This window comes from Triticum aestivum, chromosome 4A (assembly GCF_018294505.1).
Source record: "Triticum aestivum cultivar Chinese Spring chromosome 4A, IWGSC CS RefSeq v2.1, whole genome shotgun sequence".
In the NCBI taxonomy this organism is placed as follows: Eukaryota; Viridiplantae; Streptophyta; class Magnoliopsida; order Poales; family Poaceae; genus Triticum; species Triticum aestivum.
The window spans coordinates 219,617,636-219,689,724 of NC_057803.1; the positions used below are offsets into that span (position 1 = coordinate 219,617,636).

The window sequence follows — 72,089 nt, forward strand, 5'->3', positions numbered from 1 at the left end:
CTCACCAGAGCGACGAAGGGACTGAGGAGTAAAAAGAATCCTACTCTCCGATATATAAATCCTAAGACTCAAAACATTTTGTTCTAGACTCAACAACGTCAGCGATTCGATCAAGCAAGGGGCTCCTAAGTCGGGGATGGCTCTGGTTACCAACTTGTAACACCCACAATGCGGCTATATCTCCCACGTGTCGGGGCACAACTTAGAGGCATAGCTGCATGGTAGGTTTGTAGCAAGAGGGGTAATCTTCACACAATCCCATGTACTGAATAAGAAAGGGATAAAGAGTTGGCTTACAATCGCCACTTCACACAAATAACAAGTTAAACATACATCATCCAGAATACAAACAAGGTTCGACTATGGAACCAAAATAAAGGAAGACAACCCCAAATGCTAGATCCCCGGTCGTCCCAACTGGGCTCCACTACTGATCATCAGGAAAGGAAACAAAACAACGACCAAGATCTTCATCGAGCTCCCACTTGAGCTTGGTTGCGTCACCTGCAGTGGTATCATCGACACCTGCAACTGTTTGGAAGTATCCGTGAGTCACGAGGACTCAGCAATCTCACATCTGCGAGATCAAGACTATTTAAGCTTATGGGTAGGGTAAGGTAGTGAGGTGGAGCTGCAGCAAGCACTAAGCAAATAACGAGGCTAACATACGCAAATAAGAGCGAGAAGAGAAGCAACGCAACGGTCGAGAAGCTAGAAGTGATCAAGAAGTGATCCTGAAACTACTTATGTTCAAGCATAACACAAGAACCATGTTCACTTCCCGGACTCCGCCGAAAAGAGACCATCACGGCTACACACGCGGTTGATGCATTTTAGTTAAGTCAAGTGTCAAGTTCTCTACAACCGGACATTAGCAAATTCCCATCTGCCACATAACCGCGGGCACGGCTCTCGAAAGTTTAAACCCTGCAGGGGTGTCCCAACTTAGCCCATCACAAGGGTCAACGAAGGGTATTCCTTCTCCTAGGAAGACCCGATTAGTCTTGAAATCCCGGTTACAAGACATTTCGACAATGGTAAAACAAGACCAGCGAAGCCACCCGATGTCCCGACAATCCCGATAGGAGTCGCATGTATCTCGTTCTCAGGGCAACACCGGATGAGACTAGCTACGAGTAAAATCAACCCTCAAGTTTCCCCGAGGTGGCCCCGCAGGCAGCTCGGTTCGGACCAACACTTAGAGAAGCACTGGCCCGGGAGGTTAAAATAAAGATGACCCTTGGGTTGGCCGACCCAAGGGAAAGGTATAGATTGTTACGCAAATGTAAAACTAAGGTTGGGCCTTGCTGGAGGAGTTTTATTCAAAGCGAACTGTCAAGGGGTTCCCATAACACCCAACCGCGTAAGGAATGCAAAATCAAGCAACATAACACCGGTATGACGGAAACTAGGGTGGCAAGAGTGGAACAAAACACCAGGCATAAGGCCGAGACTCCCGCCCTTTACCAAGTATATAGATGCATTAATTAAATAAGATATATTGTGATATCCCAACATATCCATGTTCCAACATGGAACAAACTTCAACTTCACCTGCAACTAGCAATGCTATAAGAGGGGTTGAGCAAAAGCGGTAACATAGCCAAACAACGGTTTGCTAGGAAGGAGGGTTAGAGGCTTGACATGGCAATATTGGAGGCGTGCTAAACAAGTGGTAGGATAGCGCGACATAACGGTAGAGCGAACAACTAGCAAGCAAAGATAGAAGTGATTTAGAGGGTATGGTCATCTTGCCTGAGATCCCGCAAGGAAGAAGAACATGTCCATGAAGTAGACAAGTGGACGTAGTCGAATGGATCCTCACAACTACGGAACGAAACCAAAGCTAACGAGAGAAGCAACCCAGAAAGAAGCAAGCAACATAGTAAATAACCATCACATGAACATGGCATGATGCACAACCAAGTATGATGCATGTCCGGTTTAATGAGGCATGGCATGGCAAAGTGCATAAACAACACAACAAGTTAAGTGGAGCTCAATATGCAACGAGTTGCATATTGACGAAACACCACATGACTTGTTTAGTTCTCTCTCGGTTATGTACCCAACAACATTAAATGTTGTTAAACATGGCAAGAGGTGAAGCATATGAAAACTACCTATCTAGACAATATTAAAAGAGGCCAGAACAACAAACAACAATTCTGGAAAATCCTGATATGCAATTTATGGATTTGGTACTGTTCTACCCTATACACAATTTTAGAGTTATTAAACATGCAAAGTAAATCCACCATGTTAAACTGGGCATATTTCTACCCCATTTACATATAAAGTTTATTAAATTTGGAGCTACGGTTATTTAGTTATGAATTAAATCATTTTAGCATGGCATTTAAGAAAATTTAAACAAACAGCATTATAAACATTTTTAACATGGATGAAAGTGGCATATTATGAAACTAGATGAAATTCTAGTCATTTTCCATAGATGAAGTTTTTACATGCGATGCACAATTTGTGATTTATGAAATGCATGAACAACAGGGGTTTTTCTGCAAAAATTGCAGTCTGTGGATAAATGGTTAAATTCGCAACAGAGGGGAAAACATATATGGGCCGAATCTGGCCGGCCCAAAAGTGCACAAGGAGCGGGGGCTGCTCACCAGGCCTCATGGGCCGGTCGGTGGAGGAGGCCGGGCAGGCTGGGCGCTGGCTGGGCCACGGGGAAGGCGTGGCCCACATGGGCGGGGCCCGTGGTCAACGGCACTGGAGGCATTCGTCCTCGTCTCGCACCCGCACGAGCAGAGGGGTCGGCGGCGTGGCTTGTTGCGGTTGAGCTCTGGTGAGGGTGCTGGAGGACGGGGGGGTGACTGGAAACGAGCGGATCCGGGCAAATCCGGCCCCGGGCATCTCGTTCCCGGCGTCGGTGGTGAACACCGGCGACGGATGGCGCAACATGGGCAGCGGCAGCTCCCTGCGAAGGAAGAGGTTGACAGGGCGGTTAGCGATGGGGGGAGAGAGAGGAAGAGAGAGGGAGGCGAGGGCAGCACTAGCCTGTTGGCTCTGGCGCCGGCATGCATCTCTGGCGGCTCCGCCCGCCGGTGGTGGACGGAGGCAATGTACGGCGGCGGGGCGCGGGTTGCTCGGGGATGGGTGGACTTCCTGCGGGCGCGACGATGAGTTCGGGCCGAGATGGGCTTCCTAGGGCCCCATGCGGATCCTGGCGGGCCCGCGAGCTTCGCAGCGGCGCGGGGAGACCAGGGGGTGAGGTGGAGGCGCGAGAGTGGCCCTGGGCGGTGGCGCAGGTGGCGGTCAGCCCTGTGGGGCGGCGCCAAGTGGCAAGGAGGGGCTGGAGCGGCGCGGAAATTGAGGGGAGAGGGCTAGAGGTAGGTGGAGGGATAGGGGTGCCCAAAAATGGCACGGGGACTGTTTAAATAGGCAAGTTTAGGGTTATGGAGATTTTGGAGCGTCTCGGAGCACCCGATCGCGATCCGACGGTTCTGACCGAGAGGAGGGGTTTAGCTGTGTTAGATGGGCTGTAGAGAGTGGGTTGGGCTGAGAGGAGAGAGATGGGAATGCAGCCCGGCAACCATTTTCGGAGACCGAAAACGTCCGATGTTAGACCGGCTATAATGCCGCTATATGTTTAACGGTTGGGCTAACAAACGAGCTCTGAATGCAACGAAAATTGACAGGCCAACTTTCAACCCATTCCGAGAACATTTTCCGGCCACTTATAAAATACAATTACGGACGTGCCGCGGGCGCGTGCAAGTGTGTCTGGGCTCAGAACGGACAACAGATGGAACTGGGGAAACCCGGACGGATGCAAGTTTTGAAAACATGATGATGCAATGCACATGATGACATGGCAAAATGCAACACGCAAGCAAATGACAAGGCAACAACAGCGAAAAACTGGAAGACACCAGGCGCATCGGTCTCGGGGCGTCACATCTATCTCTACGTAGATAGATCTTGTCTACATCATGTCATCGTTCTTATTGGATTACTCTATTTCTCCATGAACTTAATACACTAGATGCATGCTGGATAGCAGTTGATGTGTGGAGTAATAGTAGTAGATGCAGGCTGGAGTCGGTCTACTAATCTTGGACGTGATGCCTATGTAATGATCATTGCATGGATATCATCATGAGTATTTTAAGTTCTATCAATTGCCCAACAATAATTTGTTCACCCACTGTTTGTTATTTTTCTCGAGAGAAGCCACTAGTGAAACCTACGGCCCCCTGGTCTCTTTCTCATATTATTTGCCTTTGCAATCTATTTTCCTTTGCTTTTATTTTCATATCTACTAAACCAAAAACTCAAAAATACCTTTCGGCAATTTATTCTTATTTATTTTATTTGGCATTCAATCTATCAATCTACTACAAATTTACCTTACGTCTGTTTGCCTATCTAGAGGCGTCGTACGCCGGAAGGGATTGACAACCCCTTTAACACGTCGGGTTGTGAGAAGTTGTTGTTTGTGTGCAGGTGTTGTTTATGTTGTGTTGCTTGGTTCTCCTACTGGTTCGATAACATTGGTTTCACATCTGAGGGAAATACCTACCACCGTTGTTCTGCATCATCCCTTCCTCTTTGGGGAAATACCGACGTAGCTTCAAGCAACATCAAAAGGAATTTCTGGTGCCGTTACCGAGGAGGATCTTCAACATATACCAGGTTCCTAATCACAAATCTCATCTCCTCGCAATTTACATTATTTTCCATTTGCCTCTCGTTTTCCACTCCCCTACTTCACAAAAATTTGTCGTTTTATTCGCCCTCTTTTTCGTTCGCCGTTTTCTCGTCAGATCTCATGTTTGCTAATGTTTCCATGTGTCTTTTATTTACTTGCATCTCCACTTGCTAAAAATCAATTGATATGGATCCTCATCCACTTGCTAATCATTTCAAGAGATCCAATTATGATGAACCCATTGCTAGTGAATTGAGTTCACTAGATTATCTTTATGAAGTTTTGCTTGAGATTCATGAATCTGAAATTTGTGATGAAGTGTTAAAAGAATAAAATTTTAAAGTGATTCATGATAGCTCCTTGAATGAAAAGCATGATTGCAATAATTTTACTATAAATTCTATTAATGTAAATTGTGCTAATAATAGGCAAAACCTCGAGCTTGAGATGCTTGTTTTGTTATGTCCGCTACTTATTGCAATGATCATGATTGGGGTGATAATTGTTCGTATGATCTTGAAAATTTATTTAAGCCTCATGATGAATATGTTTGCGATAATATTGAAAGTGGATTTGGAAGAGTATCAACTTTAGCTAAAAATAATCCCACATATTTGGAGAGTGTTCAATCTTATGAATTTTTTTATGGAAGTGGGTTTCGAGAGGTCATGACTTTATTTGATAATCCCACTATTTTGGAAGAGAGTCAACTTTGCATGCATGTGGATCATAAAGAGAAAATTTTATATGATAGTTATATTATTGAATTTGATTATGATCCTACATATAATTATTATGAGAGAGGAAAATATGGTTGTAGAAATTTTTCATGTTATTAAATTTCCTCCCGTTGTGTTGAGATTTTCAGTGTTTTATTCCTCTCCTTTGCATATGCTACATATTTCTTGTCTTAATAATTTGTTTTCCTATAAAATTCCTATGCATATAAAGTATGTTAGACTTAAATGTGTTTGTCACATGTTTCATGATGCTCACTTTGTGTTTCAATTCTTATCTGTTGTGTGAGCATTGTTGAAATATTATGCCTAGCTAGGGGCATAAAACTATAGCGCTTGTTGGGAGGCAACCCAATGAATAAAATTTATTTTTGCTTTTTGCTTCCTGTTTTTGAGTGTTGGAACAATTATGCTACTGTTATGATTATGTTTTTCATGTTTAATTAGTGTTTCTACCAAGTAAAGCCTTTAGGATCTTCTTGGGTGATAGTTGTTTGATCTTGCTGAAAAAACAAAAACTTTTACGCTCACGAACATAATTCTCATTTTTTACCAGAGAGCGATAAAATACCCATTCCTTTTGCAGTAGATAAATATAAAAATTGCTCAGGTCTTCCTAATGTTTCAGAATTTTTGGAGTTACAGAAGTATTCGAAATAGTCAGATTGCTACAGACTGTTCTGTTTTGATAGATTCTGTTTTCTTTGTTTTATGTGCTTATTTTGATGGCTCTATGATTTTCTTTGATGAGTTTTTGCCATAGAAAAGTTGGAATACAGTAGATATAATGCAAGAACAAAATATGAATTGGTTTGATACAACACTTATAGTAGTGATTTATTATTTTCTTATACTAACGGGTTTCACGAAGGTTTTTGTTGAGTTTTGTGTGATTGAAGTTTTCAAGTTTTGGTTTATCTTATGATGAATGAAGGAATAAGGAGTAGAAAAGCCTAAGCTTGGGGATGACCCGGCATACCAAGCTATTATCCAAAAATGAGTAACCAACTAAGCTTGGGGATGCCCCCAAGTGGCATCCCCTCCTTCTTCTAACAACCATCAGTATTTTACTCGAAGTTATATTTGTAATCGTCACATACTATGTGTTTTGCTTGGAGCATCTTGTATGATATGAGTCTTTGCTTGTTTTATTTTGTGTTTTGAGTCTTGGTCCCTTGCTGGACAAACCTATTTGAGAGAGCCAAAATTATGTCATGACTTGTTAGAATTGCTCTATATGCTTCACTTAAATTTTTATGAGCTATGGACTTGCTCTAGTGCTTCACTTATATCTTTTTTAGCACGGTGTGCTTAGTATTTTTGAAGAAATGCTCTCTTGCTTCACTTAGATTTATTTGAGAGTTAGTAAAATTTTCAAGAAATTCTCTCTTGCTTCACTTAAATTAATTTGAGAGAAAGAAATATTATGCTCATGATCTTCACTTATATTTGTTTGAGTTTATGAAAAGCAACAATTGAAAATTAGTTTGAAAGTGATAGATATCCAAGAAGGATATAATAAAAACTATGAAGATCATTGGACAAAATAAACTTGATTCTTAGTAATAGTTTTGAGATATAATGATGTGATATGTGAGTCATCTTGATGAGTAATTATGCTTTAGTAAGAATGTTGGTGTTAAGGTTTGTGATTCCCTATGCAAGCACGAAAGCCAATAGTTGTGCAATGAAATTACATCCTACTTGTGATGCATTATTCGGTGTTAATTATGCTTAATGCTCGCTTATGAGATTATCTGTTTCTTGGTTGGTCGCTTCTCAATCTTTTGCTAGCCTTCATTTTGCACTAAGTATGATCTCTACTTGTGCATCCAAAATCCTTTAAACCAGTTTTGCCACATGAATCCACTATATCTACCTATATGTGGTATTCTTTTGCCATTCTAAGCAAATTTGCATGTGCCATCTCTAATTTTCAAAATGAACTTCTCTTTTTTGTGTTTGTTTCGCTCGCAGAGTGGTGAGGGGTGGCTAATAGTTTCCATGCTAAATGTGTTATTCTCACGATGAGTGTTTATTCACTTGTCATTGCATGAGAGTAAGGCAAAGGTATTAGGGATGCCCAGTCCCGAAATGAAAAATGAAATTACTTTATGTTGTCAAATAATAAATTCCTTGGAAAGTGTTAGTATGGAGGGCAACCGTGGATACGGCTAGCCATGGAAAGTGAAAGTATGATGGAAAAAGGAATAAACTTTATTTTTTTTGTTTGGGAACCGCCTATGATATATCTAAGCATGGAAAGTATTGGGAACTCTAAGTCGTTTTCGTTGGTGGGATGGATACACCTCCCAAAATGTTTTTATCTCTAAGTTTTTCGCTTTGAGCTCTAGCACCTCTACAAATCCCTACTTCCCTCTGTGAAGAGCCTTTCTTTGACTTTATGCAATTTTTATTTTGAATTTGAGTCTCCATATTCTCTTATAAAAGCACAAACTAGGAGGCAATATGATTGTACTTGAGTATTGGGTGTAGCTAATATGCGAGTGTGTTTCATGAATGGATCAATGGTTGAGCATGATGGGCTAGGGATAACTTATTTTAGCGTTCATATTTTGAGAGACATGGTTGCTTGTTGATATGCTTGAGTATTTAAATTATCATGTCAAAACTAGACTATTGCTTTGAACGATATAAAAGTCCAAATGTCCATGCTATAAAGAAAGAATGTGATATGACATGTTAGGCAGCATTCCACATCAAAAATTCTGTTTTTATCACTTCCCTACTCGAGGACGAGTAGGAGTTAAGCTTGGGGATGCTGATACGTCTCCAACGTATCTATAATTTTTGATTGTTCCATGCTGTTATATTATCAATCTTGGATGTTTTATAATCATTTTATAGTCATTTTATATCATTTTTTGGTACTAACCTATTGACATAGTGCCAAGTGCCAGTTGTTGTTTTTTCCATGTTTTTTACATCACAGAAAATCAATATCAAATGGAGTCCAAATGCCACGAAACTTTACGGAGATTTTTATGGACCAGAAGGAACATAATGGGCCCTAGCTACGCTTGGGGGTGCCCAGAGGGGAGCACAACTCACCAGGGCGCGCCAGGAGGCCCAGGCGCGCCCTGGTGGGTTGTGCCCACCTCGGGTGCCCCCGGACCGCCTCTTTGCTCTATAAATACCCCAATATTCCCAAAACCCTAGGGGACTCGACAAAATATTGATCCAGCCGCCGCGGAGTCTAGAACCACCAGGTCCAATCTAGACACCATCTCAGATGGGGTTCACCACCTCCATTGGTGCCTCTCCGATGATGCGTGAGTAGTTCTTTGTAGACCTTCAGGTCCATAGTTAGTAGCTAGGTGGCTTCCTCTCTCTCTCTCTCTCTCTCTCTCTCTCTCTCTCTTGATTCTCAATACAATGGTCTCTTAGAGATCCATATGATGTAACTCTTTTGCAGTGTGTTTGTTGGGATCCGATGAACTTTGAGTTTATGATCAAATATATCTCTTTTTATATCCATGAAAGTATTTGAGTTTCTTTGATCTCTTTTATGCATGATTGCTTATAGCCTCGTATTTCTTCTCTGATATTTGGGTTTTTTGGCCAACTTGATCTATTTATCTTGCAATGGGAAAAGGTGCCTTGTAGTGGGTTCGATCTTACGGTGCTTGATCCCAGTGACACAAGGGGAACCGACACGTATGTATTGTTGCTACTAAGGATAAAACGATGGGGTCTATCTCTACATAGATAGATCTTGTCTACATCATGTCATCGTTCTTAATGCTTTACTCCATTTCTCCATGAACTTAATACACTAGATGCATGCTGGATAGCGGTCGATGTGTGGAGTAATAGTAGTAAATGCAGGCAGGAGTCGGTCTACTAATGTTGGACGTGATGCCTATGTAATGATCATTGCGTGGATATCGTCATGAGTTTTTGAAGTTTTATCAATTTCCCAATAGTAATTTGTTCACCCACTCTTCCGTGAAGTTTCGGGACTTTTGGAGCTGTGCAGAATAGGTCTCTAATATTTGCTCCTTTTCCAGCCCAGAATCCCAGCTGCCGGCATTCTCCCTCTTTATGTAAACCTTGTAAAATAAGAGAGAATAGGCATAAGTATTGTGACATAATGTGTAATAACAGCTCATAATGCAATAAATATCGATATAAAAGCATGATGCAAAATGGACGTATCAACTCCCCCAAGCTTAGACCTCGCTTGTCCTCAAGGGAAAGCCGAAATCGGAAAATATGTCCACATGTTTAGAGATAGAGGTGTCGATAAAAATAAAATACGGACATGAGGGCATCATGATCATTCTTAGAACAGCAACTTATATAGTTCTTGTGCTAGAGTAACAATTCAATCACAATTTCAAGTATGAATCATAAACTTCATTGAAAACTAACAAACTATAATCTCAGTCATTGGAGCAATTGCAATTTATCATAACATAGGAAAGAGTCAATATAAGAGCTTTTCAGCAAGTCCACATACTCAACTATCATATAGTCTTTCACAATTGCTAACACTCACGCAATACTTATGGGTATGGAGTTTTAATCGAACACAAAGAAAGATTGGGGCTTATAGTTTTGCCTCCCAATATTTTACCTCAAGGGTAATGTCAACAATAATAGTTCATGAAAAATCACATCTAATTAGCCATATATACCAGGATCCTTCCAACATGTTGTGCTTGCCAAAAGATAAAATGTAAAAGGAAGGGTGAAGATCACCATGACTCTTATGTAAGGTAGGAGATAAAGGTAAAAGATAGGCCCTTCGCAGAGGGAAGCAGAGGTTGTCATGCGCTTTTATGGTCGGTTGCACAAAATATTAATGCGAAAGAACGTCACTTTATATTGCCACTTGTGATATGGACCTTTATTATGCAGTCTGTCGCTTTTATTTCTTCCATATCACATGATCGCATAAAGCTCCTCCACACCAATCAATCATACATATTTAGAGAGCAATTTTTATTGCTTGCACCGATGACAACTTACTTGAAGGATCTTACTCAATCCATAGGTAGGTATGGTGGACTCTCATGGCAAAACTGGTTTAAGGGTGTTTGGAAGCACAAGTAGTATCTCTACTTGGTGCAAAGAATTTGGCTACATGAGGGGGAAAGGCAAGCTCAACCATGTTGGATGATCCAAGACAATATAATTTATCTCAGATGTAAGAAAACATAACCCATTATGTTGTCTTCCTTGTCCAACGTCAACTCTTTTAGCATGTCATATTTTAATGAGTGCTCACAATCATAAAAGATGTCCAAGATAGTATATTTATATGTGAAGACCTATCTTTCTTTATTACTTCCTCTTAATTGCAACGATGACCAAAACTATGTTTGTCAACTCTCAAAAGCTTTTATTCATCATACTTTTTCTATGTGAGCTCATTACTCTCCATAAGATCCATATGATCTCTTTTATTTCTTTTTATTCTTTCTCTTTTCTTTTATTCATCCAAGATCATGGCAAAATAATCAAGCCCTTGACTCAACACTAATCTTTATTATATAGCTCACGGACTCGATTACATAGAAGGATCATAAAGCAAAACTCACAACTAGATCATACTAGGAACTTTTATTCTGCTAGATCAAAATATTATCAAAAGGATCAAACTAAGAAAAACGGTAAAGATAAAAGTGATGGTGATACGATACCGGGGCACTCCCCCAAGCTTGGCAGTTTCCAAGGGGAGTGCCCATACCCATGTGATTATGTTTCCTTTTTTGGGGGTGGTGATGTGATATTCTTGGCGATGATGCCCCTCAGGATACGATTCTCCTCGTCGAGCTTATTGACTTGCTGCTTGAGGACCATTATTACCTTTCGAAGTTTTCCTATAACAGCCAAAGCTCCCTGCACCCAAGGGTGTTGCATAGCTGTGGGAGAACCAGTGACACTCTTTTTCATATTCTCATAAGAAAGAAATCTAACATTGGAAGGGATAACCGAGTTTGGAATAGCCGAGCTCTGCAGTTCCCCCATTGTGAATCCAGCTCAGAAGCGGGAAGTGACTTCTTGATCCTCCTCCATGGCATCTATCCTCTTCAAATCAGCCTCCATCTCTTCCTCCGTTGCTGGTCCAAAGTGGTCAACATTGTTGTTTGTCATTGATCTCGGTGTCGGATGAGACACCCGGCTCTCCCCGACTGACTCTTGCAAAGACATCTTGCTCTAATCTGCATCAGGAACAACTCGAAACACAAACAGAGGATAATTGCATGATACAGGAGTCAAAACATCCGGAAGATTAAATAATGAATTTTTACCGACCAAAATACGTGTCGTGTAAGAAAACGGAGTCCGGAGAGCACACGAGGTGCCCACGAGGTAGGGGGCGCCCTCCACCCTCGTGGAGCCCTCATGTCCTTCTCGGACTGCTTCTTATTTTTCTATTTTTCTAAATATTCCAAAACAGAAGAAAATTGCCATTAGAACTGTTTTGGAGTCGATTTACTTACCGTACCACATACCTATTCCTTTTCAGAGTCTGAAACGTTCCAGAAAGTGTCCCTTATGTATTCCTCCGGGGTTACAGTTTCAATAACATTGGTTTCAACATTTATAGGATTACCTGAGATATAATGTTTAATTCTTTAACCGTTCACCACCTTCGGATATGTGCCTTCGAAGTTGTTGATTTTTATGGCATCGGAATGATAGACCTCCTCGATAACGTAAGGACCTTCCCATTTAGAGAGAAGTTTTCCTGCAAAAAATCTTAAACGAGAGTTGTATAGCAATACATAATCACCTACATTAAACTCATGCTTTTGTATCCTTTTGTCATGCCATCTTTTAACTTTTTCTTTAAATAATTTGGCATTCTCATAGGCTTGGGTTCTCCATTCATCAAGTGAGCTAATGTCAAATAACCTTTTCTCACCGGCAAGTTCGAAATCATAATTGAGCTCTTTAATATCCCAATAAGCCTTATGTTCTAGTTCGAGAGGTAAGTGACATGCTTTTCCATAGACCATTTTATATGGGGACATACCCATAGGATTTTTATATGCAGTTCTATAGGCCCATAATGCATCATCAAGTTTCTTGGACCAATTCTTTCTAGATCTATTAACAGTCTTTTGCAAAATTAATTTGAGTTCTCTATTACTCAATTCTACTTGACCACTAGACTGTGGGTGATAAGGAGATGCAATTCTATGATTAACATCATATTTAGCAAGCATTTTATGGAAAGTGCCATGAATAAAATGTGAACCATCATCAGTCATTAAATATCTAGGGACTCCAAACCTTGGAAAAATAACTTCTTTAAGCATTTTAATATAAGTGTTATGATCAGCACTACTAGTTGGAATAGCTTCTACCCACTTAGTAACGTAATCAACAGCAACTAAAATATGTGTATAACCATTAGAGGCAGGAAAAGGTCCCATATAATCAAAGCCCCAAACATAAAATGGTTCAATAACAAGTGAATAATTCATAGGCATTTCTTGACATCTACTAATATTACCAATTCTTTGACATTCATCACAAGACAAGACAAACTTACGGGCATCCTTGAAGAGAGTAGGCCAATAAAAACCGGATTGCAATAACTTGTGTGCAGTTCTATCTCTAGCATGGTGTCCTTCATAAGCCTCAGAGTGACACTTGTGTAGGATATATTCCTGTTCATGCTCAGGTACACAATGTCTAATAACACCATCTACTCCTTATTTATAAAGATGTGGGTCATCCCAAAAGTAATGTCTCAAATCATAGAAGAACTTTTTGTTTTGTTGGTATGTAAAGCTAGGTGGTATAAATTTAGCAACAATGTAATTAGCTTAATCAGCATACCATGGAGCGGCATGAGAAGCATTTATGACATTTAATTGTTCATCAGGAAAGTTATCATCAATAGGTAGTGGGTCATCAAGAACATTTTCTAACCTAGACAAGTTGTCTGCAACTGGGTTCTCAGCTCCATTTCTATCAATAATATGCAAATCAAATTCTTGTAGCAAGAGAACCCATCTAATAAGTCTAGGTTTAGCATCTTTATTTTCCATAAGGTATTTAATAGCAGCATGATCAGTGTGAATAGTTACTTTAGAATCAACAATATAAGGTCTGAACTTATCACAAGCAAATACAACTGCTAAGAATTCTTTTTCAGTAGTAGCATAATTTTTCTGAGCATTGTCTAGAGTTTTACTAGCATATTGAATAACATTTAATTTCTTATCAACTCTTTGCCCTAGAACAGCACCTACAGCATAATCACTAGCATCGCACATAATTTCAAAAGGTAAATTCCAATTAGGTGGTTGAACAATAGGTGCAGAGATTAATGCTTTCTTAAGTATTTCAAATGCTTCTACACAATCATCATCAAAAACAAATGGTATATCTTTTTGTAATAAAGTAGTCAGAGGCCGAGAAATTTTGGAGAAGTCCTTAATGAACCTCCTATAAAACCCGACATGACCAAGGAAACTTCTTATACCTTTGATGTCCTTGGGACATGGCATCTTTTCAATAGCATCAACCTTGGCTTTATCAACCTCAATACCTCTTTCAGAAACTTTATGCCCTAAGACAATACCTTCATTAACCATAAAGTGGCACTTTTCCCAATTCAAGACAAGATTAGTTTCTTCACATCTCTGCAAAACTCGGTCAAGGTTTCTTAAGCAATCATCAAAATAGGATCCATAGACGAAAAAATCGTCCATGAAAACCTCACAAATTTTTTCACAAAAGTCAGAGAATATAGCCATCATGCATCTTTGAAAGGTAGCAGGTGCAATACATAAACCAAAAGGCATATGTCTATAAGCAGAAGTACCAAAAGAGCAAGTAAAAGTAGTATTTGATTGATCATTGGCCGACACAGGTATTTGAGAGAAACCAGAATAACCATCTAGAAAGCAAAAATGTGTATGTTTGGATAATCTTTCTAGCATTTGATCGATAAAAGGTAAAGGGTAATGATATTTTTAGTAGCTTTATTTAATTTGTGGAAATCAATTACCATCCTATAACCTGTAATAATTCTTTGCGAGATCAACTCATCTTTATCATTAGGAACGACAGTAATACCTCCCTTCTTAGGGACATAGTGGACAGGACTTACCCACTAACTATCACCAACGGGATAAATTATACCTGCCTCAAGAAGCTTTAGTATTTCCTTTCTTACCACTTCCTTCATCTTAGGATTCAGCCGTCGTTGATGATCACGAACTGGTTTGACATCTTCCTCCAAATTTATTTTGTGTTGACACAGAGTGGGACTAATGCCCTTAAGATCATCAAGAGTATATCCAATAGCAGCACGGTGCTTCTTCAGAGTTTTCAGTAATCTCTCTTCTTCATGCTCTGAAAGGTTAGCACTAATAATAACAGGATATATCTTTTTCTCATCAAGATAAGCATATTTAAGAGTATCGGGTAACGGTTTGAGCTCAAACACGGGATCACCCTTGGGTGGAGGAGGATCCCCTAGGATTTCAATAGGCAAATTGTGTTTCAAGATGGGTTCCTGTTTAAATAATACTTCATCTAATTCCCTTCTTTCATTCATAAACATATCATTTTCATGGTCTAGCAAATATTGTTCTAAAGGATCACTAGGAGGTACGGCAATAGAAGCAAGACCAATAATTTCATATTTACTAGGCAATTCCTCTTCACGGTGTTGTCTATGAAATTTAGAGAAATTAAATTCATGAGACATATCACCTGAACCAATAGTAACAACATCCTTTTTGCAATCTATCTTAGCATTAACAGTGTTCAAGAAGGGTCTGCCAAATATAATGGGACAAAAGCTATCTTGTGGGGAACCAAGAACAAGAAAATCAGCAGGATATTTAGTTTTCCCACACAAGACTTCAACATCTCTAACAATTCCCATTGGTGAAATAGTATCTCTATTGGCAAGTTTAATTGTGACATCAATATCTTCTATCTTAGCGGGTGCAATATCATGCATAATTTCTTTGTATAAGTCAAAAGGTATAGCACTAGCACTGGCACCCATATCACATAAGCCATGATAACAATGATCTCCTATTTTAACAAAAATAACAGGCATGCCTACCAAAGATCTAGGTTTATCTTTAGCACAAGGTTTAGCAATTCTAGCAATCTCATCACGGAAATGAATAACTTGCCCATCAATATTATTAGACAAGAGATCTTTAACAATAGCAATATTAGGTTCAACTTTAATTTGCTCAGGAGGTGTATAAGTTCTAATATTGCTTTTACGAACCACAATTGAAGCTTTAGCATGATCTTTTATCCTAACAGGAAAAGGTGGTTTCTCAACATAAGAAGTAGGAACAATAGGATCATTATAAGTGATAGTATTTTCTTCAACTTTAATAGGTGCAACTACTTTTACTTCTATGGGAGGATGATATTTAAACCACTTCTCCCTAGGGAGATTAACATGAGTAGCAAAAGATTCACAGAAAGAAGCTACTATCTCAGAGTCAAGTCCATATTTAGTGATAAATTTACGAAAAACATCCGTATCCATAAAAGATTTAACACAATCAAATTTAGGTGTCATACCTGACTCCTTACCTTCGTCGAGGTCCCAATCTTCATAGTTGCGTTTAATTCTTTCCAATAAATCCCATTTGAATTCAATAGTCTTCATCATAAAAGATCCAGCACAAGAAGTATCGAGCATGGTGCGATTGTTATCAGAGAGCCGACCATATAAATTTTGAATAATCATTTCTCTTGAGAGCTCATGATTGGGGCATGAACATAACATTGATTTAAGCCTCCCCCAAGCTTGAGCGATGCTTTCTCCTTCGCGAGGCCAAAAATTATATATATAATTGCGATCACGATGAACAAGATGCATAGGATAAAACTTCTGATGAAATTCCAATTTCAATCGTTTGTAGTTCCATGACCCCGTATCATCACATAACCTATACCATGTCAATGCATCTTCCTTCAAAGATAAAGGGAAGACCTTCTTCTTAATAACATCTCTGGGTACACCTGCAAGCTTAAATAATCCACAAACTTCATCCACATATATTAGGTGCTCATCAGGATGTGTTGTTCCGTCTCCTGCAAAAGGATTAGCTAGCAGTTTTTCTATCATACCTGAAGGAATTTCAAAGCAGATATTTTCATTTTCAGTAGGTTTAGTAGGTTGAGGAGAAACTCTTTGCTCTACTGGTCGGAGTGAAGATACCCCGAACAAGCCCCTCAAAGGATTACTTTCCATAGTAACAAGTGACAGTAAATTTCAGCACACTATATAAATTTTTCCTTACCAAATTCCACCTACCAAAGGTGCTTCACTCCTCGGCAACGGCGCCAGAAAAGAGTCTTGATGACCCACAAGTATAGGGGATCTATCGTAGTCCTTTCGATAAGTAAGAGTGTCGAACCCAACGAGGAGCAGAAGGAAATGATAAGCGGTTTTCAGCAAGGTATTCTCTGCAAGCACTGAAATAATAGGTAACATATAGTTCTGTGATAGGATAATTTGTAATGAGTAACAAGTAACAAAAGTAAATGAAGTGCAGCAAGGTGGCCCAATCCTTTTTGTAGCAAAGGACAAGCCTGGACAAACTCTTATATGATGTAAAGCGCTCCCGGGGACACATGGGAATATCGTCAAGCTAGTTTTCATCACGTTCATATGATTCGCGTTCGGTACTTTGATAATTTGGTATGTGGGTGGACCAGTGCTTGGGTACTGCCCTTACTTGGACAAGCATCCCACTTATGATTAACCTCTATTGCAAGCATCCGCAACTACAACAAAGGTATTAAGGTAAACCTAACCATAGCATGAAACATATGGATCCAAATCAGCCCCTTACAAAGCAACGCATAAACTAGGGTTTAAGCTTATGTCACTCTAGCAACCCATCATATACTTATTACTTCCCAATGCCTTCCTCTAGGCCCAAATAATGGTGAAGTGTCATGTAGTCGACGTTCACATAACACCACTAGAGGAGAGACAACATACATCTCATCAAAATATCGAACGAATACCAAATTCACATGACTACTAATAGCAAGACTTCTCACATGTCCTAAGGAACAAATGTAACTACTCACAAAGCATATTCATGTTCATAATCAGAGGGGTATTAATATGCATATAGGATCTGAACATATGATCGTCCACCAAATAAACCAACTAGCATCAACTACAAGGAGTAATTAACACTACTAGCAACCCACAGGTACCAATCCCAGACTTAGAGACAAGAATTGGATACAAGAGATGAACTAGGGTTTTGAGAGGAGATGGCGCTGGTGAAGATGTTGATGGAGATTTCCCTCTCCCGATGAGAGGAGCGTAGGTGATGACGATGGCGATGATTTCCCCCTCCCGGAGGGAAGTTTCCCCGGCAGAACAGCTCCGCCAGAGCCCTAGAGTGGTTCCGCAAAGGTTCCGCCTCGTGGTGGCGGAGTCTCGTCCGGAAAGATGGCTTATGATTTTTTTTCCTCATCGAAAGACTCCATATAGAAGAAGATGGCCATCGGAGGGCCACCAGGGGGCCCACGAGGTAGGGGGCGCGCCCAGGGGGGTAGGGCGCGCCCCCACCCTCGTGGGCAGGGTGTGGCCCCCCTGGTGAACCTCTTGCGCTCAGTATTTTTTATATATTCTGAAAACGTCTTCCGTGAAGTTTCAGGACTTTTGGAGCTGTGCAGGATAGGTATCTAATATTTGCTCCTTTTCCAGCCCAGAATCCCAGCTGTCGGCATTCTCCCTCTTTATGTAAACCTTGTAAAATAAGAGAGAATAGGCATAAGTATTGTGACATAATGTGTAATAACAGCCCATAATGCAATAAATATCGATATAAAAGCATGATGAAAAATGGACGTATCACCCAGCGTTTGCTATTTTTCTCGAGAGAAGCCACTAGTGAAACCTACGACCCCCGGGTCTCTTTCTCATATTATTTGCCTTTGCAATCTATTTTCCTTTGCTTTATTTTCAGATCTACTAAACCAAAAACCCAAAAATATCTTGCTTCCATTTATTCTTATTTATTGTATTTGGTGTTCGATCTATCAATCTACTACAAATTTACCTCACGTCCATTTGCCTATCTAGAGGCGTCGTACCCCAGAAGGGACTGAAAAGCCCTTTAACACGTTGGGTTGCGAGAAATTGTTATTTGTGTGTAGGTGATGTTTACGTTGTGTTGCTTGGTTCTCCTACCGGTTCGATAACCTTGGTCTCACATCTGAGGGAAATACCTACCGCGTTGTGTTGCATCATCCCTTCCTCTTTGGGGAAATACTGACGTGCTTCAAGCGACATCAATGATGCATTACAGAACGAATAAAGAGACTTGTCGGTAACGAGATTGAACTAGGTATGATGATACCGACGATCGAATCTCGGGCAAGTAAATACCAATGACAAAGGGAATAACGTATGTTGTTATTGCGGTTTGACCGATAAAGATCTTCGTAGAATATGTAGGAACCAATATGAGCATCCAGGTTCCGCTATTGGTTATTGACATGAGATGTGTCTCGGTCATGTCTACATAGTTCTCGAACCCGTAGGGCCCGCACGCTTAACGTTCAATGATGATCTGTATTATGAGTTATGTGTTTTGGTGACCGAAGTTTGTTCGGAGTCCCGGGTGAGATCACGAACATGATGAGGAGTCTTGAAATGGTCGAGAGGTAAAGATTCATATATTGTAAGGAAGTATTCGGACATTGGAATGGTTCCGAGTGATTCGGGTATTTTTTCGGAGTACCGAGGGGTTACCGGAACCCCCCGGGGAAGTGTTGGGCCTACATGGGACTAAGGGAGAGAGAGGGAATCCCGCGGGGGGGTGGCGCATGCCCCCCTCCTAGGGAGTCCGAATAGGACAAGGAGGAGGGGTCGCGGCCCCCCTTTCCTCTCCCTCTCCCTCTCCCTCTCCTCCCTTTTCCCTCCGGTGGAAGAAAGGAAAAGGGTGGCTGAATCCTACTAGGAGTTGAGTCCTAGTAGGATTCCCCCCCATGGTGCACCCCCTCCTGGACGGCCGCCTCCTCCTACCCTCCTTTAGATACAGGCGTGGGGGCACCCCAAAGGCACATCAATTGTTCTCTTAGACATCTGCGGTGCCCCCCTCCACAGTTTACTCCTCCTGTCATAGTATCATAGTGCTTATGTGAAGCCCTGCGCGGATCACATCACCACCACCTTCACCATGCCGTCGTGCTGATGGAACTCTCTCTTGACCCTCTACTGGATCAAGAGTTCGAGGGATGTCATCGAGCTGAATGTGTGCTGAACACGGAGGTGTCGTATGTTCGGTACTAAGATCGGTTGGATCGTGAAGACGCTCGACTATATCAACCGTGTTAGCCTAACGCTTCCGCTTTCGGCTACGAGGGTACATGGACACACTCTCCCCCTCTCAATTTTTTGAAATTGCATGCTACAATCCCCAACAGACATGCATGTCGCCGTCGAGCGGCACCGTGACGACCACTTCCGGACCAATGGGCGTGACGGCCCCGATGTCGACAAGCCAGCGCTCGATATTGGCGGGGGCCTACCTTTCGAGGTTGGGTGACCTGCCTTTACTCGTGAGCTGCGGCAAGTCTGTTGGTTGTCCGTTCGCACATTCAAGCCAGAGATACCCGAGAAGTACGATGGGAGGCTAAACCCGGCAGAGTTTCTAAGCATCTACACCATCGATGTTCAGGCTGCTCGGGGAAGAGATGAGAAGGTGTTTGCCAAATACTTCCCTTTGGCCCTCAAGTCCAATGTAAGGTCTTGGATGATGCACCTGCCGGAGAACTCCATTTCGTCGTGGGCCGACCTATGTCATGAGTTCATTGGCGCTTTCACCAGCGGCCATCAAGAGCCAGGCCAACCAAGCGACTTGCAGCTTCTCCAACAGAAGGAAGGAAAGTCCCTCCATAAGTATTTATAGAGATTCAGCAAGGTCCATAGGAACATCCCAAACATACATCTGGCAGCTGTGATAGCTACCTTCCAGTCCAATGTGCGCAACCGCCGGATCCATTCCAAGATGAACGTGTGGTTGCCAGGACTGTGAAGGAGCTTTACGCCTTGGTGGATAAGTTTGCTCGAATGGAGGAGGGGAGGAAGTTGCCCAGTGAATATGATTGCACCAACATTGATTCAGAGGATGATGATGAACCTACCAGTCAGAAGAAGAGCAAGAAGCGCAATAAGAAGTGGAAGGATAAGGCAGTGATGACTGTTGAAGGCTCGGGTGCACTTAGTACCGGCAAGAAGACTAAGGCTGAGGTCCCCGGCAAGGATGCTGCCGTGTGCGCTGACTGCTGGGAGGCCGCGGCTGCTGAGAAGGCTGGGAAGGTGATGGGCCGTATTGCAAGATTCATCGAACCAAAGGCCACAACCTTCAAGAGTGCTATCAGGTTGAGCAACTCATCAAGAGATAGAGAGCAGAGTATGAGAAGCATGACAAGGAAAAGGGTCAAAATGTTGCTGGCGGTAAGGGCCGAGGCGGTGAAGTAAATCGCCCCGGCAAACCCCTCAGGAGCAAAGGAAAGCCCGCCAGAGGTCGAGAGCCTATGATGATGGGAGTGATGGAGGGATGAAGAGGAAACCAGTGAGCAGGAATTTCAGAAGGCCACTGACGCCCTATGCATTGACGGGGGTGCATCTTTGCACACCTCTCACCGCCAGCTCAAGCGATGGGCACATGAAGTCAATGTCGTGCAACCAGCGCAAGGGGCCCGGAAACCACTCAAATGGTCATGCACGCCCATTATCTTTGACGAAGAGGGTCATCCTGACCGTACCACTGTGATAGGATGTTTGCCATTGTTGGTCTCTCCAACAATTCGCAACCTCAAGGTCACAAAAATGTTGGTGGACGGCGGGGCCGTGTTGAATCTGATCTCCCCGGCAGTTATCAGCAAACTTTAGATAGCAGAGGAAGAGTTAAAGGTTACCGACACATTTCAAGGAGTTAATCCCGGCAGGAGCCATCTTAAGGGAAAGATCACGCTGCCGGTAATGTTTGGGGAGAGCTGAACTACCAGACCGAGAAGATTGTGTTTGATGTGGTCGACCTCCCCCTACCGTACAATGGGATCCTTGGACACCCAACCCTAGCTAAATTCATGGCGGCATCCCACTATGCCTACAACACCTTGAAGATGCATGGGCATGTGGGAGTCATTACCATCCCGTCAGATGAGAAGGATGCTATCATTTGCGTGCACAAGATGTATCAGGACGCAGTCACAGCAGAGGCAGCGACAGCAGTAGTTCCCGCCAAGGAGGACAGAGGAAAGAAGAAGGATAGCAGGGATGATGGCAAGGAGTCCGGGAAGCATGTCTCTTCGGAGTGAGCTGCGTCTGTTGATGACTTGCCGGAGAGTTCCAATAGAAAGAAATCCAAGGTCACTTCGCCCCAAATGAAGAAGGTCCTGGCAGGGCTGGCTGGCGTTGATGGTACTTTCACTATCAGCTCCACCCTCGATGACAAATAGGAAAGTGTGCTCGTTGCCTTCCTACAGGCGAATATTGATGAGTTTGCTTGGCAACCATCTAATATCCCTGGTGTTCCCAGGGAGGTAATCGAGCACCACCTTGTTGTCTGCCCACACGCCCGACCCGTCAAGTAGAAAGTCCGGAAGAAGGCCTTGGAGAGGCAGCGGTTTATTGCGGAAGAGATCAAGAAACTTGAAGCAGCTGGTTTGGTCAGAGGAGTGCTACACCCCATGTGGTTGGCAAATCCAATGGTAGTCTGGAAGGCTAATGGGAAGTGGAGGCTTTGCATAGATTTCACATATCTCAACAAAGCTTTCCCGAAGGACCCGTTCTCCTTGCCGTGTATTGATCAGATCATGGACTCCACTTCAGGCTGTGATTTGCTCTCCTTTCTGGACGCATGCTCTGGGTATCACCAAATCTTCATGTCCAAAGATGACAAATAGAAGACATCATTCATCACTCCATGTGGTACGTACGGTTTTGTTCGCATGTCGTTCGATTAAAGAGTGCTAGGTACACTTTTGCAAGGGCAGTCCAGATTGGTTTCGAGACATAGCTACATAGAAACATTGAAGCTTATATGGATGATATTGTGGTCAAGACCAAGGATAGAGCCACCCTTATTCAGGATTTCGAGGAGACATTTGCTAATCTGCACAAGATCAACTTGAAGCTCAACCCGAAGAAGTGTGTGTTTGGCATTCCCTCCGGCAAGCTGCTTGGGATCTTTGTGTCCCATCGGGGGATCAAAGCCAACCCTGATAAGATTAAAGCTATCGAGCAGATCCAAGCACCAAGGACAGTCAAGGATGTGAGGCGTCTGACAGGGTGCATTGCCGCGCTAAGCATATTCATTTCCAAGTCTGCCGATCGCGCCCTATCATTCTTCAAAATTTTAAAGAAGGTAGGGCCCATGAAGTGGACCCCAGAGGCAGATGCAGCTTTGCAAGAGTTGAAGGCCTACTTGTCCTCTGTGCCCACCTTGGTTTCTCCCAAGCCATGAGTCGTTGCTTCTATACTTAGCGACAACCAACCAAGTGGTTAGTGCAGCCTTAGTAGCGCAGCAGGAAGTGGATGAAGCAGAAAGTGAGCAAGCATCGGTAGAGTCAGATAAGAATCATTACAGAAGTGAGCACGGCAGCGAGGGAAACCCCAAGGAAACGGTAAGGAAGAAAGGGGTTTAACACCTAGTGTACTTCGTCAACTCCTTACTACAGGGAGCTAGATCGAGGTACTCTGGCATGCAAAAGTTGATCTTTGGTCTCATCATGGCCTCAAGGAAACTGCGCCACTACTTCCAATCCCATGAGATCACGGTTGTCACTCGTTTCCCGTTGCAAAGGATACTCCGAAACCCTGAGGCTACCGGTAGAATAGTGGAGTGGGCTTTGGAGTTATCCAGTTTTGGTTTGAAATTTGAGAGCACATCGACAATCCAGAGCAGGGCATTGGCAGAGTTTATATATTACAGAATGGACGCCAACCCCTGACGAAGAAGTGCCAAAGACAGTTATCCCCGGCAAGGAATCGCCCCAAGAATGGATTGTGTATTTCAATGGCGCCTTTTCCATGCAAGGTTTAGGAGCTGGCGTGCTTCTTGTCGCCCCCTCCGGGGAGCACTTGAAGTACGTCGTCCAGATGCATTTTTCCGGGAAGAGGCAACCAACAATACAGTGGAGTATGAAGGGCTCCTTGCCGGGCTCAGGATTGCCACAGAATTGGGAATTAAGAAGCTGGTCGTTCAAGGAGATTCACAGCTTGTGGTGAGACAAGACAACAAGGATTACCAAAGCCCATTGATGGAGGCATACATCAAGGAAGTGAGGAGATTGGAGGAACACTTTGATGGATTGCAAATAGAGCACGTACCCCGTGCGGAAAACAGCATAGCTGATCATCTGTCAAAGTGTGCTGCACAAAAGCTTCGTATGGAACGAGGGACTTTTGTTCTTCATCTTACTCAACCCACCGTATCCCCAACAACAATGGCCTGGAAAAGGATAAAATTGGACTCCGGTAAGCCTCTCCCGGTAGAGCCGCCCGCTCCTGGCAGAGACCCTGTCGGCAACAACTCCTCACCACCTGCCGGACCGCACCCTCCAGCTGGGCCCATGGACCCCGCGAACGAGGAATGTGCCCCCGCAGCTGAGGAGGTGCCGCTAGTCATCGTTGTTGAGCCCTAGGCTCCAACTTGGGCAAGGCACATAGTCCACTTCCTCCGAACCGGAGAGCTTCCCGGTGACCAAGATGAAGATGAAAGAGTAGCCCGGAGGGCCAGTATGTATCAATTTGTCGATGACACTATGTACAGAAGGAGGCCCAATGGTGTGAAACTGAAGTACGTCTGCCGAGAAGAAGGAAAGGAACTGCTGGCTGAGATACACAAAGGCATGTGCGACTCCCACATTGGATCAAGGGCACTAGTTGGGAAAGCATTCCGGCAAGGATTCTATTGGCCCATAGCCCTCCAAGATGTGGTCGAGCTAGTCACCAAGTGTGAAGCCTGCCAGTTCCATTCCAAGAACATCCACCTGCCTGCCAAAGCTCTTCAAACAATCCCTTTATCATGGCCATTTTCGGTCTGGGGGCTCGATATCCTCGGCCCTTTCCCCCGAGCAATCGGGGGCTTTGAATTCTTGTTTGTTGCCATCGAGAAAATTACAAAGTGGCCGGAAGTGACCGTTGTGAGAAAGATGATTGCTCAGTCAGCTATCAAGTTCTTGAAAGAATTGGTGTGCCATTTTGGAGTTTCGACAAGAATTATTATCGACAACGGCACCCAGTTCACGAGCCGCGCCTTCATGTAATATGTTCATGCCCTCAGATGCAAGATCTCATTTGCCTCTGTTGCACATCCCAGGAGCAATGGGCAAGCTGAGAGGGCGAACGTTGAAGTGATGTGAGGACTCAAGACAAGAACCATTGATACGCTGTGGAAGCACGGCAGGCGGTGGATCGATGAGTTGCTGGTAGTTCTCTGGTCCCTCAGAATGACACCAAATCGAGCTACTGGGCAGACTCCCTTCTCCCTGGTCTACGGGGCAGAAGCAATTATCCCCACGGAACTCATTTACGGGTCGCCTCAAGTGGTTGCCTACGACGAAGTAGCGCAAGATCAGCACCGGCGTGACAATGCTATGCTACTCGAGGAGAACCGTCTCCGGGCTGCTACACGTGTTACACGCTCTCAGCAGGCCCTGCGTCGCTATCATAGACGCAGGGTTCATGCCCGGTGTTTTGATGAAGGCGGCCTTGTCCTTAGACGCGTTCAGTCCGCCAAGGGTACAAACAAGTTGATGCCGAAGTGGGAAGGCCCTTACTGGGTAGTACGAGTCACCAGACCTGGCATTCAATTGCAAAACTCATGGAATATTGAGCATCTCCGCAGGTTCTACCCATAAGGCGCGGTTGTCGGGCCCTGCCCGGCAGCCACCCTTTTGTACAGGCCTTGCCTCAGTTGCATGTGACCCCTTGTACAAAGCCAGGTGATGACCCTGAGTAGCAGAGAAATAAACAAAGCGATGGGGGCGACCAAGTTGCATGCATGCATGAGCATTCCAAGAGCATTGCATAAAGCAGTTCATGAGCATTTGCGTATGCATATAGATAGGATCGCATCTTTCATCACTCCCATCTGCATGAAGTTGCGGGTTCCTGCCGTGAACTTGGACTCTACAAGGAGTTGGGAAGATGGACCAACATTACGATCTCCGGCAAGCCAAATAGATAAGTCCTACCTCTTATCCGTTAGTGTTCTGTAAGTTATAACTTGTGCATGAGAAAACCTCGCCACTCTTTTGAGACTTAGGTGCTCCCATCCTTGACTCGAACATTGCTTCGTTCAGGATGGTCGCAGTGGCCTTTGGTAAAAGGAAGTTCGCGGGGGGGGGGGGCTGGTCCCTTTATTTTTTGCCCGGTAGACACAGTTCTCCGGCAAACAAAAGGGTGTCGGCAGGGTAGCCTGCCGGGGAAAATTCGTATGTTTACACTAAGGAGGCATCCCACCTCTGCATGGACATATACATGCATGGGTTCCCGGTAAGGTTCCTCTTTTTCATTAATATGCTGATAATACAAGTACAAGCATTACAGAACACAAACATGGACTCGAGAGATTACATTATTTGAATTAAAATTTGGCAAATGCCTACAGATTTAAGATTGAAAAAAGATAAGTGCCCCGTAATGCCCTTTCTTGTCCCTCTCCTCCTATGCACGGTCGTCGAAGGCGAGGACGGCGAAAGGAGCGCCTGGGCAAAAGCCCAGCCCGCCCCCCTCGGGCTCCATGAGAGGTAGCCCAACGGGAGCAGGAGAGCACCGGGGAACGTGTCGATGGAGAGCATGCCGGGGCGACCCGTCGACCACCGCCACCAGGGCCAGCAGGACACGGCAAGGCTAATGGAGCTGCAGCCCGAGAGGAAGCCTGGTGGGGTCCAGCTGGGGGACTGCTGGAGGAGCCAGGGAGCACCATCCCCACCTCTGCATCCAACTCCTCAGCAAATCACATTGCCGGGAAGGAGATGCAGATGCAGATGATGGTGCTGCCGCCTGATGAAGATGGTGCGGGCGGCGCTCAGCCGGAGTCAGAGTCGTCGCCCTCCCGCCCGCTACCGTCATCATCACCGTCACTGTCCTCCTTGTCGCTTTCTCTCAAGGAGGAGCATTCATCATCGGTCGAGCTCTTTGCGCGGCACCCTAAGCGACCTCCTGAGCGCCCGAAGATCTTGACGGAGAGCAGGCCGCTCTCCATTAATTTTAACTGGAGAACATGCCCCTCCGAGAACCCGCGGGCGCGAGCAAAAGTCTTCCAACCACAGCGGAGGTACATCACGTGAGGGGCAGGGAAGTCGACGTCAACCCACATGCCGTCATTCCCACAACCCCTCATGTGCAACCTCAGAGCACGTGGTTGTTCGAACTCCATTTCCCATGCAAAGGGAGTTGGGAGGCGAAGGTGGCCGCACATAGGTTTATACAGCCTGACGATGAACTCTCGGGGTTGGTCCCTGACATGGCCTTCCATTGGGGGAAGGGCCGCCGGTGGGGGCATAGACGAAGCACCGCCCCGCCCCCCTCTTCCTCGGGCGCCGCGGCGACCTCGGCCTCGCCCCCTCCCTCCTCCCCTCACGGTGGGCTCCGCCATTGCAGGATCCGGATGAGGAGGGATGCGCTGTCGAGTAGAAGCCCTCGTCGCCGCTACTGGGACACCGCCGCCCCCTCGCCCTCTCACCATGACTAAAAGGGAAGGATTGCAGAGGGGAAGAAGAAGAAGCATGTGCGGAGAAGCACTGCCCCTGCCCCCTTTTATAGGAAGATGAGGCAGGGCACTGGCTTCTCACATAAGAAATGGCCGCCCCGCTCCTCCAATACGGCCTCTTTGCGCCCTCTGTGGCTCTAAGAATTAAGGCCGACCCTGTGCTCCAACCACCGGCGTCCGGTTTCTGACCATGGTACTCCTCCCCGCGACCTCTGCATACACCACCGACCACGCCCAATGCACGCAGAACACGTGATAGGTGCGTCGAAACAGGAGGCAAGTGGAATGGCAGTTTCCGCCCCGTGGTCGTGGGGCGTGGGCAATCCGCGGGACACGACCGAAGTTTTTTCACAGCATTGCGCACGACGTGCGGGAAGATCGGAAACTGACCCAAGCCCAAGATTGATGAAGAAGCAAAAAAAAGAGACCTCAAGAGGCCAGCCTCTTCAGCGCCCTCGCCTGTGCACTTATTAGGCCCTACACAGGCCCGGGGGCTTCTGTCGGTGCAACAAACCCTGGGTCTGTTGCCCATACTGTGCACAGGCACGGGAACAGGATTGAGGCACCGGCCCAACTCAAGGTGCAAGAGACCAAGAGCTTCGAAGGACCAACATGCAAACCAGGAGGACCAAAATCAGGCCAAAGAAGCAAGATGCCACCAGGTGAAAAGCCCCCCTTGCCGAGCAAGTGGGATCGGCAGGGGCGGGGCCGCTCCCGGAAGAAGATGCCCAAGACGTCCCGGCAAGGCTTGCCGGGACTCACGAGGGCAAAACCACCTCACCCAACTACTCCACCACGACCCACGTCGTTAATCAGTGCGGTGTCAAGCCGCAAAGTGACTAAGTGGCAGCCATTCGCCACATGGCAGCCTTTCTCTACAGAAGATGCCCTAGAACGACACCCGTCCTACGACGTGTCAAGCGAGCAGGTGTGAAGCTGGCAAAATAGCCCGACAAGGCTTGTCGGGCAACCAACGACGTGACGTTAAGCAGTGCATTTAATGCACCCTGTCAGCTTGCAGAGTTAGGTATGATAGCACTGTTTGTTATCTTATTAGTGCATAATGATTACTTTGCCATTGTGGTAGTCCCTTAATCTATAAAAGGAGGCCCATGGCAACCGTAGAGAGGGTTAGAAGGTTGCATAACAAACACGCCCATACGCACGTAGCCACTTTCGCCCTTCCCGGGGCAAGTATACTACGCTCCGCTACCACTCTTCCACCATCAATCCTCCAAAGCAGGAGTAGGGTTTTACGCCTCACGGCGGCCCGAACCTGGGTAAAATTGCATGTGTGATCTCTGTCGTGCTGCCCCACGCTCATCTGCTCTTTGTGCAATGCGACGTCCCCTTGCCGAACCAGCAAGGAGCCCTCTGGTCCCATAGGTGGTCGTGGTTTCCCGCGACACTAGGTGCATACATTCAATTGATTTCTAGATTTTAAATGCTCCCCTCCTGTTGCTAAGAACATATAGCCATGTAATCTTTCTTGCTATTTTTTTGGACATTTTTTTTAGCTAATTAGATGATTGTTTGCCGAGATTCACTTAATTATGGCATACAAACAATATAGCCACCGCCACATCGATGAACTCTGAAGCTGAATTGTTTTTGTTTGGTTTCACATTTCATTTGGAAGAACGAGATGTCCAGGATCAACTAACAAAAAACACAAAGAATAAGGTATGTAGTCGTTGTGATGCTTTCTTCTTTTTCTATTTACATGTATAAGCTACACTAGAATGGACCCTTTATGGCCCTCGTTGTTGTTTCGAAACAGTTGTAATCTTTGCTATAACAATTCACACTTTTCTTTGAGAAGAAGAATGTGCTCATTGATGTTGTTTAGTCTGTGCTAAATTTTATGCATGGTGTCCTAAAGGAGTAGTATACTGAACCGTAATTAGCACCACTGAATAATTCTCATGAGTACTTACCAATTAACATGTCTGTGCTACACTCATCATGCTACTTATTTATATATGTCACGATTGAACATGACTCTCTAGCCTCTATTCTTATCATACTTTCCATTTCACATTCTTAGTTGTTTACTGTTTCCAAACTTTCTGGTGAATGACAACTACTAATTATTAAGCGATACTGTATATAATGTGCTCTTTAGTATAGCGTCAGAACAACTAAATTTGTTGTCATGAACTATTTTCTTTATTATATTTGTCTACTTGCTCACTAAACAATGCATTCACGTCCAGTTTCTTTCCCAGTTTTGTCAATTTGTCGTTGATCCTTGGATTATTTTGTGCGTTGTATTGTACAAGTTTGGCAATGTCCATTTTCTGTCATTTAAGAGTTCTATTTTGCTCTGTTCCTATAGTAACCATTTGGGACTTGGATACAAAGTTTTGTCCTAGGCGGTTGAATTTATAAGGACATGATATCTTGCCATTATGCAGCCTATACCATGCTTGTGCCATGGCAGTATTAACCCCTCCATCAACTCTTTGTTGCTGAAGAAACCAGTAGTTGTATTCATTGCATGTCAGCTGGTCTACGACTTCCATAAGTTTGCATCATTTATTTTGAGTACTTTGTTGTTAGTAACTTCAACAAGACTGTAAAAATATGTTGGATCTACAGGGGGCAACGCCTGACCAGCGATACTGAGGTGTCGTTGGCCATGGGTGCAGCTGTCCACGGCTAGGGGTGGGATTGTTAGTTTGTTACAACATATGGATGATATGCACATAGAAGGTGCTCTAATAATCCCCACTATTATTTATTTGTATCATCTGCTAATGGTTTTGTATTTGAAAAAGAATATTATCCTTGTTTCTTATATACGCAGGCTGGTATAAACAAGCTATGATTGTTTGGGCTATGATTCGCAACATAGATTGGGGATTTAAAAATGTTAGACAAGAAAGTTATCGGCATGGTAGGTTCAGATTCAGTTCTATTTTTTTATTTTATTTTCTGTTACAAAATCAGTTTTTGATACTTTTCTCCCTTTTATGTCCTAAATCAGATAAGTATCTCAGTGTTTTATATGCAATGTTACACATTTGTTCGAGACAAAAAAAACATATATTGAGTTTACTTACGAACCTTTGGTTGAGATGAAAGTTTACATCTGATGTCATTCCACTAGGACTGGAAATAGTCCCAAAAAATGTTGTATTACCTCTCTCTTGGTAACTAATATTTGTATGGCGTGATTTCTGGAATTCACAGTCTAAGATCTAAATAGTCTGATTCATGTTGTCAAAATCTTATCGAGGTCTTGGCTAACTATGCAACATAATCTTGAATATGATTTGTATTGTTTGGTGTTTATATTATGTAGTGCTCAAGTCTTTCACCTGGAAATATTATTAATTGATCAAATTAATCTAAGTTTAGTTCTTGATGATTATTTTGTGGGACTAGAAAATGAAGTTTTTATGTTTGTACTTTGTAGGAATTATTATAATGGAGTATTCTTTCTTCGTATCTCTCTTGTTGGTTTGCTTGTTAGAACCACAACTGTCATTACAAAGCATCTCTATGTCTCTTTCTAACTGTTACTATTTCCATTGTCTTGGCTTGCAGGTCGCCGCTTGAGTCGGATGAGGTCATGGTTACTTTACTTGGTGAGTTACTGCCCAGGAAGAGCACAATCCACCACCGCTATATATCAGATGGTGCCATCAAGGACGTCGTCATATTGACCGCCGATGACCTACATCCTTTCGCTTTCCCTCATGTTTTGCAGAATGGAAGTGGCCTGAAAGCCACTTGAATGAAATCTTATGTCTTGCGATGTGCCAATGCCATGAACTAGATGTCTGTAGTATATTTTTTTAATTTGAAATGTTTACCTGTGATATTGAGCCCGGTACTTTAGTGCATGGATCAGCATTGCAGTTGCAATTGTTTTGATGTTATGGTGATCTTTGTTTTGTGCAGATTAAGAAGGCTTTGTACTGATTTTTTATAGGTCACATGCGACAAGTTGCCCGTCCTATGTTAATCTTCATACTTTGTACTGAATTTTTATGTGAACCAGTTATTTGTCCGGATTGTCTTATATCGTAAATCTTGATGTCTTCTGGTAAATCTTGATGCTCTTTGTCGAACCACTCATGGATTTTAATGCTTTCTATTGATCCATATCCTGCTTTGTACTTTACTCTGTATATTGGATTACATCCTTGATAAATACCAGATGCTGGATCATTGGATCACTTCTTTAGAAAGGCGCACTCTGCGCCCAAACATAAATTGGCTCCTTTTGTCTATATTGAGCACTGTGAATTGGACCATTGTTGTAATGACCAAATGTGTCATGTTTGCCTAGCTTATATATGTTGCCTTACCCTTTGGCGTTACTCCGACAAAATCCTCTGCTGAAACAAACGTCCCGAGCTTTACCAATGCCCTGTTTCTGATGTAAATCTACTGTGTTGGACTAATCCATCCTGAAAATCACTCTAATTCCCTTTTGCAACACAAAATGTTATGTTTAAGCGTTGGGAAAATGCAATGAGTAAAGCACCATGCGCCAAAAGCTTTTTACCGGATTGGATATCGCTTTTTACCAGATTGTATATCGCTGCCGGGTGCAGCAAGCCACACTTTCTATCTAGTTTAGATCACTAAAGTAGTGATCTAAACGCTCTTATATTTCTTCCTCATAAAGACTAGATAACTTATTCTTATTCGTTCCAGCCTGACCTTGCAGTATACACATTACAACAGGATCTAAAGGAGCAAGGACTACAGATCCTCCGACCTCAACCTGGGTATCAAAACTCAAATCTCGGACCAAAATCATTCACAGAAGCACTCTCATTGCAAGCTCTACAACTAACCGAAAATGAGACATAGACCAAGGAAATGCGGAGAGAAATTCCACATCAAGCGCTGTCAGTCTGCCAACACCAGCTACTATTATCCCTAACAAGGAATTTCAGTCTCTAGAAATCCTATTCCTAACTGCGAACCTCGGTGTGTGCTTGAAAGTCCTCAAGATTCTCTCCATAACGGATATCTGAAGATAAGACTACCTTGGTTGTAACCAGAAGAAAAGGGGACGACACAGTTCACTCATACTGTCGCTGCATCTCAGCTCCTGCCAAAAATGTATATCTAATAAGAAGCTAGAATAAAAGCAACCTAAACTTGATAGACCCTAAGCGAACAACTGCAACATTAATCCCAGGCACTGGGAGCTCCAGCACCACCATAGCCACCACCCCCGTAGCTGCTGCCTCCAGCATAGTCACTGGCGCCACCACCCTTGCCAAAGGAAGAAGATTCCCTACGGAAGTCACGGCCACCAAAGCGGCTCCCACCTCCGGCACCACGTCTGTTCCTTCCACCACCACCACCATAGGATGGGCGAGCTGCATAGCGAGTAAGCCATGCAGGTACCTCCTGATTAGATTCTTGCATTAGGTCAGCTAGAGACTTTGCCATCGAAGAGTTGTTGTCATTAAAGAAAGCAGTCGCAATTCCACTTTTTCCTGCCCTCCCTGTACGACCAATCCTGTGTACGTAGTCATCAATATCATTGGGGAGATCAAAGTTCACAACATGAGCAACATGAGGAATGTCGAGGCCCCGGGCCGCCACATCAGTTGCAACTAGAATTGGAGTTTGACCACTCTTGAAGGATCTCAAAGCATATTCTCTTTCCTGTAAGGATCGGTACACCAATATGTCAGAAAAAAACAGCCCTGATAAGACAAACATCTTTAGTTTCAGAAGAAAAAACGTCCAGTATTTATCCACAAGTAACAAGATTCAAGACTACAGGAATTTTCAAGCAAATCAGTAAATAAGTATCTGCTGTGTGATAGCAATAGCTGAAAGTACAAAAACTACAATAATCTGCCAAACAAACCAAACAGACAGTAAATTGGCGATATTTATTTGATGGCAGCAACTGACCGACTATTACATCATTCCAGAGAACAAACAGAAATAAATATGCTCCAAGCAAAAATGGGAGGTTCCGAAGGAAAAAATAAAGAATAAACCTGCTGGTTTCTATCACCATGAATAGAAGTCGCTGGAAATCCATTCGTACACAACCAGTTCTCCAGTGAGTCGGCACCCCTTTTGGTCTCCACAAAGACAAGTGTGAGAGCTTGCTGCAGCAAAGGACAGGAGAAAAATGAGCACTAGGATTAAAGATCTGCATTATCTACTGATCTTAAGAGAAACTAAAGAACAACAAAACATCAGGGTAAGTGATTGAATAATAAAAATAACGGACAGTCAAAATATTACCTTCCCTTGTTCTGAACTGTCTCTTTGCGCATGGAGCAGATCCATCAAGTGACTTCTTTTATCTGCCTCCTGTACAAACTCAACTCTCTGGGCAATCAACTCAGTACTTGACCCGACCCTTCCAACAGCCAGGAATATGTAGTTCTCCAGAAAGTCAGATGCCATTCTCTGTGTTCATTAAGAATAGCCTTGATGTCATTAAGAATGCAAACTAAAAACTTTTGACATAATAAAATAATTAGAAATCATCCGACATGACAAAGGTATTCACAACAAACCCAATTGAAAACTCAATAAGTCAGCACCAGGACACAACTTGCCTAGTTACATCAATGCCAGATCAGTCAGGAAAAGATATTTCAGTAAGGTGGGCAAAATGCAGTCAGGAAAAGATAATTTAACCAGAAAAAAAATAAGAACAAACTTTCCAGCCTATCATGCACATAAAACTTCTCCCATAAAAAAATATGACGCTGATATCTACCAATACTTTCACAGTTCAGCATCTTTTGAACAGACATTCCTGAAATATGTAAATATATTCATGGAGTTGGCATAACTTTCTCTTCAGAGAGCATGTGCATGTTACTAATTTCCATTCACACATACAGAAATAGAACACCCTAGTGCCGAGTGCCGTCACAGAATGAGATTTATATGATGCTAGCGATACTGCATAAAAGAATCTCCGGTGCACGTAGTAACATATAGGCATATGAGAATCATTGTTACTGTTGGACTACAAGCCGAAGATTTTCTACAATATTGGTTTTTTGATGTTCATATAGTTCACTAACAACACATGGCATGTAAATCTAACTACTTTCCCTAAGCTCATCCAGCATAGATCTAAGGTTAACACCATTCATGGAAAAGACTAGAGGGATACGCGCGCTTGCGCTGCGCCCATTTTTCCGTTGGTTCGTTTTGCTTTTTCTGTTTTGTAGTAGTTTGCTGCTCTGGTGGATTTTTTGTTTTATTTTTTGGTATGGTGTGGCAAGGCGGTTGAGCATTGTTCTGGGGCGTTCGGTGCTCTTAGGAACGGGTGTTTTTTCGAGGTCTGCAGTCAGATGACACTTTCTTGTCAAGTAGTCAGTTCGTGTTGTTGTTGCTGGATGCCTGCTCCGGTGGTTGGGTCCTCATAGTGGAGGCGCGGGGCGTGTCGATCCCATGGCTGGCGGCGACTACAGGGTAGCAGCTGGCCGCAGCACTCTGCGGCGTTGTCATCCCTCCAATCACGCCGTCCTGGTCTCGTCCTCATGGTCGAGCGTGCATCCTCGTCAGGTATGGCGTTGTCGCTGCCTGCCGTACCCATCACAGAGCACCAAGGAAATCAGGAAGATTTATCAATTGGATAACACCATCCAGTATAAGACGCAACAGCACATAAGCCGTGTAAGCACGCGACGAAGCAACAACCTGAGCAAGCAGGAAGCAAGGGGCAGCAGGACTCACGGCCAAAAGAGTGAGGAGAAGACACAGCCGTCGTGTGCACCGTCATGTAGTTCACGTCGAGGCAGATCAATAGGATGATGAGCAACTCCTTGCGAGGGCTTCGGCGCTGGCCGACCCAAGGTGACGGGACGTAGCCGACGCGGCGGCTGCAGCCTCGAGGCAAGGACGGGGCCGGCATGCTGCTGCGGCCCGAGTTCCACATCCCACATAGACACAACCTCCGCCCTCCTGCATGCGCCACCACCCCCTGTGACCGAGCACAGGTGAAGGAGATGGGAGGGGGGCGGGGACGGGATTGCGGCGGAAGGAGACGGCGGCGTGGAGCGTTGTTTGTTCAACAAAAAGAAATAACATGAACTATATATACGAATAGGAAGAGACAGTCAGATCTTTTTCCCTAAAGAGAAGATCCGCCTAACAAGAAGCATCGTGGCTAGCGTAGAAGGAACAAAAAACGAACAGATGAACAAGCAGACCAAACCCCACGAGCAGCCGCCGCCCCCCACACCTCCACCAACCCAGCAGATCAGAGAGGCCGGTGCAGAAAGGAAGACGGCAGCAACAGGACCCCAGCGACAGGAGCAGCTCACCCTCCGGAAAGAACAGCACACGCAGCAGCCAACAAGAACAGGGCCGCCCTCCACCGCGAATGGAAGAAAAGGGCAAGACACCCAGCCGCCACCGCCTATGCTATCGGGAGAGACAACGCTAGACCAGAAGGGGGAATGTATCCGGTGCACCCGCATTTGTGGTGCTACCGGTGCACCGGATGCCATAGAATATTTTTAAAAATCTGAAAAAAATTCTAGCATGTTTCATGTTAACATAATAACATCAATGTATGATGTCACAAAGTTTCATATAAAAAGTTGAAATATTTTTTGAGATACCAAAATAACAAATTTGACACCAGTGCAATAATGAGCCAAATCTAAAGCCCAAGTTATGTTATGTACTATTCAGTGTTGAATTTGTCATTTTTGTTTTTGGAGTAATGTTTCGAATTTTGACTTGAATTTTTGTGACAATCTACATTGATGTTGTGCAAGTGTGCTAAATTTTTTTCAGAATTTTTGAACATTTTAAAAGCACAATATGAGTTCGGTGCACCGGTAGCACCACAAGCTCCGGTGCACCAGATATTTTCCCGACCAGAAGGAACCAGCTACACAGGGTAAAAAGGCCTCGCACGCCCCAGTTAAAAGCCCATTTATAAACCGACCATAGGCTAAACTGGGCCCACATACCGCCTAAACCACCCCCGATCAACCAGAGGCTCCCATTTCGTGGGAGCTTAGTATCTGTACCGATGCCATACTACCTAAAGAGTAAAGCATCAGACAAATATATGATATATATCAATAGGGGGAAACATATTAACATAGCAACAATAAAATACGGAAGTATAATCAAGGGCTCAGATTTAATAGCAAGAACCAATCATTTAAATAGAGTGGAGATGCTTCTTAAAATATTTATATATCATCAATATAACTGCAGAAATGTGGAATAAAAAGCTAACCTGTATTTCTCCCGGGAATGTAGCGCTAAACAATAACGTCTGCCTGACACCTCGTGGAGGCATGTCCATTTGCTCAACAATTCTCCGAACTTGCGGCTCAAACCCCATATCCAGCATTCTATCCGCCTCATCAAGGGCAAGGTATCTAATCGACTGTAAGGATACTCTTGCCCTTTCCAGTAAATCAACCAAACGACCAGGAGTAGCCACAAGAATGTCAACACCCCTCTCAAGATCTCTCAACTGGAAAATAATGAAAATCGAGTTTATGGTACAATAGAAATTTAAGTAACTAAGATTACTGCCAAGTATACGGAAGCAAATATGCCGCCACGTTAACTAGCTATAATAACACATCAGAGGGATCATGTGTTACCAAAGGATGCCTAGCACCTCATCGCTAGTTGAAAACTCACCCAGATTGACTAGTCCAATTCTTCAACTTCTACTTTGAGTAGACTTTGTGGTGCATGAATCACAAGATCCAGGACCACTGTTATCATGAGTGATGTTTTGAATTAAACTATCAGCATCATCCTTCACATAAAGCCCATTTTCCCAACGTTGTTTCACTAGTAATGCTGAGAGAACTTTGTGGCAACAACAAAAGGTAATACAGCAGACAAGCAGCACCTGTGCCATCTAACACAAAGTCCGACAAAACTATGGGGAACAATGGGATATCGACAAAACAACCCATAATCAGGTAGGTAACAGACTTATGATCAGGATGACGAACAAAAAGAGAAATAGAAAGATAACTCAGTGCTGGCACTAATGAACATAACAGGAGGCATGTTGCTACAGAAAGAAAACAGATTTTGGACGAAGAAAGAATTGCATTTCGAAAACATACGATCAAGCACTAAACCGTCACCTTGCATAGAATAAAGGACCATGTCTTTCTAAATATACAAATGGACCTGCCAAAGGACATACTGTGTAATATGCTCAGCAACGAAGGATGCAGGCACATGTTCAGTTGTTATTTGCTAACACGAAATTGTTCGATACAGTATGAACAAATTATAAACATACCTAACAATTTTATCAGTTTATGGGAATCACCTTTGCATTGCAGCAAAATTAACTGTAACCATATGCAATGCATGCACCCAGCAATTCCACAGAGACCATTAACATCAGAAGACTTGCACAGCCTCTGTGAAGAACTGACTGCATATCCTACTATGCATATACAGATATACTACACTCATACTGAAATGAGTTCCAGGGCAGAAATTTTATAAGAAACAGACAATTTTCAGAACTTGAGCTATTAGGGCCAACGACAGACAGAACCTGACCTGCTGGGTAATAGGGGCCCCGCCATACGCAACCACTACCCTGACACCTGTCTGATATGAAAATTTTCTCGCCTCTTCATGAATCTGCAGCACAAGGCAAGCACAACGAAACAACTATCACACACATGGCGCAGGAGATTAACTGGGCGTAATATCAAACGCCAAACAAGATATATACACGACCATCACCTGCATTGACAGCTCTCTTGTGGGCGACAAGATGAGGGCAAGAGGGCAGGCGGTCCTACTCCCGCCCCGCTGTGACCGCTGCATGGGCGGGCCCCGCATGATGCCGCTGATGATGGGGAAGCAGAAGGCGGCCGTTTTCCCCGATCCAGTCTGCGCGCAAGCCATGAGATCTCGCCCAGCCAGCGAGATCGGGATGGCATGGCGCTGCACGGGCGTGGGCCGCACGTACTTGCACCGGCGAATGTTGTCGTTCAGCGCGGCGCCGAGGTCGATCTCCGCGAACGTGCCCACGGCGGGCGGAACCTCCCGGCCGCTGGTCTCGACGGGGATGTCCTCGTACGCTTCAAAGTTGATCCCCGTGTTCTGGTGCTCGTCGAAAGGCACGGGCTCCGCCGGCACCTCCTCCTCGTCCCCGAAAGGGTTGGGCTCCCGGTCCCACCTACGAGGTGGGGCCCCGCCTCCCCCGAACCTCCCACCGACGCCGCCGGTGGGGCGGCCGAGGAGGCCGGGCGCGGCGCGCGGGGGTGGAGCGGAGGACACCGGAGGCGCGTTGGAGGAGCGATTGCGGAGGTGGGGAGGGACGTAAGAGGAGCGGTCGGCACGCGCGGGGCCGTTGGATGTGGCAGGCGCCGCCGCTGGAACGGGAGCAGGAGGGGCCGGTTCAGCGTCGGCAACGTCGGCCCAGGAGGTGCGGGAGGGGGCCGCCATGGTTAGATGGGATCTGCGCGGAGGTGGAGGTGGGAGGAGGCGAGGTGGGCACTGTTTTTTTTTCAGGGAACGGCTTTCTGCGGTATTTCGATCGGTGGTGGTTGGGTGGAGTTTGCGGCTAAAACGAAGTGTGCGAGACGGAAAACCTAAAGAGCATGTCCATTCCATAGACGCTTGTATAGGCGCTTAAGGATTATTAAAAATTAAAAAACACTGTCTAGTGCGTGCACAAGTGCCTCACCTTCCAACGCTGAGATGTTGCGGGATGCAGTTCTCTCACGTAAAATCAATACCATATCAACTGGAGCGCCCGCTGTCAGATTTGGGCAGCGCTGCCGAGCAGGCGCCAGGAAAATTCTCCTGACGAGTGAAAAGGCTGGGATTATGATCCCTAGCGCTTATCCTTAGCACCGCATTGTATATGCCCTAAGGCACGTCCGGTGCACATATCAGACACACAAAACTAAACCGTCTGTGAACACAAATAACAGAGCCGACTATTTTACCGCATGCATCAAAGGTATCACTACAAAACAGTAAAATCTATTTGGTAGTCTCCGTTCCACGGTTTATTTTCGTCCCACCTTTATCTGGTTTATTTTCGTCCCTCCCACCTCCTAGGTAGTCCCCTTCACGTCAAAAATATCGAACCAACCCATGTTACGAGAGAGCGATACTCCCCTCCATGCCAAAAAAATCAAACGAAAATAAATGGACGAAAGAAAACCAGCGAAAAAAATTGGACGAACCAGGCTCCTTCGCAGGGAAAAAAACCAAACGAGGCCGCCAATCCCCGGCCTACCTCTCCCAACTCCCTAGCACTCCCGGATCTCAAAATAAACTCCCTAGCACTCCCTCCCTGCGCCGCCGCCCATCGATCTACCACCTACTACGGATCAGTCGGCCACCACAACCTCCCTTCCCAGTCGGCCGCCACAGCGCCACCACCCCCTCCCCCGGCAGCCATGCACATCGGGAGGCGACCACACGCTTGGTGGGTCTCGGCCTCCCTCCTCTCATCGTCCAAGGCCAGGAGCTCCCTTCCCTGACCGATCTGACGGAGAGAGGGCTAGGCCTTGCCACTCAGATGGTTGATGTGGCCAGATCCGACCGGGGGAGCCGCCATAGAGCCGACACCTCGGCGGCACAGCATCAACCCGACAGAAGGTGGGTGCTCGAGCTCATCCAGCAGCTCGTCAACGACCAGGAGGCCTCTACCTCAACTGCAACCGTCCGTGGATCTCTATTGCAAGCACCTTGTATCTATTGATGTTCTTCCGCCCATCTAAAATCCACATGTTTTTTACGGGACCTAAATTCCACATGTTATATGAGTGGTACAGCTGCATGGATTGGCGATATTATTTTGGCTTGGATTCAAAGTGGCAATCTGGCGATATGAGTATTTGTACAAACCGCCGAGGACCTCAAATTCACATGGTTCGTGCTTCTTTACTTACAAACTCTACATATGACAACCAGCAGATCAATTGGTACCATCTCTGATTTCTATCATCATGTTGCTTCATTTATCTGCATATAAGTTTCACTGGATACATGGATTTAACATACTACTTTTTTTAGTCGGCATCAAACTTGGTTCAGGTGGCTTTTTATTAAAGAAAGTTATGTTTCTAATATGTACTCTGATCCTAGATCTCATACTTGCTTTTTTGGCATAATAGTTTCAGGCCTGATGAGTATCAAATGTCATGAGAAATTCAAGAATTGCATGGGAAGGGTAAAGGCGACTAGCAGATTGGGTTCTCCAAGGAACGCCAATACGAACTCACTTTTTGCAACACACATGCTCAGCCAATTGGGCAGCCAGCTGGGAGGTAGACAATACATTTTTCCTCTTTCACAAATAAAATATTTTGATGCTCAAGATTGGATATTAAGGCATTATTTTAAATCAATTTATTGATCCAAGGTCATGGAAAGAACTATTTTTTTCTCTTGTTGCAATACACAGGCTCAAAGGTACAGGTGCGCGAACCCCTACTTATATATAGGCATTTTCACGTGTGTGTTGGAGCTTTGTCTGATCGTATATGCTGATTAGTGCATGGGTCCTTGATTGAGAATGCTTCGATGGATAGGGGATTCCATGAAAGAGTTGGTGTGGATTAATATCCTTCGGGTTTTTGCGTGGCGTGGCCCTGACATTTATCAGGGACTAGAATATATCTGAATTGTGTGTAGCGATTGTCCATCTACTTAGTTATTGTAGGCATTCTGTTTCACATAAATATAGATATATTTGAATCATGAGTAACTACATGTCCACTCTTCGTCCAAAGTTTTTGCTTATGCAATATGATTGGACTATTTAGTTCGCATCCTTCTCCCTTTGCAGATTATAATGCATTTTGAAATTGTTCATGTGCTTCATTTTTGCACTCTTGCTACTCTCTGGAGAAATTATTTGCTCTACCTAAAGCATGGCTCCTATGTTGGTATTCATGGCCAATCTAGCTATTTTATGTTTAGTAAATTGTTTGCACTAATGTACAGAGCCTTCTAATTTTTTTGATCCGTCCCAGTATCCTGACCCATTGTTTGCATTTTACTTACACATGCTCTAGAAATTACACAGTATGTAGCACAAGATTATACTGCTGAATTGTTGATGATATTAGTGGGCTCAATCTTGTGGTGTCCTTACTCTGAAAACAACATCCGACATCGATGATTATTGTTACCCCTACAGATGGTTAGATTTTGAAGGCTCTGTACTCGAAATCATATGGGAATTTCATGTTGTTGCATCCAGGTGCTGGAATTCCTCACATTGGAGTGAAAACAATTATGTCTATGCATGTAGCAGCAAGGTGAGCGCTTGTAATTATTGCAAGACTTATTTTCTAGCAAGTTAATCATGGCCCTACTAACATGCTCGGTGATTTGGACAATATTGTTTTTTTGGGGAGGTTGGTACAATATCACACTCACCCTAATTGGAATGATTAAATATTCATGATCCTTTAAAGTTTCCAGGATACTTCAATCCTTATTTTTTACTGAACACTTTAATTCAGTCACAAAATTACACACTAAATTGTGAGGGTTTCAGAAATTTGTAGCACTTATCACCTTTTGGAAAACTGGAAGTGGGTCATCAGTAGGGATTTTGTTGAGGTACTATCATGAATTAACAGATGATATATTTTTTCTATTGATTTTTTTGTGTAAGAAATTCTGGACCTTATATATTATGGATACATAGAGTTTTGCGGGTAACCTGAATTACTATTTTTGTCCTTTCCGAGCTCTTTGTTAGGACTTAATATTGGGTACATCCGTCGTTGAAGTATAAAGCAAAGAAGCACACAACAACTTCTGAAGCCTTCTTATATTTTCGGATCCTTGTCGAGTCTGTTCAGTCATATAATGATACACCACTGACAGGGGATGAGGCAGGGGAGGGGTGCCGTTATTGCATACAAGACATGACTTCCACTACAAGAAACACTTAAGAAGAATGAGTGCCTTTTAGGCCCAGGTCATATTCAAACAACAATTTGCTATCATGCTCTCGCCATTGCATTCAGCTGTATGAGTGCATACAAGCTTTCAATTCAGGTTAGCTCTAACAAAAAATTGGCAGAATAACATTTTGACACATTTAACTGACTTCTTGATTTTGGTGGCAGCATGAAACACAGACACATGATATACTGGTAAAATAGTTAGGGTCTGATGATTCATGAACAAAAGATTCATAAAATTGGTTGAATCATTTAAGGAGCGAGAACAGCAAGTATGTGATGAAAAATTATTTCCCATGGTTGTTTCACTCTTGGTTCAGGGATTCTTGCACATTATCAAAGTAGCAACTTGTCAAGGTGATGTTCCTATCTTGTTTATGCTAGACGTAGTTGTTTATTTGTGACATCAAACAGTTTACAACATTAGAGATTTTTACAAAATGTGGTAATTGTTCTTTCACAAATTTCTCAAGAACAATAATAATTGGTTGCCATTTTTAATCCTTTGTAATTTGTAGTTTATTTGAATATTACAGAAACGGTTGACATCTAATTTGCCATCATGTTGTTTTACACATAATTTATTTATCTCCTTTCTAATGTGTAAATGGTTAATACTGAAGACTCATTTTGTGAATTAAGGATCATTTAGAGAATTTAATGACTATAGTTTTCATGTATGGTGTGCCTCCCTTGAGTTGGAGAATATTTACAATTTCATCAACATGCAGCTATAGTGTTTGACCAACACAGTTTTGCCCGCAAAACTTTTATTCTTTCCTTGTTCTGGTTAGTACCGGTGTAGATTTTCTTCTTATAAAAAATAATAAAATATAAATATATTTTCATTGTTACGAGAAAATTAGATTGGTCACAAAAACATGTTACTTCAGCAACAGTTATTTTTCAACTGAAATCAACTTTGCTTACCAGGCGCTAGCTATCCCCGACAACATATTTGCACTCTGATTATACTTGAGCAGTAATATCACGCAATGGTTCTGTTCCCTCCTTGCATTTACCTCTCCTTTCTTGATTTTGTCCTTAAATGATGACTAGATATGTCCATGGATAAAGTGATCTGATGTACATGAGGATCGTAAAGTTATATGTTCCACATGATTGGTGTTTAATCACCAAAATGTGTATACCCTTGTTTTCCTGACATGGATGAACCTGATATGGGTGTGTTGTCTGTTGCAGGTCATTGCCAAATGCCAACCAATGTGCCAGCATGGGACCGGGGAAAGGGAAAGACCATGGAGGTGCAAGTCTGAGATGAAGAGATGGCGACACATAATTGAGCTAGAGGCAACAACACTCAGGCCAACAGAGGAAGGAGATGGAAGGAGGAAGAAAAAGTCATGGCCGTGGGGATAAGAATGAGTGGCTCACACCATTAGTACTAGGGATAAGGTTGGTAAAAAAGAAAGGAAACATCGGCATTGTGTGAGCCAACATGAAACGAGCGCGGTGTGATTGGGGTTGGCCGTTTTGAATCGTTTTCCATTCAACTACTGGTTGCTCGGTTTCAGCAAAAAAAAATTGAGTTGCCAATAACATATTTTTGTATTTGATAGTATGATGTGTGTTAGTTGATTGTCAAAAAATATGCATTATTTAAGATGTGCATTGTTCTCAGTTTTTTTAGCTCCTGTCATTTTACCTTTTAAAAAGCCCGTGGCAACGCCCGGGCATTCTACTAGTTGAGCTAGTTAGAGCCTCTCACAGTGATTTGACGTTTTCAACCGTTAGATCGGATGTCCAACGCTCCAGATTTTTGTATCCCCACCGAGCAACAGCATGGTTGCCTCCTTTCTACCACGGGCCAACCCATAGTAAAAGCGTTGCTGCTCCGGAAATATATCTGGGAAGCTTATCGTTAATCGGGCCACATGAGCGAGTGACAGTTTTGGGCTTGTAAGCCCAGTTCGTCCTAATTATACTCATCACATTCGTGCAGGGTTGGCCCTTTGGAGAGATGGAGTAGTATGTAATCCTAAAAAAAGATAGAGCAGTGAACAATAGTCATAGCGGCGGCAGAGGGAGACCACACGACGGAGAGGAGATATGATGTGGTTGCCCGGACTCCATACCCTCTGTCCCGTCCCCGTGTCGTGAAACAGTTGAATCTGAAGAAGCAAGAGGGAGGCGGCGAAGAGTGTTGTATCCCTCGATGCCATAGTTTGGAGCATGGCAATGCCTCGAGTCTCACATGTCTTCTACTTCCACCTCTGTGCCGATCAACATCATTCTATAGGTTAGGTCGATCCCCTATTACCTATACAATTTATCCCCTTGTCATTATTTTCGAGCTCCAATTAAATCATTGGTTTATGCTTTGATTTTTGTTCTTTTTTCCTATTGCAGATTGTACATTGATTTAGATTGTTAATTACGTCGTAAACTAATATAAGAGCATTTAGATCACTACTTCAGTGATCTAAATGCTCTTATATTAGTTTATAGAGGGAGTGGATTTCATTTGGTGGCAGTCCTGCTGGCTTGTGGTGGAAACCTATTTTATTTTCAAAGTGTTTGTTGGTGGATCCATAAGAGGTAGATAGAAAGGTGCATCTGTTGGTTCTGGTAGACCAGTGCAAGGACTTCCAATCATCATTCAAGCTATGTGATCATTCAGGATATTACAGTTCCAACTTTCAACTGATAAATTGTTAACCATTGAATTACTTGGCTTTTGTTATTTAGTATATATAGATGATGTGAAAGGTAATAAGTTCAAACTACAATGTGTCGTTGAGGATCGCTGAGAGGGTAAGTTGATCAAACTTATATAATGTTGCACTTTAATAGTTGCAATATAGAAATTCTAATTTATAGTGACTTTGTTAATGGAGGTTGAAAAGATAAACTGTCATAATGGGAAGCTTTCAATGTGTCACTCTGCAAACAACAAGAATGGAGCCATTAAACCATGGGAGTTTCTAAAAATTGTTTTTACTAATTACTATAGTACAAGAGCCAATAAAAAAATCATATAACCATATAAAAGCTAAAATAAAAAACAAACTGCATGGTGACAGTCTGACTGAAAAATGACAGCAAGCAAGGGCTCATCATGCTTGCGTCCCACATGGTAAATGAAAAAAAGTAGAGAGATAATACAGATGCACTTTGCAAAAAAAGTGTCTAACTTGGAAAATTGGCTCATCTTTTGATTTGTTAGTAAAGCACTATATGAAAAAGGGAGTACGCTCGAGATAATGATGCATTGATCTTAAGAGTTTGAAGACATTCTGTCAAGAACACCTACTGAGATTTTTCTCTCAAGAAAACGCAAAGAATTTTTTGCTTTTCATTTGTTACAATCCTCCAACGAGGTACATAACTGATGATGATAAACGGGTAATTAGTGCACGTCCCATGCCTGGGGGATGATGTCGCGAAGGCCAGCAGCTCCCGCCTTGGCCCAGAGCGACGCCTCCTCCTTGATCCTCACAACAAGGTCTTGCGCCGAAGGCAGGGCGCCCTCAAAGACACAACTATTGCGGTGTTTCCAGATCATCCAGGGGGTTAACAAGGCCATGGAGGCAAGGCATTTACACATGGACCATGGCGTGCCCTGCTTGGCAGTGTGCCACCAGTCCAGGAGGGAAGGTTCATGGCTTGGTGGCGTGCATGGCATGCGCAGCCAAGCGATGATGTCCTGCCAAACTTGCCTGGAGAAGGGGCATCGAAGGAGCAGATGGTCCATAGTCTCGAGGTCCTGGCAGCACAGGAGGCAAGGGTCGTGGTGCTGCAGCCCACGGCGTTCCAAGCGGTCGGCGGTCCAGCATCGGTCTTGGTCAGCGAGCCGGTGGAAGAAGCGTACCCGGGGCGGCGCCCAACTCTTCCATATGAATTTCCAAGACACGCAGTGGATTGATCCCTGGAAGGTAGCCTTGTAGCAGGATTTCGTGGTGTATGATCTGCTCGTGGTCCACTTCTAATGGAGTTGGTCAGGTGATAACCCACAAGTATAGGGGATCACAACAATTTTTGAGGGTAGAGTATTCAACCCAAATTTATTAATTCGACACAAGGGGAGCCAAAGAATATTCACGAGTATTAGCAGTTGAGTTGTCAATTCAACCACACATGTAAGACTTAATATCTGCAGTAAAGTATTTAGTAGCAAACTAGTATGACAGTAACGGTAATAGTAGCAAAAGTAACAGTAGTAGTTTTGTAGTGATTGTAACAGCAGTAGCAACGGAAGTAACTTAGCAAAGATCAATATGTGAAAAGTTCATAGGCATTGGATCGGCAATGATAATTGTGTTGGATGATATTCATCATGTAGCAGTCATAACCTAGGTGTTGGTGTCAAAACCGGCAGATCTCAGGTAGGGGGTCTCGAACTGTGCGCCTAAGGATCGATGGTAACAGGAGACAGGGGACACGATGTTTACCCAGGTTCGGGCCCTCTTGATGGAGGTAATACCCTACGTCCTGCTTGATTGACTTTGATGAGTATAGGGGTTACAAGAGTTGATCTACCACAAGATCGTAATGGCTAAACCCTAATTGTCTAGCGTGTATAATTATGATTGTGATTGCCTCTACAGACTAAACCCTCCGGTTTATATAGACACAGAAGGGGGCTAGGTTTGTACAAAGTCGGTTTACAGAGAAATGAATACTCATATCCGCACGCCAAGCTTGCCTTCCACGCAAAGGAGAATCCCATCTGGACACGGAGGAAAGTCTTCTATCTTGTATCTTCACGACCCATTAGTCCGGCCCACGTTGCATAGCTCGGATGCCCAAGGACCCCGTAATCCAGGACTCCCTCAGTAGCCCCTGAACCAGTCTTCGATGATGACGTGTCCGGCGCGCAAATTATCTTCGACATTGCAAGGCGGGTTCCTCCTCCGCGGATCTCCAAGCATCTGAACCAAAGGACTGTATTCGGATCTACATCTTCGGTCTTCGGTCTTCGGCTTTACATTAAATGTTATATCCTTCGGCTTCTGAGCCATCGCCGCTCCAGCTATAGGCATGTATTCTGTATATAGTCATACGTGCTTATAGAAAAGAACTTGCATGGCATCTTTTGTCCTACCCTCCCGTGGCAACGGGGTCCTAATGGAAACTAAGGGATATTAAGTCCTCCTTTTAATAGAGAACCGAGACAAAACATTAGCACTTAGTGAATATATAACTCCTCAAACTATGGTAATCACTTGAAGGAATCCCAATTATTTTCACCTTGAGGGATGCGGATCATAACTCGTAATAGGTGTCTACAACTTGTGAGATAGGATCAGGGACACATATATTCATGAAAACATAATAGGTCCAGATCTAGAATCATGGCACTCGGGCCCTAGTGACAAGCATTAAGCATAGCAAAAGTCACAACAACATCAATCTCAGAACATAATGGATACTGGGGATCAAACCCTAACAAAACTAACTCTCTTAGATGATAATTCATCCAACCCATCACCGTCTAGCAAGCCTATGATGGAATTACTCACTCCCGACGGTGAGCATCATGGAATTGGTGATGGAGGAAGGTTGATGATGACGACGGCGTCGAATTCCCCTCTCCGAAGCCCCAAACGAACTCATCAGCCCTCCAAATGAAAAACAGGAGGTGACGGTGGGTCCATATCATAAAACACGATGAATCATTCTCTCTGATTGTCTCTCTCTGTGAATAGGTATATATAGAGTTGGAGTTAGGGTTGCTGGAGCTCCAGGGGCCCCACAAGCCTGGGTGGCACGCCCTAGGGGGTAGGCGCACCCCCAGGGCTTGTGGCCCATGGGTGACCCCCCTCTGGTATATTTTTCCTCCGGTATTTTTTATATATTCCACAAAAATTCTCCGTAAATTTCAGGTCAATCCGAGAACTTTGATTTCTGCACAAAAATAACACCATGGCAATTCTGCTGAAAACAACGTCAGTCCGGGTTAGTTCCATTCAAATCATGCAAATTAGAGTCCAAAATAAGGGCAAAAGAGTTTGGAAAAGTAGATACGATGGAGACGTATCAACTCCCCCAAGCTTAACCAATTGCTTGTCCTCAAGCAATTCAGTTGACAAACTGAGAGTGACAAAGAAAAACTTTTACAAACTCTGTTTGATCTTATTGTTGTAAATATGTCTAGCCAATATTCAGGTTTTCAACAATGATTATGAACTAGCCATATTCACAATAGCATTTAGGTCTCACATTTACCCATATCAATAACATAATCAACTAGCGAGCAATAATAACATATCTCGGATGGCAACACTTTTTCAGAACAATCATGATGTAATATGACAAAATGGTATCTCGCTAGCCCTTTCTGAGACCACAAAACATAAATGGAGAGCACCCCTGAAGATCAAGCACTGACTAGACATTATAATTCATGGCAAAGAAGATCCAGTCACACTCATACTCAACATCAATTAAAAACAAAGCATAAAAATGACAATAGTGCTCTCCAGCTGGTGCTTTTAATAAGAGCATGATGACTCAACAATAAAAGTAAATAGATAGGTCCTTCGTAGAGGGAAGCAGGGATTTGCTGAGGTGCCAAAGCTCGAAGCTTTTTAAAATAGAGATGAATATAATTTTGAGAGGCATGCTTTCATTGTCAACATAACAACCAAGAGATCTCACTATCTTCCATGCTAGACACATTATAGGCGGTTCCCAAACAGAATGGTAAAGTTTTACTCCCCATCCATCAACAAACACACTCCACGGCTAGCTGAATTCACGGGTACCGTCCATACCAACAATAGTCCGGGGGGGAGTTTTGTTTCGTTATTATATTTTGATTTGGATTTTGATCATGGAACTGGGCATCCCAATGACAAGTGAATAAAGACTCATCGTGAGAATAACCTACCTAGCATGGAAGAGACTGCCAGTCCCCAGCCGCTACATGAGCGATTCGGGCATACAAAACAGGTTATTATTTGAAGGTTTAGAGTTTGGCACATGCAAATTTACTTGGAACGGAGGTAACCACCACATATAGGTAGGTATGGTGGACTCATATGGAACAACTTTGGGTTTAAGTAAGTGGATGCAGAAGCAGTATTCCCGCTTAGTACAAGTGAAGCTAGCAAAAAGATGGAGAAGCGACCAATTAGAGAGCGACAATGGTCATAAACATGCATTGAGGTTAATCAACATTGAATACATGCATGAGTAGGATATAAATCCCCATGAACATAAATATCATGGAGACTATGTTGTTTTTGATTCAACTACATGTGTGAACATGTGCCAGGTTAAGCCACTCGAATCATTCAGAGGAGGATGAAGGAAATACGCCCTAGAGGCAATAATAAAGTTGTTATTTATATTTCCTTATATCATGATAAATGTTTATTATTCATGCTAGAATTGTATTAACCGGAAACTTAGTACATGTGTGAATACATAGACAAACAAAGTGTCCCTAGTATGCCTCTACTTGACTAGCTCGTTAATCAAAGATGGTTAAGTTTCCTAGCCATAGACGTGTGTTGTCATTTGATGAACGGGATCACATCATTAGAGAATGATGTGATGGACAAGACCCATCCTTTAGCTTAGCACTATGACCGTTTAGTTTATTGTTATTGCTTTCTTCATAACTTATATATGTTCCTATGACTATGAGATTATGTAACTCCCGAATACCGGAGGAACACTTTGTGTGCTATCAAACATCACAATGTAACTGGGTGACTATAAAGATGCTCTACAGGTGTCTCCGATGGTGTTTGTTGAGTTGGCATAGATCAAGATTAGGATTTGTCACTCCGTGTATCGGAGAGGTATCTCTGGGCCCTCTCGATAATGCACATCACTATAAGCCTTGCAAGCAATGTGACTAATGAGTTAGTTATGAGATGTTGCATTAGGGAACGAGTAAAGACACTTGCCGGTAACGAGATTGAACTAGATATTGAGATACCGACGATCGAATCTCAGGCAAGTAACATACCGATGACAAAGGGAACAACGTATGATGTTATGTGGTTTGACCATTAAATATCTTCGTAGAATATGTAGGAACCAATATGATCATCTAGGTTCCGCTATTGGTTATTGACCGAAGATGAGTCTTGGTCATGTCTACATAGTTTTCGAACCCGTAGGGTCCGCACGCTTAACGTTTGATGATGATCGGTATTATGAGTTTATGTGTTTTGATGTACCGAAGGTAGTTTGGAATCCCGGATGTGACCACGGACATGACGAGGAGTCTCGAAATAGCCAAGACATAAAGATCGATATATTGGAAGGCTATGTTTGGACATCAGAATGGTTCCGGATGAGTTCGGGCATTTACTGGAGTACCGGGGGTTATCGGAACCCACCAGGGAGTCAATGGGCCTTATTGGGCCTTAGTGGGAGAGAGGAGGAGGCGACCAAGGTGCCCCCCAAGCCCAATCCGAATTGGGAGGGGGGTTGTCCCCCCTTTCCTTCTCTCCCTCTCCCTTCCTTCTTCTCCTACTCCAACTAGGGAAAGGGGGGAAACCTACTCCTACTGGGAGTAGGACTCCCCCCTTCGGCGCGCCATGAGAGGGCCGGCCCTCCCCTCCTCACCTCCTTTATATACGGGGGATGGGGGCACCCCATAGACACACAAGTTGATTGTTTAGCCGTGTGCGGTGCCCCCCTCCATAGATTTCCACGTCGGTCATATCGTTGTAGAGCTTAGGCGAAGCCCTGCGTCGGTAACTTCATCATCACCGTCATCACGCCGTCGTGCTGATGAAACTCTCCCTCGACTTCAGCTGGATCTAGAGTTTGTGGGACATCACCGAGCTGAACGTGTGCAGATCGCGGAGGTGCCGTACCTTCGGTGGTAGGATCAGTCAGACCGTAAAGACGTACGACTACATCAACCGCGTTATCATAACGCTTCCGCTTACGGTTGTGATGCCCCCGATTCAATCGTACACTAATCATACACGCAAATGTGCACGATCAAGATCAGGGACTCACGAGAAGATATCACAACACAACTTTAGACACAAATGAAAATAAAACAGCCTTTATATTACAAGTCAGGGGCCTCAAGGGCTCGAATACACAAGAGTCAGTGAAAGCACATCTGAGTACAGACATAAGTTGAACAAAGATGCCATAAAAGGCTAGCACAAAAGCAACACGATTGAAGAGGCAAGGCCTCCTGCCTAGGAGCCCCCTAACTACTCCTGGTCGTCGGCGGCCTCCATGTAGTAGTAGGCACCCTCGGGGTAGTAGTAGTCGTCCATGGTATCGTCTGGATCATGGGCTCCACCATCTGGTTGCGACATCCGAGAAGAATGGAAAAGGGGGGAGAGGAAGCAAAGCAACCGTGAGTACTCATCCAAAGTACTCGCAAGCAAGGATCTACACTACATATGCATCGGTGTCAACAAAATGGGTAGTATATGTGGACTGAACTGTAGAATACCAGAAGAGAAGGGGAAAGCCTAGCCTATCGAAGACTAGCATCTTCAAGCATTCTTGCAACATCAGAAGAGATAAGAGTGGCATAAAGTAAAGTAATAACAGTGTTATCAACCTCGGACATAGATCCTTTCTCAACTCCCTGCGAGAAAGCAATCCCAGAGCCATACTATCCAGTTATCACCTCAAGTATCCAGTTCTAGTTGTATCAACCGGGATACAACTCCAAGTGTCCGTTACCGTAGGACAGGCTATTGATAGATGTTTTCTTCCCTGCAGGGGTGCATCAACTTACCCACCACGCTCGATTAACTCCGTCCGGACACACTTTCCTGGGTCATGCCTGGCCTCGGCCAAATGATACGCCGCAACCCGACCTAGGCTTAATAGAGAGGTCAACACACCGGACTAAACCAATGCCCCCAGGGGTCTTGGGCCATCTCCATGGGAACTCCTGCATGTTGCGTGGGCGGCCGGTGAGCAGACCTAGCTACCTCCTTAAAAGGCAGGAGCTTACTAGTCCAACCCGACGCGCGCCGCTCAGTCGCTGACGTCTAATAAGCTTCGGCTGATGCATACGACGCAGAACGCCCATACAATGCCCACGTGATGGTTAGTGCTATCAGGCCAGAGGCCCCTCAGATCAAATATCCAAACCGTTAGTGTGTTGGTAGTGCGGTCACGAGCAGAGACTCACGAAAGATGTGACCCCGTTGCCCCGTCTCGAGGACTCACGACAAGGGCTAAGAGTGCCCGGCCACGCCTCGTATTCAACTCCCGGGTACCCTCCAGGTCAACCCGTCTCCACATCACTCGCGGGTACCCCTCAAGGTCGATCCGTCTTTCCAAGTAACAGTTGTAGAGTCCAAGTATCCGTGTGTCCAAATACCAGGGGGGGAACCCGAGGAATCACCCTCGGTGAATTCCACTCGATGTAATCATCAAGGTGAACATAAGAGGAACCACCCTCGAGGTTCACACTTGAGGGGTTGCACGACAGAGTCATATTAGGAGTGGCCAAGGAGGAATCGCCCTCGATGACCACGACCGAATAGCTACACTACAGAGATCTCATCAGGAGTGATGTATGAGGTACCATCCTCGGCACTCGATGGTAACTCTATAGAGTCGAGCAACAAAAGGGGCGTGATGTGATGTGAGGTGTTGGGCTCTGGTCATCGATCACGTTGCTCGAGTCATCGATGATGAAGCAGGGGCAACAAGGACAAGGTGGGGATCACTGATGGATCACTAACCAACCTATACTAAGCAGTTTAGGATAAGCAGGTAAGGTAACAATAAGCAGGTTACAAAAGCAGGCTATGCATTAGAATAGGAGAAAACAATAACAGTAGCAAAATCTAATGCAAGCATGAGAGAATGGAATGGGCGATATCGGGATGATCAAAGGGGGGGCTTGCCTGGAAGCTCCATGGAAAAGGAAGAAGTGTCGTTGTCGACGTAGTCGATCACCGGGGCATCATCGGCCTCGGGGTCTACCGGAGAGAAGAGGGGGGAGAAACAATAAATATAAGCAAACAGGTGCAACACTAAGCATGACATGACAAAAAGTAGAACTAGGATCGACCTAACGTAGTACTACACGTTGCAGACGAAGGGGATAAACATCTGAGGATGAATTCCCGCCATTAAGTGGGTTCCGGACAGAGGAAAAGAGGGGAAAAGTTCCATGTTTAGGATGATAGGGGCATGTGACAGATGAACGGACCACATATTCGGATTTATTGAATTTTTCTGAGCAACTTTCATGTAGAAAACCTTTTCATCCGAGATACAGTTTATTTTCTATGAATTTTCAAAGTTTTAAAACATTTTCTAGATTTCTGGAATATATCTAAATTCGAATTTAAACAGTGTATTACTTTTTATACACACACGCAGCTAGCCTATTAGAATGACAGGTGGGGTCCAATGGCTGAGTCAGCATACATAGTCAGCAAGTCCATAGTCAAAGTGTGAATAGTGGCCATGGGGCCTACTTGTCATTGACTACTATTTTAACTAAAGGGTTATTTAGTGTGAGGGACCACCTGTCACAAAACATTAGGCTATTTAACATAAAAAGTAGCTGCCCTAAACTAAACTAATTAGTACTAACTAATCTGGATAGGGCCGGCCTCATACCCAGAGTACACGCACGCACACCACACAACACACTCGGCCATGGCAGTGGCCATGGCCTGTAGCAACAGCAACCGGCGGTAGCAGTACCTAGCAGCAGCGCATAGCAGGAGCAGCTAGTGGGAGCAGGACATCACGATGACAAGTAGTAGCGGCAATAGTCGAGTAGCAACAACAACAAGAAGTAGCAGGGCGAGTGCGAGAGCCGCGAGTGGCGCGGGCGCTCGGCCAGGGTGCAGTGGGTGCACGCACGCGTGGACGGACACAACCAGGGGTGAACGAGGGCGCGGGCTGCAGCAGGCATGTGACGGCGGGCACGAGCGTACACATGCGGCAGGGGCATGCGGGCGCGTGCGTGGACGCGATGCTTCAGCAATGGCGGCCTCAGCGAGCGCAGGCAACATACGGCGACGGATCGACGGGGCAAAACAGGGGAATCAAGGGAGGAGCTCACAGTGAGCACGAAGGCGAGGTCGGGGAGGCCGGAGGTGGACCGGAGCAGCGGTAATCGACGCCGGACGCCGGCGATGTACGCGTTGAAGACGAGGTCGATGGCGAGTGTACGGGCCATCCTTGCTCGATTCAGTGCTCGGGGTAGACGAAGTAGACCGCGACAGTTCTCCTGGACCTCTTGGCGCGACGAGAGGAGGCCAGTGGCCGCGACATCGACGACGACATGGGGACGGCGGCGCTCGGGCGCGCTTCCGATTGAGATAAAGAGATGGAGGAATAAAGAGGGGATTAGGGTTCGGTGAAGGGGGCGTGCGGCGGTGTTTTGTAGGGCACCGGGGAGGTCGGCGATGGCCGGCACGTGGCCCTGGCCGTGGGATGACCGCCACGGCCACCCCCTGCATCCAACCCTCCACTGTAGCATAAGGAAGGAGACTCTTGGGAGGTTGGGCTGGGCCTCTACTTTTTCCTTCATAGTGAGCCAAAAGTGCATAGAGCAATTTCAGTTTTACATTTCTGAAAAAAGGATAACTACTGTTTTGTATTTGAATAAGCTTTCAAACCATTTTTGTTGCACATGGAATTTGTCACACAATTACCACGGAATAATTTTAAGCTAGGAAAAGAAAGTTTGGGGGCAAAAGGAGTTCAATAATTAATTTTTTATTTTGAAAAGGTCAATTTATTTCTTGTTCGACCACTTATAATATTTCTAGGGGCATCTTAGTGATTCAAACAGATTTGATTTCTCCAAGAAAAATACTTGGGGATTATTTGCAACATCACGGACATTTTTTTTGCATGATAGAAGAAGTAAACATTTGATTTGTATTTCAAATGGAATTTGGCTTTGATTTTCATCAAGTGGCAATTTAGTTTGAAAAACATGACGATGTGGCATCATTAAAGGGGAGATCACTATAGCATGATTCTCGGGGTGTTACAAATCTCCTCCACTACAAGAAATCTCGTCCCGAGATTTAGGAGGGGAAGTGAGGGGGAAGCTATACGGACGGATGTCTGAAAGGTTCGGCATCCGATAGTTATCTCAAGGAAGGAGATTTTAGTAGCACCACGAAACGCATCGAGAGTGATATAATGAGGTTCAACAAGTTTCCATCAGGTAGGCATCCAGTTGATGCCTAAAACAGGTGATGAAGGGGTTTAGAGCAATGAAGAATAATGTTGCCTCTGATACCAGAGTGAAACATGGTGAGAAGGTTAGCTCGTGAATTACGTACGAACCCAAGTGCAAAGAATATTTCGACATCAAGGTTGTACAGGAGAGTTAGGTTTCGATCCCGTGAAATTGTGGGTTATGGGCCCACCATGTGGTTAAAAGTAGGAAGGGTGCTAACATTCTGCACAGTCATGATAATAAGGCTGGTCAGAGGGTAGCCTGTCAGTTATGTTGGCAACAACTTTGGTACCAAGGGCGAGGGACGAAGAGAACCATTTTCCCGCTCGTTGAAACAAGACGGACCAATAGGCAAAGTTCTCGTCCATCGGTAGTTACTGGAATGTCATCAACAGTAGTAACAGGGTCTTTCTGACAGAGTTGTACACCGAGGTGCTTACATAAGCAGGGAATTTTCTCTGCTCAGATAAGTTAGATTACTAGAAAGGTTAAACAAAACAATGGAAAGAAAAAGGTGATTATTAATTTAACTAGAACAATGTAAAGGAAAATGTGTTTAAACACAAATATCAGGAGAATATCCTTCCCATGGACAAGCAAAGGATGATATCCATGACAGGAGAGTAAGTAGATTACCATTTAGGTACTGGGGAGAGGAATGTTCATGACGTTACCCATACAACAGTGTTTGGACAAGTGATCAAGAAACATTTAGCATTGCGCCTCAATGTTCTTAATGATGTTCGGAGTACCACAATCATGCTTAGGGGTAGCATTAACATGGCTATCAGGTAAAGGTCGGACCTTGGGAACACAAAGGACCCATCAGGAATTTCGAGAACATCTCATGTAATTTTTATTGGGAAAAGATAAGGATGTGGCCGATGGGCTCAACAGCAATCCATTGACATGTCAAAAAGGGTGTATTTCCAAAGATTATCTGCTCAAGTTTGGTGTTGGGGGAAAGGCAAGAATGTTTTTGATGATAACACAAATCATTGAGGGGCAAAGATGGTACTTCTCATCATGAATTCAATAGATATCTTGGAAGAGCTTAGAACGTTGATGATGATCATGACACATTTGTCAAGAGATTTCATGAAGATGTAATCGATCGGCGATGACATCAAGGCAATGGAATGGTGAATCAAAAGGTTATTGGAACCACGGATATGACACAAACTCAGAATCAGGCTTGCTGTTCGAGGTGAAACAATATGACGAGGAAGATCGACGTAAGCTTAGCTCATCATCGAAAATTATGCTCCGAGAAGGACTAGGTAGCACAATTAAAACTTAGCACGATAATGATATAGCCGACCAAGCTAGGAATGACTCGGAGGATTATTGAACTCATAAGCAACGAAAATTACTTAGAGTTATTGAATCGGAGTGCGGGATCGATTCACTTATCGGTGTTTTCGGTTGACAAACAACCCAGAACCCATGAAGTGACAATGACAGGGAAAGGTAGTCCTGATGAAAAGTTTATAAGATGTGGTGCAGTGGCTTGATATCCTCGAGATACCAGGGGTACTACTCGAAGGTAGATGATAATAGAGGTTGGACACGTGTATTGATATGCAGAAGGCAAGTACTTCAACTTGTCCAAGAAATGGGATCAAATAAGAACAATCTTGGTTGGAACCACGATTGCAAAGGTCAAAATCACAGATACAGGATCAAATTATACCAAGGGAATAATTATTGTTATGAGAAGCTTCTATGATAAGATCTACATCATTTCCATGGGCATGAACACAAAGTTCAAGGTCGACTCCCACTTATCCAATGCAAAACTTCTCATTCACTCCCCGCTTTTGATGAAGCTGTAGTATTGAAATTTTATCTGATGAAAAGCCAGTAGAGTATAATCCGCATAACTTTCTAGTTCACACAGATTAGGGAAGGCATAGGTTCAACCCATCGGGGCATCTTAGGAACATATACCACAATTTCAGGAGTAATTAACACAAGCTCGAAAGCAGAGCATGGTTGACAAAAGGACAGGATACAATCTACCAAGGGAATTATGTAACAGCAAAACAACTCACAAGGTGATTCAACGTGATGGACACTTTCTGATAATAATTCAACAATGGATCTGGCGATTCACGACAGAGTTGATGTGAGTATCGGTAATCAATCAGATGAAGAAGGGGATGCAAAGGCATCGGCTTATAGAAACTTCTGAATGATTCGATGCTTGGGTACAAAGGAATTATGATTTCAAGACGAAGGATCAGAATCGAGGCTCTGATCAAAAGATGAGTAAGTTGAATAGACTTAGAGGTGCACCCGATCAAATCTGGATTGGGCAAGAACCAGCTCATATCTGGAAGGATGTCTGAGCCAGAAAGAAAATTTGCAAGGATTAATTGATGATTGCGAGTATTCGCACACACGCTGAACCCATAGGAACATAAAGACAATCACAAAGAATTTTAAAGAATATTGCTAGACATATGGAATTAATCCTAATGCAATCAAGAAAGGAGAATCAAGAGAAATAGGCTACACAGGATTTTGAAAGATCAGATAGCATTTTCAGTTATTTTGGAAACCATATGAACAACTGGGGACGAACGAACCCCGGTTAAATGAATTATCCGCAGTCCAAAAAGAAGCTGCAAAGCAGAAGGCACAAAGGATTCTCGGAACAACGGACAATACTAGGGGTATCTTGTAATAATAGGAGCAACTGGGGATGAAGGTACAAGCGGCAAGGATGTTATTCACGGGGATTATCGGTGGTCAGGAACTGCAAGGCAGTTGGCACAGTGTCTCGAGAAACATCGAGGAGTATCTGTAGAATCTTCTAGCGAAGCAAGCGATCATCGATAATGTCGGGGCTCTCCGGGAGGAAGTGGGTACGAGAGCCTAATGTCAGAGTTAGTAAAATGTTTAACCCGAATAGATGAGAGATCAGAGTCCCAGAGTATAGACGAGGATTAAAAGATCCTAATACCACCCAATGGCGACGTGGACCCGTAAGCCACACAGCCAAGTTAGTAAAACAGTTTTGGACGACTAGACTCAACTTCGACCAAGGAGTTGGAAGGGGGGATACCTACAGGCAGTCGGCTCTGATACCAACTTGCGACGCCCCCGATTCAATCGTACACTAATCATACACATAAATGTGTACGATTAAGATCAGGGACTCAAAGGAAGATATCACAACACAACTCTAGACACAGATCAAAATAAAACAAGCTTTATATTACAAGCCAAGGGCCTCAAGGGCTCGAATACATAAGCTCGAATACACAAGAGTCAGCGAAAGCACATCTGAGTACAGATGTAAGTTGAACATAGATGCCTTAAGAAGGCTAGCACAAAAGCAACACGATCGAAGAGGCAAGGCCTCCTATCTAGGAGCCCCCTAACTAATCCTGGTCGTCGGCGGCCTCCATGTAGTAGTAGGCACCCTCGGGGTAGTAGTAGTCGTCCGTGGTATCGTCTGGATCATGGGCTCCACCATCTGGTTGCGACATCCGAGAAGAATGGAAAAGGGGGAAAAAGAGGAAGCAAAGCAACCGTGAGTACTCACAAGCAAGGATCTACACTACATATGCATCGGTGTCAACGAAATGGGTAGTATCTGTGGACTGAACTTCAAAGTGCCAGAAGAGAAGGGGAAAGCCTAGCCTATCGAAGACTAGCATCTTCAAGTAGCTTCAAGCATTCTTGCAACATTAGAAAAGATAAGAGTGGCATAAAGTAAAGTAGTAGCACTGTTATCAACCTCAACTAGAGATCCTTTCTCGACTCCCTGCGAGATAGCAATCCCAGAGCCATACTATCCAGTTATCACCTCAAGTATCCAGTTCTATTTGTATCGACCGGGATACAACTCCAAGTGTCCGTTACCATAGGACAGGCTATCGATAGATGTTTTCTTCCCTGCAGGGGTGCACCAACTTACCCACCACGCTCAATTAACACCGGCAGGACACACTTTCCTAGGTCATGCCCGGCCTCGGCCAAATGATACGCCGCAACCCGACCTAGGCTTAACAGAGAGGTCAACATGCCAGACTAAACCTATGCCCCCAGGGGTCTTGGGCCATCGCCTCGGGTACTTCTGCATGTTGCGTGGGCGGTCGGTGAGCAGACCTAGCTAGCTACCTCCTTAAAAAGGCAGGAGCTTACCAGTCCAACCCGGCGCGCGCCGCTCAGTCGCTGACGTCTAATAAGCTTCGGCTGATGCATAGGACGCAGAACACCCATACAATGCCCACATGATGGTTAGTGCTATCAGGCCAGAGGCCCCTTGGATCAAATATCCAAACCATTAGCGTGTTGGTAGTGCGGTCCCGAGTAGAGACTCACGAAAGATGTGACCCCGTCGCCCCGTCTCGAGGACTTGCGGCAAGGGCTAAGAGTGCCCGGCCATGCCTCGTATTCAACTCCCGGGTACCCTCCAGGTCAACCCGTCTCCACATCACTCGCGGGTACCCCTCAAGGTCGATCCACCTTTCCAAGTAACAATTGTAAAGTCCAAGTATCAGTGTGTCCAAACACCAGGGGGAAAACCCGAGGAATCACCCTCGGTGAATTCCACTCAATGTAATCATCAAGGTGAACATAAGAGGAACCACCCTCGAGGTTCACACTTGAGGGGTTGCACGACAGAGTCGTATCGGGGGTGGTCAAGGAGGAATCACCCTTGATGACCACGACCGAATAGCTACAGTACATAGATCTCACCAGGAGTGATGTATGAGGTACCACCCTCAGCACTCGATGGTAACTCTGCGGTATCGAGCAACAAAAGGGGCGTGATGTGATGTGAGGTGTCGGGCTCTGGTCGTCGATCATGTTGCTCGAGTCGTCGATGATGAAGCAGGGGCAACAAGGACAAGGTGGGGGTCACTGATGGATCACCAACCAACCTATACTAAGCAGTTTAGGATAAGCAGGTAAGGTAACAATAAGCAGGTTACAAAAGCAGGATATGCATCAAAATAGGAGCAAACAATAATAGTAGCAAAATCTAATGCAAACATGAGAGAATGGAATGGGCGATATCGGGATGATCAAAGGGGGGCTTGCCTGGAAGCTCTGTCGAAAAGGAAGAACTGTCGTTGTCGATGTAGTCGATCACCAGGGCATCATTGGCCTCGGGGTCTACCAGAGAGAAGATGGGGAAGAAACAATAAATATAAGCAAACAGGTGCGACACTAAGCATGACATGACAAAAAGCAGAACTAGGATCGACCTAACATAGTACTACATGTTGCAGACGGAGGGGATAAACATCCAAGGATGAATTCCCGGCGTTAGGCGGATTCCGGACAGGGGAAAAGAGGGGGAAAGTTCCATGTTCAGCATGCTAGGGGCATGTGACAAATGAACACGCTGCGTATTCAGATTCATTGGATTTTTCTGAACAACTTTCATGTAGAAAACCTTTTCATCCGAGATACGGTTTATTTTATATGAATTTTCAAAGTTTTAAAACATTTTCTAGATTTCTAGAATATATCTAAATTCGAATTTAAACAGTGTATTATTTTTTATACACACACACGCAGCTAGCCTATTAGAATGACAGGTGGGATCCAATGGCTGAGTTAGCATACACAGTCAGCAAGTCCATAGTCAATGTTTGACCTAGTCAAAGTGTGAATAGTGGCCATGGGGCCTACTTGTCATTGACTACTATTTTAACTAAATGGTTATTTAGTGTGAGGGACCACCTATCACAAACACATTAGGCCATTTAACATAAAAGTAGCAGCCCTAATCTAATCTAATTAGTAGTAACTAATCTGGATAGGGCCTCATACCCAGAGTACACGCACGCACACCACACAACACACTCGACCATGGCAGTGGCCATGGCCTGTAGCAGCAGCAACCGGCGGTAGCAGTACCTAGCAGCAGCGCATAGCAGGAGTAGCTAGTGGGAGCAGGACAACACGACAACAAGTAGTAGCGGCAATAGCCGAGCAGCAACATCACCAAGAAGTAGCAGGGCGAGAGCGGGAGTCTCGAGCGGCGCGGGCGCTCGACCAGGGTGCAGCGGGTGCACGCACACGTGGACGGACACAACCAGGGGTGAACGAGGGTGCGGGCTGCAGCAGACATGCGACGACGGGCATGGGCGCACACAGGCAACAGGGGCATGCGGGCGTGTGTGCGGACGCGATGCTTCGGCCATGGCGGCCTGTAAGACAATAAGTTTTGGGGAACCAGCGCAACCCTCTAGGGGTGGCTTATCTCATTATATATAATGGTTGTGTTACAATACGTACATAAGTACAGAAGCTATACATAGTCTAACACCCTCCCTCAATCTTAGCCACTTTCTAAAGAACTGAGAAGGGTAAGATTGCGCCTACAAGCCTCAAACTGTGGCAGCGGTAAAGGCTTAGTGAAGATGTCTGCAAGTTGATCCTTAGATGAGATAAACTTGATCTGGAGTTGCTTCTGCGATACACGTTCCCGTACAAAGTGATAGTCAACTTCAATGTGTTTCGTTCGGGCATGAAATACTGGATTTGCAGAAAGGTATGTAGCACCGATGTTATCACACCAAAGAATAGGAGGCTGTGGTTGAGACAAACCCAACTCCTGAAGCAAAGACTGCACCCAAATAATCTCTGCAGTAGCATTAGCCACAGCCTTGTACTCAGCTTCAGTACTGCTACGTGACACAGTAGCCTGTTTCCGAGCACTCCAGGCGATCAAATTAGAGCCAAAGAATACTGCATAACCCCCCGTGGATCGCCTGTCATCTGGGCTACCAGCCCAATCTGCATCAGAGAAGGCCGAAAGGACCCGAGAGGAAGTCAGCCGAATATGCATACCAAATGTCAGGGTGAACTGAACATAACGAAGAATGCGTTTAACAGCAGCCCAATGAGTATCTCTGGGAGCCTGAAGATACTGACAAACCCTGTTAACAGCATAAGAGATATCTGGTCTCGTGATCGTCAAGTACTGAAGTCCACCAACAATGCTCCTGTACTCTGTGGCATCCGCAGGAGACAAAAGCTCACCATCAACAGCTGTTATCTTGTCGGTAGACGACATGGGTGTGGTGGTCGGTTTGCACTTCAGCATGCCAGCTCTCTGTAACAACTCCAAGGAGTACTTCTTCTGCGTAAGGACAAGACCAGTAGCACGAGAAGTGACCTCAACTCCAAGAAAGTAGTGAAGCTTCCCAAGATCTTTGACCGCAAAATCAGCACCAAGAGAGCAGACAAGAGCATCAGCAGCATACTGAGAAGAGCTGACAAGGATAATATCATCGACATATACCAAAAGATACATAGTGACTTCTGGCTTCTGTAGAAGAAATAACGAAGTGTCAGCAGTAGACGGCACAAACCCATGAGCACGAAGGGCAGAGGCAAGGCGGGCATGCCAGGCACGAGGAGCTTGCTTCAAACCATATAGTGCTTTGGAAAGACGACAGATATAGTTAGGACGATCAGGATCAGAGAAACCAGGCGGCTGTTTCATATAAACCTCTTCCTCCAAAAATCCATGTAGAAAAGCATTCTGCACATCAAGTTGACGAAGTGACCAACCACGAGAAACAACAATGGAGAGAAGAAGCCGAATAGTGGTAGGCTTGACGACAGGACTGAAGGTGTCCTCATAGTCAAGACCATGACGCTGCCGAAAACCGCGAGCAACAAGTCGCGCTTTGTAACGCTCAATAGATCCATCCGAATGCTTCTTCACTTTGAATACCCATTTTGAGTCAATAACATTTACCCGTGGTGGTGGAGGAACGAGAGTCCATGTCTTGTTACGAAGAAGAGCATGAAACTCCTGCTCCATAGCCTCTCGCCAATGTGGAATGCGCAGGGCAGCCTGATATGAGCGAGGCTCAGAAGATGGATCCGCAACAGCAGCATCCAAACAAGCAGCCAACCAAGCAACCGTACCATCCTTACGTTCCTTAGGTTTGAAAATGCCACTGCGACTGCGTGTATGTGGTCGGGACACAGGAACCACCGAGGTCGACGGAGCAGCCTGCAACGGGCTGGAGGACAGCGACGTTGACGAGTCAGCCGGTGACAAGGAGCCAGTCACGGTAGCCTCGGACTCGGTCGACGAAGAAGGCCGGCCCACCGGCGAAACCGGCAGAGCAGACGAAGCAGCTGGCGACTCCGGCATCACAGACCGGGCCGTTGGCGAGCTCGGCATAGTGGGCCGTGGCACGGCCGGTGTCGCAGGCCGATCCGCGGATGAAGGCGATGTGAGGACCCGAGCCGCGGGCGAAGACGGCGTGACAGGCCGAGCCGCAGGCGAAGACGGCGTGACGGGCCGAGCCGCAGACGACTCGGCGGCCGCTGGCGAAAAAGGCCGAGCCGCTGGAAACTCGGCGATCGCTGGCGTAGCGGACCGAGCAGTGGAGATGCTCGGCGCGACGGGCTCGTCGGGTGACCATGCATGAGCATGCGAATCGACGCCATGCAACATAGGGCGATCGACGTGCCCACCAGAAGACGACGATGATGATGGTGAATCCTCCAACAGCTCCAAACGAGCTCCACGTCTGGTTCCTGCACCATGGTTAGGTAACAGCAAAGGAGAGTATGCAACATCATCAAATTGGTCAGAAGCAACAGAGGATGAATGCAGGGATGGTGGTTCGACAGTAGACACAGGAAGGTTGGCAAAGGGAAAAACATGCTCATCAAACACGACGTCCCGAGATATATAGACACGATTAGTGGGAACATGAAGACATTTGTAACCTTTATGAAGAGAGCTATAGCCAAGAAAAACACACTTCTTAGAACGAGACTCAAGCTTGCGCTTGTTATATGGACGAAGATGCGGCCAGCAAGCACACCCAAATACCTTGAGAAAGGTATAATCAGGTTGTTCATTAAGGAGAACCTCAATGGGAGTCTTCATGTTTAAAACACGAGTAGGAGTACGGTTGATGAGAAAGCATGCAGTGGTGAAAGCATCACTCCAAAACCGAAACGGAACAGATGCATGGGCCAAAAGAGTAAGACCAGCTTCAACAATATGACGATGCTTACGTTCGACTGAACCATTCTGCTGATGTGTATGTGGACATGCTAAACGATGAGCTATCCCAAGCGACTGAAAGAAAGAGTTGAGGTTGCGATACTCGCCCCCCCAATCCGACTGGACATGAACAATTTTGTGCTTGAGAAGACGTTCAACATGTTTTTGAAACTGAACAAAAATATCAAACACGTCAGATTTGCGTTTAATAAGGTAAAGCCAGGTAAAGCGACTATAAGCATCAACGAAACTGATATAGTAATTATGACCACTGACAGAAGTCTGAGCAGGACCCCATACATCTGAAAACACAAGTTCTAAAGGATGTTTCACCTCACGACTGGACTCTGAAAAAGGAAGTTGATGACTCTTCCCCTGCTGACAAGCATCACACACTGCTACATCTTTATTACTAGACAAACTAGGAAGCTCATGACGACGCAAAATATGACGGACAATAGGTGTGGCCGGGTGACCAAGACGAGCATGCCACTGTGACGGAGAGACCCGAACTCCACTGAAAACGCGAGCGACGCCAGGATGCTCCAGACGGTAGAGGCCCTGGCACAACCGCCCACTAAGAAGAATGTCCCTCGTGCCCCGATCCTTAATAAAAAGATCAAAAGGGTGAAATTCACAAAGCACATTATTATCACGTGTGAGTTTAGGAACTGAGAGAAGATTACGGGTCACAGATGGAACTCGAAGAACATTGCGAAGCTGAAGATTCCTATTGGCATGTCTAGTGAGAAGAGATGCTTGACCAATATGAGAGATGTGCATACCTGCTCCATTGGCGGTGTGGATCTTGTCGGAGCCATGATAGGGTTCACGAGTGTGAAGCTTCCCCATCTCGCTGGTCAGATGCTCTGTCGCCCCAGAGTCCATGTACCAGTGTGGATCGATGGAGTAGGACTGAGTGTGTCCCTGTTGCTTCTGCGACGCGGGACGATCAGCCATGGCGACCTGACGGGCATTGTTGCGTGTATCTTTGCCGTCATTGCCAAGACCAAGGAAGCTTCGCTGGAAGCGCTTATGACACTTGGAGGCCCAGTGCCCATCGCGGCCACAAAGCTGACACACACGTGGACCGCCAGCCCCCGGTAAGGTCGCAGTAGGTGGGGGGGCCGAGGCGGGCGACGGTGGCAGCCCCAAGGGAGACCGGGGTGATGAAGAAGAGCGGCCACCCTTGGTGGCGACGTTGGCCGAGAGGGAGCCAGTGCCCCTGGTGCGGCGAGTCTCGACCCGTTGCTCAGTGAGAAGGAGCCGAGAGAAAACCTCGTGTGCCAGCATGGGTGTCGAGTTGCCCCGTTCGTTGATGATCTCGACTAAGGCATCATACTCCTCATCAAGACCATTGACAATAAACGAGTTGAACTCGGAGTCGGTGAGGGGCTGTCCAATGGAGGCCAATGTGTCGGCGAGGCCCTTGACCTTGTTGTAGAACTCAGTGGCAGTGGAGTCAAGCTTCTGACACTCTCCAAGCTGACGACGGAGTGCAGAGACACGAGCCTGGTACTGCGCTGCAAAGGTGCGCTCAAGGATGGTCCAGGCCTCATGAGACGTCTTCGTGAAGACAACAAGGCCGGCAACTGCCGGCGAGAGTGACCCCTGGATGGAGGAGAGGTTCGCCTGGTCCTGCCCCGTCCAGACGCGATGGGCCGGATTGTAGACCGGACCGTGCACGCTGTCTACCAGCGCGGGTGGGCAGGGAAGCGATCCGTCGACGTAGCCTAGCAGGTAGTGACTCCCCAAGAGCGGGAGAACCTGCGCACGCCAGAAGATGTAGTTGTCGGCGGAGAGCTTGATGGTGATGAGATGATCGAAGTGAAACGACGGCGGCGAAGACGATCCCATCAAGGAGGCTGCCTGGGTGCAAACACCATGGAGGCAGCCAGAGGCACCGAAGCCGATGCGGGAGGAGGCGGGACCGCAGCCAGGGCGGGCGCCACAAAGCTCGCGGCCGGTTCGGACGCCGCAAGGCCCGCGGCCGGGGCGGACGCCGCCAACCCCGCCAGCGGGGCGGTGTGATCCGCTTGCGGCAGGAGCGGCGGGACGACGCCTGCGGAGTCCGCAGCGGACGGCGGCGCTGCGGTGTGGACTACGAGGTCACGCCCAAGCGAGGGCGCCGGCGGCGTGGAGAAGATGGAGCCGATGCTCCTTGTCCCGATCGGAGCCGGAACGGAGACGGCATCGAGCGGGAGGTTGAGCAGAGCCGCAAGAGAGGCCGGGAGGAAGCCCGCAGCAGTGGAACCGGTGGTGGCGGCGCTCGACATGGCGGCGGCGCAATCGGTGGCGCGGCGGCTGCGGTGAAGGCGGCGGCGGCTGCGGCGGCGGTGCGGGTATTAGGGTTTAGAAGCGGAAGCGATCGTAACCTAGCGTGATACCATGTAAGACAATAAGTTTTGGGGAACCAGCGCAACCCTCTAGGGGTGGCTTATCTCATTATATATAATGGTTGTGTTACAATACGTACATAAGTACAGAAGCTATACATAGTCTAACACGGCCTCAGCGAGCGCAGGCAACATATGGCGACGGATCGACAGGGAAAAACAGGGGAATCGAGGGAGGAGCTCACAGTGAGCACGAAGGCGAGGCCGGGGAGGCCGGAGGTGGACCGGAGCGACGATAATCGACACCGGACGCCGGTGATGTACGCGTTGAAGACGAGGTCGATGGCGAGTGTACGGGCCGTCCTTGCTCGATTCAGTGCTCGGGGTAGATAAAGTAGACCATGAAGGTTCTCCTTGACCTCTTGGCGCGACGAGGGAGGCTGGCGGCCGCGACATCGATGATGGCATGGGGATGGAGGCGCTCGGGCGCGCTTCCGATAGAGATAAAGAGATGAAGGAAGAAAGAGGGGATTAGGGTTCGGTCAAGGGGGCGTGCGGCGGCGTTTTGTAGGGCATCGGGGAGGTCGGCGATGGCCGGCACGTGCCCACGGCCACCCCCTGCCTCCATCCCTCCACTATAGCGTAAGGAAGGAGATGCTTGGGAGGTTGGGCTGGGCCTCTACTTTCTTCTTCATAGTGGGCCAAAAGTGCATAGAGCAATTTCAGTTTTACATTTCTGAAAAAAGGATAACTAATGTTTTCTATTTGAATAAGCTTTCAAACCATTTTTGTTGCACATGGAATTTGTCACACAATTACCCGGGAATAATTTTGAGCTAGGACAAAAAAGTTTGTGGGCAAAAGGAGTTCAATAAATAATTGTTTATTTTGAAAAGGTCAATTTATTTCCTGTTCGACCACTTATAATATTTCTAGGGGCATCTTAGTGATCCAAACAGAGTTGATTTCTCCAAGAAAAATACTTGGGGATTATTTGCAACATCACAAACATTTGTTTTTGCATGACAAAAGAAGTAAATATTTGATTTGTATTTCAAATGGAATTTGGCTTTGATTTTCATCAAGGAGCAATTTAGTTTGAAAAACATGACGACATGGCATCATTAAAGGGGAGATCACTGTAGCATGATTCTCGGGGTGTTACAACGGTCTACGAGGGTACGTGGACAACACTCTCCCCTCTCATTGCTATGAATCACCTAGATGGATCTTGCGTGTGTGTAGGCAAAATTTTGAAATTACTGCGTTCCCCAATAGTGGCATCCGAGCCAGGTCTATGCGTAGATGTTATATGCACGAGTAGAACACAAAGGAGTTGTGGGCGTGGGTATGTACATATTGCTTGCCGTCACTAGTTGTTTCTTGATTCGGTGGTATTGTTGGATGAAGCCGCCCGGACCGACATTACATGACCGCGTTCATGAGACATGTTGTACTGACATGCTTTGCACAAAGGTAGCTGGCGGGTGTCAGTTTCTCCAACTTTAGTTGAATTGGATTCAATGAACAGGGTTCTTTCTGAAGATCAAAAAGCAATCACTATACTGCGTTGTGGTTTTTTTGATGCGTAGGTAAGAACGGTTCTTGCTAAGCCCGTAGCAGCCACGTAAAACTTGCAACAACAAAGTAGATGACGTCTAACTTGTTTTTGCAGGGCATGTTGTGATGTGATATGGTCAAGACGTGATTATATAAATTGTTTTATGAGATGATCATGTTTTGTAACACAGTTATTGGCAACTGGTAGGAGCCATATGGTTATCGCTTTATTGTATGAAATGCAATCGCCATGTAATTGCTTTACTTTATCACTAAGCTGTAGCGATAGTCGTAGAAGTGATAGTTGGCGAGACAACAACGATGCTATGATGGAGATCAAGGTGTCAAGTCGGTGATGATGGTGATCATGACAGTGCTTTGGAGATGGAGATCAAAGGCACAAGATGATGATGGCCATATCATATCACTTATATTGATTGCATGTGATGTTTATCCTTTATGCATCTTATTTTGCTTAGTACGGCGGTAGCATTATAAGATGATCTCTCACTAAATTTCAAGGTATAAGTGTTCTCCCTGAGTATGCACCGTTGCTACAGTTCATCGTGCCGAGACACCACGTGATGATCGGGTGTGATAAGCTCTACATTCACATACAATGGGTGCAAACCAGTTTTGCACAAGCAGAATACTCGGTTTAAACTTGATGAGACTAGCATATGCAGATATGGCCTCGGAACACTGAGACCGAAAGGTCGAGCGTGAATCATATAGTAGATATGATCAACATAGAGATGTTCACCATTCAAAACTACTCCATCTCACGTGATGATCGGACATGGTTTAGTTGATATGGATCACGTGATCGTTTAAATGATTAGAGGGATGTCTATCTAAGTGGGAGTTCTTAAGTAATATGATTAATTGAACTTTAATTTATCATGAAGTTTGTACCTAATAGTATTTTGCATGTCTATGTTGTTGTAGATATATGGCCCGTGTTGTTGTTCCGTTGAATTTTAATGCGTTCCTAGAGAAAGGTAAGTTGAAAGATGATGGTAGCAATTACACGGGCTGGGTCCGTAACTTGAGGATTATCCTCATTGCTGCACAGAAGAATTACGTCCTGGAAGCACCACTGGGTGACAAGCCTGCTGCAGATGCCATTAACAACGTTAAGGACGTTTGGCAGAGTAGAGCTGATGACTACTCGATAGTTCAGTGTGCCATGCTTTACGGCTTAGAACAGGGACTTCAATGACATTTTGAAAGTCATGGAGCATATGAGATGTTCCAGGAGTTGAAGTTAATATTTCAAGCAAATGTCCGGATTGAGAGATATGAAGTCTCCAATAAGTTCTACAGCTGCAAGATGGAGGAGAATAGTTCTGTCAGTGAACATACACTCAGAATGTCTGGGTACCACAACCACTTGACTCAACTGGGAGTTAATCTTCATGATGATAGTGTCATTGACAGAGTTCTTCAATCACTGCCACCAAGCTACAAGAGCTTGTGATGAACAATAATATGCAAGGGATGGATAAGAAAATTCCCGAGCTCTTCGCAATGCTAAAGGCTGCGGAGGTAGAAATCAAGAAGGAGCATCAAGTGTTGATGGTCAACAAGACCACCAGTTTCAAGAAGAAGGGCAAAGGGAAGAAGGGGAACTTCAAGAAGAACAACAAGCAAGTTACTGCTCAAGTGAAGAAGCCCAAGTCTGGACCTAAGCCTGAGACTGAGTGCTTCTACTTCAAAGGGACTGGTCACCGGAAGCGGAACTGCCCCAAGTATTTGGCGGATAAGAAGGATGGCAAAGTGAAAGGTATATTTGATATACGTGTTATTGATGTGTACCTTACTAATGCTCGCAGTAGCGCCTGGGTATTTGATACTGGTTCTGTTGCTAATATTTACAACTCGAAACAGGGCCTACGGATTAAGCAAAGATTGGCTAAGGACGAGGTGACGATGCACGTGGGAAATGGTTCCAAAGTAGATGTGATCGCCATCGGCATGCTACCTCTACATCTACTTTCGGGATTAGTTTTGGACCTGAATAATTGTTATTTGGTGCTAGCGTTGAGCATGAACATTATATCTGGATCTTGTTTGATGCGAGACGGTTATTCATTTAAATCAGAGAATAATGGTTGTTCTATTTATATGAGTAATATCTTTTATGGTCATGCACCCTTGATGAGTGGTCTATTTTTACTAAATCTTCATAGTAGTGATACACATATTCATAATATTGAAGCCAAAAGATACAAGTTTAATAATGATAGTGCAACTTATTTGTGGCACTGCCATTTAGGTCATATTGGTGGAAAGCGTATGAAGAAACTCCATGCTGATGGGCTTTTGGAATCACTTGATTATGAATCACTTGATGCTTGCGAACCATGCCTCATGGGCAAGATGACTAAGACTCCGTTCTCAAGAACAATGGAACGAGCAACAGTCTTATTGGAAATTATACATGCTGATGTATGCGGTCCGATGAGTGTTGATGCTCGTGGCGGGTATCGTTATTTTCCGACCTTCATAGATGATTTGAGCAGATATGGATATATCTACTTAATGAAACACAAGCCTGAAACGTTTGAAAAGTTCAAAGAATTTTAGGGTGAAGTGGAGAATCATCATAACAAGAAAATAAAGTTTCTACGATCTGATCGCGGAGACAAAATATTTGAGTTACGACTTTGGCCTTCAGTTGAAACAATGTCGAATAGTTTCGCAACTCACGCCACCTGGAACACCACAGTGTAATGGGGTGGTCGAACGTCGTAACCGTACTTTATTAGATATGGTGCGATCCATGATGTCTCTTACCATTTTACCGCTATTGTTGTGGGGGTTATGCATTAGAGACAACTGCATTCACGTTAAATAGGGCACCATCTAAATCCGTTGAGACGACACCGTATGAACTATGGTTTGGCAAGAAACCAAAGCTGTCGTTTCTCAAAGTTTGGGGTTGCGATGCTTATGTTAAAAAGTTTCAGCCTGGTAAGCTCAAACACAAATCGGAGAAGTGCGTCTTCATCGGATACCCAAAAGAAACTGTTGGGTACACCTTCTATCACAGATCCGAAGGCAAGATCTTTGTTGCAAAGAGTGGATCCTTTTTGAGAAGGAGTTTCTCTCGAAACAAGTGAGTGGGAGGAAAGTAGAACTTGATGAGGTAATTGCACCTTCTCCCGAATTGGAAAGTAGTTCATCACAGAAATCAATTCGAGTGATGCCTACACCAATTAGTGAGGAAGTTAATGATGATGATCATGAAAACTTCAGATCAAGTTACTACCGAACCTCGTAGGTCAACCAGAGTATGTTCCGCACCAGAGTGGTATGGTAATCCTGTTCTGGAAGTCATGTTACTAGACCATGATGAACCTACGAACTATGATGAAGCGATGATGAGCCCAGATTCCGCGAAATGGCTTAAGGCCATGAGATCTGAGATGGGATCCATGTATGAGAACAAAGTATGGACTTTGATTGACTTGCCCGATGATCGGTGAGCCATTCAGAATAAATGGATCTTCAAGAGGAAGACGGACGCTGATAGTAGTGTTACTATCTACAAAGCTTGAATTGTCGCAAAAGGTTTTCGGCAAGTTCAAGGTTTTGACTATGATGAGATTTTTTCACTCGTATCGATGCTTAAAAGTCTGTCTGAATCATGTTAGCAGTTGCCGCATTTTATGAAGTCTGGCAAATGGATATCAAAACTACAATCATTAATTGATTTATTAAAGAAGAGTTGTATATGATGCAACTAGAAGGTTTTGTCAATCCTAAAGGTGCTAACAAAGTGTGCAAGCTCCAGCGATCCATCTATGGACTGGTGCAAGCATCTCAGAGTTGGAATATACGCTTTGATGAGTTGATCAAAGCATATAGTTTTATACAGACTTTTGGAGAAGCCCGTATTTACAAGAAAGTGAGTGGGAGCTTTGTAGTATTTCTGATATTATATGTGGATGAAATATTGTTGATCGGAAATGATACTGAATTTCTGGATAGCATAAAAGGATA

The 72,089-nt window shown here is 44.9% G+C and overlaps 2 protein-coding genes and 2 long non-coding RNA genes across 16 annotated transcripts; 1 reads left to right on the plus strand and 3 right to left on the minus strand.

Annotated features, from left to right (window-relative positions):
* Positions 1-31,849: 31,849 nt before the first annotated feature.
* On the minus strand, positions 31,850-38,700 carry LOC123085867 (DEAD-box ATP-dependent RNA helicase 52C). Its single transcript, XM_044507583.1, has 6 exons — positions 37,851-38,700; positions 37,662-37,745; positions 36,355-36,597; positions 33,378-33,545; positions 33,125-33,238; positions 31,850-32,780 (listed from the first exon to the last, which is right to left on the minus strand). Exons 1-6 carry the CDS (start codon positions 38,556-38,558, stop codon positions 32,295-32,297), a joined length of 1,803 nt encoding a protein of 600 aa, XP_044363518.1. The 5' UTR covers positions 38,559-38,700; the 3' UTR covers positions 31,850-32,294.
* On the minus strand, positions 34,283-36,348 carry LOC123085870 (uncharacterized). Of its 2 annotated transcripts, none has more exons than XR_006440042.1 (2): positions 34,833-36,348; positions 34,283-34,679 (listed from the first exon to the last, which is right to left on the minus strand). It is a non-coding gene; the product is annotated as an uncharacterized lncRNA (long non-coding RNA). The 2 variants fall into 2 exon arrangements; XR_006440043.1 differs by having other exon boundaries at positions 34,797-36,348.
* A 640-nt stretch (positions 38,701-39,340) lies between the features above and the next one.
* On the plus strand, positions 39,341-43,690 carry LOC123085869 (uncharacterized). Of its 12 annotated transcripts, none has more exons than XR_006440034.1 (5): positions 39,341-39,998; positions 40,244-41,699; positions 41,842-42,143; positions 42,215-42,406; positions 43,253-43,690. It is a non-coding gene; the product is annotated as an uncharacterized lncRNA (long non-coding RNA). The 12 variants fall into 12 exon arrangements; XR_006440036.1 differs by having other exon boundaries at positions 40,244-40,396; positions 40,492-42,143; XR_006440038.1 differs by having other exon boundaries at positions 40,244-40,396; positions 40,534-42,143.
* Positions 43,691-52,842: 9,152 nt separating this feature from the next.
* Positions 52,843-54,515, minus strand: LOC123085871 (uncharacterized). Its single transcript, XM_044507584.1, has 2 exons — positions 54,045-54,515; positions 52,843-52,944 (listed from the first exon to the last, which is right to left on the minus strand). The coding sequence occupies exons 1-2, from the start codon at positions 54,513-54,515 to the stop codon at positions 52,918-52,920; spliced, it is 498 nt and encodes a 165-aa protein (XP_044363519.1). The 3' UTR covers positions 52,843-52,917.
* Positions 54,516-72,089: the final 17,574 nt, after the last annotated feature.

Coding starts and splice junctions, on each gene's coding strand:
- LOC123085867 (XM_044507583.1), bottom strand. CDS start 38,558: ATGGCGGCCCCCTCCCGCACCTCCTGGGCCGACGTTGCCGACGCTGAA. Junction 37,746..37,850: donor CAAGAGAGCTGTCAATGCAG/GTGATGGTCGTG, acceptor CTTGTGCTGCAG/ATTCATGAAGAGGCGAGAAA. Junction 33,239..33,377: donor ACAGTTCAGAACAAGGGAAG/GTAATATTTTGA, acceptor CCTTTGCTGCAG/CAAGCTCTCACACTTGTCTT.
- LOC123085871 (XM_044507584.1), bottom strand. CDS start 54,515: ATGAAGGAAAAAGTAGAGGCCCAGCCCAACCTCCCAAGAGTCTCCTTC. Junction 52,945..54,044: donor ACCTCGCCTTCGTGCTCACT/GTGAGCTCCTCC, acceptor TCTCTCCGGTAG/ACCCCGAGGCCGATGATGCC.